General features: G+C 58.0%; 2 protein-coding genes across 5 annotated transcripts; both read left to right on the plus strand.

Annotated features, from left to right (window-relative positions):
* The first annotated feature begins 6607 nt into the window (after window positions 1-6607).
* Window positions 6608-34845, plus strand: HMGXB4 (HMG-box containing 4). 3 transcript variants are annotated; one of them, XM_055141502.1, is made up of 11 exons: window positions 6608-6690; window positions 12654-12741; window positions 13363-13511; window positions 13941-14022; window positions 14711-15735; window positions 24121-24202; window positions 25177-25241; window positions 26138-26243; window positions 26838-27007; window positions 31857-31979; window positions 32794-34845. In XM_055141502.1, exons 2-11 carry the CDS (start codon window positions 12711-12713, stop codon window positions 32836-32838), a joined length of 1878 nt encoding a protein of 625 aa, XP_054997477.1. In that variant the 5' UTR covers window positions 6608-6690; window positions 12654-12710; the 3' UTR covers window positions 32839-34845. The 3 variants fall into 3 exon arrangements, with proteins under 3 accessions (XP_054997477.1, XP_054997478.1, XP_054997479.1); XM_055141503.1 differs by lacking the exon at window positions 6608-6690 and adding an exon at window positions 7691-8643; XM_055141504.1 differs by lacking the exons at window positions 6608-6690; window positions 12654-12741; window positions 13363-13511; window positions 13941-14022 and adding an exon at window positions 14127-14241.
* Window positions 34846-41336: 6491 nt separating this feature from the next.
* On the plus strand, window positions 41337-66000 carry TOM1 (target of myb1 membrane trafficking protein). 2 transcript variants are annotated; one of them, XM_004610483.2, is made up of 15 exons: window positions 41337-41479; window positions 50648-50732; window positions 52600-52678; window positions 53016-53165; window positions 55484-55618; window positions 55711-55857; window positions 58502-58618; window positions 59946-60079; window positions 61049-61082; window positions 61284-61380; window positions 62230-62350; window positions 63742-63817; window positions 64292-64351; window positions 65217-65256; window positions 65431-66000. In XM_004610483.2, the coding sequence occupies exons 1-15, from the start codon at window positions 41428-41430 to the stop codon at window positions 65583-65585; spliced, it is 1482 nt and encodes a 493-aa protein (XP_004610540.2). In that variant the 5' UTR covers window positions 41337-41427; the 3' UTR covers window positions 65586-66000. The 2 variants fall into 2 exon arrangements, with proteins under 2 accessions (XP_004610540.2, XP_054997480.1); XM_055141505.1 differs by lacking the exons at window positions 55484-55618; window positions 55711-55857.
* The last annotated feature ends 2541 nt before the right edge of the window (window positions 66001-68541 follow it).

Raw genomic sequence — 68541 nt, forward strand, 5'->3', positions numbered from 1 at the left:
GACCCAAAAAACAAAAAAAAATAAAATAAAATAAATAAAAATAAAACCTGAAACCATCTGTAGGAGTGGGGTGGAGAGCCGATTTGGTGGATCTGTGCTTACTCAGAGCGCCCATGTAGGGAAATGTACAAAATTATTCACGCTAAATTAGCTACAAACGTAGAAGTGCAGATGAGAGACCCATACATACATCTAAAAAGAAAAACAATTTTGAGCAAGTTTTGGCTTTGGGGCGTTGCTTCTAAACTGAGCCAGCAGCACCCTCTAGTGGACACACGGAGGAAAGCCACAGAGCTCTCCTCCCGGCATTGCTTTTATCTTTTTCTTCTCTTTCTTTCTTTTTTTTTTTTTTTAATTGAATCACCATGAGATAGTTACAAGCTTTCATGTTTGGGTTACAATCTCACAATGATCAAACACCCATCCCTCCACCAGTGCACATTCCCCACCACCAATATCCCGGGTATACCCCCCTTTCTCACCCTCCCCCTGCCTCCATGGCAGACAATATTCCCCATACTCTCTCTCTACTTTGGCGCATTATGGCTTGCAACACAGACACTGAGAGTTCATCATGTTTGGTCCGTTATCTACTTTCGGCATGCATCTCCCATCCCGACTGATTCCTCCAGCCATCATTTTAGTGATCCCTTCTCTATTCCATCTGCCTTCTCCCCTCCACTCATGAAGCAGGCTTCCAGCTATGGGGCAGTCCCCCTGGCCCTTGTATCTACTGTCCTTGGGTGTCAGCCTCATGTGATGTTATTTTATACTCCACAAATGATTGCAGTCCCTCTATGTCTGTCCCTCTCTTTCTGACTCATTTTACTTGGGATGATACTTTCCATGTCTATCCATTTATAAGCAAATTTCATGACTTAATCTCTCCTAACAGCTGCATAGTATTCATTGTGTAGATGTACCAAAGTTTCTTTAACCAGTCATCTGTTCTCGGGCGCTCGGGTTGTTCCTTTCGGTATTTCAAGCCGACCCGAGGACCATGTCCTTGTCAGAGCTCAGAGGCCAGCACCTACATGCACAGCCACTTTGCCTGTCATTTGAGGCTAGTGACTTCCCCCTTGGGAACTCCCTGTCCATCAGCTCTCTTCTCCCTGTCAGAGAGATGACGCCTTCACCTGGGATGGTGGCTCTAAGCGCTGAGTTAAAGGGCTCACGTGCGAGCGCTTTAATCACGGGGTGTTTGGGGGTTGGGTTGGGTTCGTTTTTGTTTGGATATGGTTTGGTTTGGATGGTCACACCCAACAGTGCTCAGGGATTACTCCTGTCTCTGTGCTCAGGGATCACTCCTGGCTCAAGGGACCACGAGGGGTGCCAAGGATCAAACCGTGGGGTGAATCATGTGAATATTAGCACCTCACCACCACCCTCTCTCTGGCCCCAGCCTCCTTTGTTTTTTTTATTTTGGGGTCCCACCTGGCAATTCTAAGGGGTTACTCCTGGCTCTGCTCTCAGGAATTATTCCTGACTGTGTTTGGGGGACCCTATGGGATGCCAGGAATCGAACCCAGGTCAGTCACGTGCAAGGCAAACGCCCTACCCACTGTACTACTGTACTATTGCTCCGGCCCTAAGCCTCCTTTTAAATAACTTTGTGTGTGTGTGTGTGTGTGTGTGTTGTTTGGGGTTTATATACAACAGTGCTCAGAGGTCACTCCTAATGGTGCTTGGGGGCATGTGGTTCCAAGGATCGAACCTGGGCTTCCCACATACAAAGCCTGATTCTTTTTTTTCCCCCTTTTCTTTTCTTTTCTTTTTTTTTTCCTGTTTGTTTGGGTTTTTTGTTTTTGTTTGGTCAAGTGGCTTTGTTTTCTTTTGAGCCACACCTGGCAGTGCTCAGGACTTAACTTCTTTTCTTTTTTCCTCTCTTTTTATTTTATTAGTGAATCACCGTGAGGTTCAGTTACAAACTTATGAACTTTCATGTTTGCATTTGATTTACATCCCTCCACCAGTGCCCATTCTCCCCCCACCAATGTTTCCAGTATCCCTCCCACCACCTCCATCCCAACCCCCACCACCCCACCCTGCCTCTGCAGCAGGGCATTCCCTGTTGTTCTCTCTCCTATTGGGTGTTGTAGTTTGCAACAGAAGTATTGAGTGGCCTTCATGTTTGGTCTATAGTCTACTTTGGGTATGCAGCTTGGTATGCAGCTTTCAACCTGAATGGGTTCAGGACTTCTGGTTCTGTGCTCAGGGTTCACTCCCGGGGAACTCAGGAGACCCTCTGGGGTACCAGTGGCCAATCCTGGTCTACTGCATGCACAGCAAACCTTACTTGCTGGATGAGCTCTCCAACTGGCCCCATGTCCTTATGCTTTCTCTGTTTTGTGTCCTTACATTTTATTTTATTCAAGCACTGTGAGTGGGGACTGGAGCAATAGCACAGTGGTTGGACATTCGCCTTTCACACGGCCGACCCAAGTTCGATTCCTTCACCCCTCTCAGAGAGCCCAGCAAGCTACGGAGAGTATCCCGCCCGCACAGCAGAGCCTGGCAAGCTACCCGTGGTGTATTCGATATGCCAAAAACAATAACAACAAGTCTCACGATGGAGATGTTACTGGTGCCTGCTCGAGCAAATCAATGAAGAATGGGAGGACAGTGCTACAGTGCAGTGCTATTTTTATAAAGTTGTCCACAATATTTCATTATAGATAATATTCAAAACACCGATCCCACCCCCTTGCACCTTCCCACCCCCATAAGAGGAAAGTGTGTGAAGATGGTTGTATTTCATCCTGGAGCCATTTAAGCCCTTGTATAAGACGATTACAAGCATGTATGTTAAACCCAAACAAATGTGTGCTACTTTTGGTACATCAGTGGGCTAGCGTATAAAATGTCACATGGCCGCAAATGTGGCCATGCACACCAAGACGTTCTGTGTTGCTCTCTCCTGGGAGCTTTACCTCATCGTCTCCAGATCTTGGCCATTGATGAGATTATATGGCGCCAGGGGTAGTTTGTGGGTGGGACTGCCAAGCTACTGGAAAACTGGGGAGCTGGGGGGAGGAGGCCCAGTCCCATTCCAAGCGAGCTTGGAGATCTCAGTCACAGGTCCCACATACCTAGGTTTTTCTGCAGGTTCCCTCATGGATGAGGCTCATCCAAACAAGTGGAGAGTGGCCTTGAGCATGGCTGCACGGTTGGGTTCTGTAGGTTTTCAGCTGCCGAGGTTCTGCTTGGGGCAGGGAGGGAAACTCAACCCGCCCCCCTCTGAGTTGCCCTGGCCCTTCACTCTCTTTCTTTCCTTCTCCTCCCTGCACTCTGGGGCCGGATGACCTTGGCAGACCCTGTAAACCACTCCATGCAATGCACTGATTCTCAGTTGCCCTCACCCACTCGTCCATTGCTGACTCACATTCGAACACTTCCCTGCATCAAGCAAATGGATCTGGTCCTGCACCAGGGGTGTCACCCCCGACTCAGGCACATCCTAGAGTCAAGTTCAATTCACCATGGCCTCCGGAAGCCCAGCCCCCACGACGGTGTAGGGGCAGAAAGTGGCCACCACCTGGGCAGCTCAGTGTTCCCTCTGCCCAGAGCCTCACAACATCGGCCCCCTGGACATACCTGACTTTAGGAACGCAAGTATGTGCATTCATTCACCTCTGCCACAGCACCCGAAGCCCCTCAAGTTTCTCTCATCTGCTGAATTAAAAAACAGCCACTGGGGGCTGGAGCGATAGCACAGCGGGGAGGGTGTTTGCCTGGCACACGGCTGACCCAGATTTGATTCCCAGAATCCCATAGGGTCCCCTGAGCACCACCAGGAGTGATTCCGGAGTGCAGGGCCAAGAGTAACCCCTGAGCATCGCTGGGTGTGACCCCCAAAAAAAAAATAATAAAACATGCCACTATTTTCCCAGGGCATCCTGGAAAAAGTACAGGGGCCAAGAAATAAGAAAGAGGGTTTAATTACAGAGAGAGAGAGACAGAGAGACAGAGAGAGAGAGAGAGGAGAGAGAGAGACAGAGAGAGAGAGAGAGAGAGAGAGAGAGAACAGAGAGAGATGGAAAATACCTGCCACAAAGGCAGGCTGGGAGGCAGGGGATAGAGGGAAACTAGGGACATTGGTGGTGGGAAATGGACACTGGTGAAGGGATGGGTGTTGGAACATTGTATGATTGAAACTCAATCATGAACAACTTTGTAACTGTGTGTCTCATGGTGATTCGATAAAAAAAAAAGTTTTATTATATTTTTTAAAAAAAGAGTGGCTTCAGAGCTGGTGCGATAGCACAGCGGGTAGGGCGTTTGCCTTGCATGCGGCCGACCAGGGTTCGAATCCCAGCATTCCATATGGTCCCCTGAGCACCGCCAGGGCTGATTCCTGAGTGCAGAGCCAGGAGTAACCCCTGTGCATCGCCAGGTGTGACCCAAAAAGCAAAAAAAAAAAAAAAAAAAAGAGTGGCTTCGGAGCTGGTGCGATAGCACAGCGGGTAGGGCATTTGCCATGCATGCGGCCGACCCAGGTTTGAATCCCAGCATCCCCTGAGCACTGCCAGGAGTAATTCCTGAGTGAAGAGCCAGGAGTTACCCCTGTGCATCACCGGGTGGGAGCCAAAAAAGCAAAAATAAATAAATAAATAAAAAATTTAAAAGAGGGGCTTCATGAACAATGAGACTGTAAGGGAAGGGCATCGGGCATCCACCAAGGTGGGCTGGAGAACAGTTTCCAAGACAGGGATCTGGGGGTCTTGTTTGAGGCTCAGCAGAGACGGTGATGTCACAGCTTAGATTGAGTCAAGATTTGCGCACTGTAATTTCTACCCGTCCCTCCAAATTCTTCAGAGCAAAGCAGCAAGACCCATGACTTCTCTCTATTTCTCTGACAATGCTATGCATTTCTTGGATTCGGGGCTACGCCCAGTGGTGCTCAGGGCTTATTCCCGGCTCTGCACTCAGGGATTACTCCTGGCAGGCCTAGTGGGTGACGTAACAGGTGCCAAGGACAGAACTGGGCCCAATCTGCCACAGTCAAGGCTAGCACTTGACCCACTCTATTATTTATTAAAATGCAAATAATTTGTGAAAGAGAAATGTAGGTGATTTGCCATACAAATTATTTTTATAGTGCATTGTATTTATTTTTTTATTCTTTGTTTCTTTTTCTTTTTATAGTGCATTGTAGCCTCATTTGCAGTACTAAGCATCATATGGCAGATGCTAATTTTTTAATTTTTAAGAAAATTTTAATTTTTTGAATATTTAATATAAAATTTCAATCACTTTAAAAATTTTATTTAAAGAATTGTGAATCACAAAGATGCTCAATTTCAAATAAGCACTTTTTATCTTCATGGATCAAGGTTTTATAAAGAGAAGAACCATTCTATTAAAAAAAACTAATCTTGAGGTGAAAGAATAATATTAATATACCAAAGTCCAGCCTCTAACTTAAACTTTATATTAGCTAACAGATAAGCATGTTAGCTATGATGTCAACTAGATTGAAGAACAGTTCGTTTGGGACTGGAGCAATAGCACAGCGGGTAGGGCATTTGCCTTGCATGTGGCTGACCTGGGTTCGATTCCCAGCATCCCATATGGTCCCTCAAGCACGGTCAGGAGTAATTCCTGAGTGCATGAGCCAGGAGTAAACCCTGTGCATCGTTGGGTGTGACCCAAAAAGCAAAACAAACAAACAACACAGTTCGTTTACATTGCTTGCCTTGGTTTAGAGTAGAAGATTTTAAGATCTTCCAACACTGGAGCAGAGAAGATAGCACAGCAGGAAGAGTGTTCATTTGCCTTGCATGCTGCCAACCCAGGTTCAATCTCCAGCTTCCCAGATGATCCCCTGAGTACTGCCAGGAGTAATTCCCGAGTACAGAGCCAGAAGTCACCGGGTGTGACCCCCCCAAAAAAACCCAAAATTTCCAACACTGTATTAAGATATTTTAATAAAATCATATTCCGTTTATAAAAATATAAAAATAAATTTAAAATACCTGGAATGAAAATAGCAGTTGTATAATAATATAAAATCATATTCCTTTTTTTCCCTTTTTGGATCACACCCAGCGTTGTTCAGGGGTTACACCTGGTTCTGCACTCAGGAATTACTCCTGGAGGTGCTTGGGGGATCCTATGGTATGCCAGGAATCAAACCCGAGTCAGACGCGTGCAAGGCAAACGCCCTACCTGCTGTACTATCGCTTCGGCTCCAAATCATACTCTTTTTATAATAATATAAAATCATACTCCTTTTATAATAATATAAAATAAATTTTAAAATACCTGGAAGGGAAATAGCAGTTTCATAAATCATGCTCCTTTTATAATAATATAAAAATGAACTAAAAATACCTGGCGGGAAAATAGCATTTATTTGAAAAGAGCACCCAAAAGATTTAGACTACTCGGCTACCTCGCATCCGACCTGCTCCTGGGACCATCTTAGGCATAAAAACGAAGCCTCTAGGCGCCTTTTTCCGTAGGTGACAAAGTTTGGTACCCAGGGAAGGATGCAGGGGAGGAGCGGCGGCCGCGGAGATGCTCGGAGAGAGAGATGCGCGGGCGCGGCCTGCATCGATGCGCTCGGCGCTCGCGGCGGCGGCGCTCGGCGCTCGGCTGAGGCGGCCTGGCCGCGGCCGCTCCGCGCTCCTGCTCCAAGATGGCGGCGGTCGGCGGCGCCGAGGCGGGATCCGGACGGGCCGAGTGAAGGTAGCGGCGAGCGGGGCCCCCGCGAGGCCGGGCGGGACCCCGCGCCCGCCGCCGCGCCCGCCCCGCCGCGCCGCCCCCCGCCGCCGGGGCCGCGCGACACGGCGCCGGGGCCGCCCCCCGGGGCCCCGCGGCCTAGGCCGGCCGCCGAGCCGGGGCCTCGCGTAGCGCGCGCGGCCGGGCCGGGCTGCGGGCGGGCGCGGGCCGCGGGGCGGAGGCGGGCGCGGGCCGTTCAAACGGGGAAGGCGGGAAAGCGGCGGGCCGGGAGGGGGCGTCGGCCGCGCGCTGTCACCGCGCCGGGACCCTCCGCGCGCGCCGCCCCTCCCGGCCGCCGGCGGGGGGGCGCCGCCTCTGCGCCCAGGACCCCCACCTCCCTCCTCTAATTTTTTTTTTTTTTTGGTGAATCCCCCCGCAGCTTTTTTTTTCTTTTTTTAATTTTTTGCTGGGAGAGGGGAGGGGAGCATTTTAGTTTAGACCTTGCAAGAAGAAGGGGGGGAAGCACCCATCTCCCCGCGTCTCTCTCTTCGCCCTTCTTGGAGAGGGGCGGCCAAAGGTGGCTAGGATGTTGGGATGTGTCAATTCTCTGGTTGTAGAATATTAAAAAAAAAAAAAAAAAGTTGGGAGGCGGCGGGGGAAGGGACCACCACGAATCCGGGGGCCAGCCTGTTAATTGGATCAAGGCTTGTCAAAATTTCCATGGCCAGTGAGTTCGTGCCCAATTCAATCAGCTTAATCAATGGAGTTCATGCCCAATCCAATCAGCTAAATCAATGGCTAAATAAATTGCATTGTATTAAATGCTATTATATATAAATAGCATTATATTAAATGCTCCTCCATTAAAAAAAAAAACAAAACAGTACATGCCATATTGCAGGTTTGGAGGGGGAGATGGGGCGATGTGAGTTGTCAGCGTGTGTGTGTGTGTGTGTGTGTGTGTGTGTGTGTGTGTGTGTGTGTGTGTGTGTGTGTGTGTGTGTGTGTGTTCGCGGTGGTTCCTGATTGCACAGCTAGTAGAGGTCTGGGTTCACCACCACCACCAAGTGCCAGGGCTGTGAGTAGCTTCCTAGATAGGTTCTGGGAGCAAGACGAGACGGGGTTTCCACACGCAGCCATCTGAGATCTGATGAAATGGGGATAGAAGTGACAGGATGGAATCCGGAGCTGGCCGCGCTGGACACGCATCGTCTCTTCCCTGCGGTGGCCAGAGCTGGGACGGCCTGGAAGAAGAGGAGGAAGAGAGATCTGAGACAAGCCTGCCTCCTGGACCGGCCCCTAGAGTCCAGAATTTTTCTCACTGCCTAGCCGGGGAGGGGCTGCTTTCAGCCCCCTCTTTTTTTTTTGTCCTCGTTTACTTTCTAGGATAAAGAAATTGGTTACGTGACCGCTGGGACTCAGATTAACCCCAGGGGGAAAGGTCGCCCTCCAAAAACTCCCCGTCTCCTATCTTCGAGGTGGACTTTCAGAGTCACAAAGTACAAATCCTGGTGATTTCCCGTTTCTCCGCTCCTTTCTTTTCCCCAGTCACCCCGAACGCCTGGCCCGAACAACTTGCTCTGACTTCTCCGCAAGTGGAAGATCCGCTTCCCCTTTCTTAGATCCTCAAGAAAAGTCTAAAACCCTTTAGCAATTCGCATGGTACCTGAGTGCTCCCAGGATGATGACGCTTCCTCCAGGGACAGTGTTCAGCGATGCCCTCTGCATGCAGTCACCTTTTCTTGGTACACCAAGCTAAGCACCGGGGTCAAATTCCCACCTCTTGAAACCGACAACATTGAATTCCATCTGGTCCCACATCGCAGGCCTCAGAGTGGATTTTTGCACCTGCTTTTCTTTTGCCAACACTCCATGCAATCCCAGCCTTCTCTTTCCGACTGTGCAAATCAAACCTGTTTTCATCCTTGCTATCCTTGAACCCTGCGAACTCTGCCGCCTGCCTCGGGTTCTGTGTTTATCGTGAGTGATAGTCAAGACCTGGAAGGAAGGACTATCCAGGGGGTTGTGTGGGGGAGGCTCATCTGATCTGCTCTCAGTGTCACACCGCCTCTGCCTGTCTTCCACGCCTGGCTGGAGATTTCTTTGATCTGGTTTAATCTCTTCAAACCATCAATCAAAACTAACCCCGAGCGCCAAGAGTCGGGGTTTGAAAGCCTGATTTGAAAGATCCTAAGAATTCTGGGTTTGCCCAAACAAGAGTGATGTGTTCCATTGTATCTTAAGTTTTATTTGGGAGGAAGAGGGTCACACCCAGTGGTACTTGGGGAACTGTGCAGCATTAAGATTGTACCCAGGGGGACTGGAGTGATAGCACAGCGGGGAGGGCGTTTGCCTTGCACGAGGCCGAACCAGATTCGATTCCCAGCATCCCAGATGGTCGCCCGAGCACCGCCAGGAGTAATTCCTGAGTGCAGAGCCAGGAGTAACCCCTGTGCATTGCCAGGTGTGACCCAAAAAGGAAAAAAAAAAGAGAGACTGCATACCCATTAAGCTATCTCATTGGCTCCTGATTTTAGGGTGTTTTTTTTTTTAGGGGGTGAGGGCATACATGGCTGTGCTCAGGGCTTACTCCTGACTCTGCACTCAGGGATCACTCCTGGTAGATTCAGAGGACCATATGGGGTACCAGAGATAAAAATTGGGTCTGCCATGCACAAAGCAAATGGTCTACCCATTGTACTACCTCTCTGGTCTCTGGTTTTAGTTTTTATAACCTCTTAACTATCTTACTTCCTTAGTAATTTGGGTTCACCCTTTAAATCCTGTGGGGTTTTTTTTCCCTTTAACTAGAGATTATTTAATTATTTTATTTAAAAATGAATGACTGGGGCTGGAGCGATAGCACAGCGGGGAGGGCATTTGCCTTGCACGCAGCAAACCCAGGTTTGATTCCCAGCACCCCATAGAGTCCCCTGAGCACCACCAGGAGTCATTCCTGAGTGCATGAGCCAGGAGGAACCCCTGTGCATCACCGGGTGTGACCCCCCCAAAAAAAGCAAAATTAAATAAAATGAATGATGTTTTTATGAAAATTAAACAGTGGAGGCCTAATTTTAATCCATAATGCTAACACAAGCACATGTTTTCTGTGTTGGCTTGTTTAATTTGCTTTTCCTTTTCATAACTTGTAATTCCCTGATGAATTTTTTTTTTTTGTAAGTCATATCATTGTTATCTCTAAAGGTCTTTTTTGGGGGACTGGAGAGATAGTCCAACAGATAGGGCGCTTGCCTTACACACAGCCAACCTGGGTTCAATCCCTGGCATCCCACATGATTGATTCCCTAGCCCCACCAAGAATGATTCATGAGTGCAGAGCCAGGGGCAAGCCCTGAGCAATTCCGGGTGTGGCCCCCAAAGAAAAACAAAAAAAGTACCTTAAAAAATTTTAATTTGGGGGATGGGGGGATAACACCCAGTTGTGCTCAGGGCTTCCTCCTTCCTAGTGGGGCCCTGGGTCCATCTGGGGTGCTGGGAATTGAACCCAGGTTGGCCTCCGCAAGGCAGGTGCCCTCCCCACGGTACTGTCTCTCCAGCCTCAAGGAGAGACTATACTGTTTTCAGATGACCAAATGTAGTTCCCTCCGCCACTGCTGTTCTCAGCTCTTTTGAAGTCAGTGCCATCTGGGTGGAAAGGGAAGGAGGTGGTTTCCATTTGATTTTGGGTTTTTTGTTGTTTTTGTTTGTTTATTTGTTTGTTTTGCTTTTTGGCTCACACCTGGGCGATGCACAGGGGTTCCTCCTGGCTCTGCACTCAGGAATTACCCCTGGCGGTGCTCAGGGGACCCTATGGGATGCTGGGAATCGAATCCAGGTCGGCCGTGTGCAAGGCAAACGCCCTCCCCGCTGTGCTATTGCTCCAGCCCCAGTGATTTCCATTTGAGGCTGAACTTACCTCTCCACCGTTCTCTGTGAGACCAAAAGGCTCTCTGAGCAAGCTGTTCTGTGTAGCATTAAAGTAATCCAGTCCACGGGCCGCAGGGATGGTTTAGTAGATAAGACATTTATTTACCTTGCGTGCAACTGACCCAGGTTCAGTCTCCAGCATCCCATATGGTCCCATGAGCATCGCGTCAGGGGTACTTTTAAAGGAGTGATCCCTGAGAGTAACCCCCAGGCATCACCAGGTGTGGCCCCAAAACAAACAAAAAAACTAAAATTAATAACTGGGCCAGTTTATTTTCCTTCATTCTGCTGCTCTTTATGTTTTCAACTTGGTGTATTTTGGGCATTGTATTTTATCTATGCAATTAAGTCTTTTTTCTTTTTACTTTAAAACGTAATTTATAATTATTTCTCTTGTTAATCAAATTCACTTTTTCCAAAAGTGACATACCTATGTAAAAGGGTTGGCAGTATCTTATAGAAGAAGTAGCTCTTTAAAAATCCCATTCTATGGGGCTGGAGCGATAGCACAGCCGGTAGGGCGTTTGCCTTGCACGCGGCCGACCCGGGTTCTAATCCCAGCATCCCATATGGTCCCCTGAGTACCGCCAGGGGTAATTCCTGAGTGAAGAGCCAGGAGTAACCCCTGTGCATCGCCAGGTGTGACCCAAAAACCAAAAAAAATAAAAATAAAAAAAAATAAAAATCCCATTCTAGTGGTAAAGGGAAAACAACATTTAAATAAATAGCCAAACATATCTGACTTTATGTATTGATGTATTTCAGTAGCCAGTGGAAGCACTTTTAATATAATTAGTTTGAAATTTCTACATTTCTTGGCAAGACTTTTCTAAAGTGGGATGTATGACAGTTCCCGGTCTCAGTATTTGCTGAGCTTGACCTGACAGTGCATTGTCAAGGTTTTTTGGTTTTTTTTTAATTGGCATATAAACTGATGCTAAGGGATGAATAGTAACAGTCAAAACAAGAATTAGATCATTTAAATTAAAGTTAGTGAAAAAAATCTTAATTGTTCCATAGATTTCATCACCAGCAGGCAAAGGATAATTCTTCCCTCATTTTGCCATATCTTCTCTTTTGGACCACACCCCGGTGTGTGCAGACCATACTCCTGATTTTGTGCTCGGGGATCAGTCCTGGCAGTACTCAGAGGACGGACCCTCTGGAATGACGGACCTGGTGTGGCTGCAAGGCCAGCTCCCTGCCCGTGCTCCTCTGTCCAGCCCTTGCCGGGCCGTGGCAACAGACACCAGTACATGTGGTCACCCAAGAAAAGAACTATAGGCTTGACCCTCGGGTAATTCTGAGCAGACCCACAGCCAAACGCATGCCAGAATTCAGGCACTAATCTTTGTAGCCAATAACTCCATCTTTTCCGCTGAAATCTCACCATTCTGGATTTCGCTTGGTTTTCAGTTCAGATGGTGGGATTGTGTGGTCTCAAGTGTGAGCTCTGACCCGCCTCTCTGTAGCCTGCTCTGTCTGGCTCTCTGTCGGCAGCCCTGGTCAAAGCATCCCTCCGATGTTGTGTCTGTTTTTTGTTTGGTTTTTGGGGGGGGTTATTTTTGTTGTTGTTGTTGTTTGCTTTTTGGGTCACACCCGGTGATGCACAGGGGTTACTCCTGGCTCCTGCACTCAGGAATTACTCCTGGCGGTGCTCGGGGGACCATATGGGATACTGGGAATCAAACTTGGTCAGCCCCATTGTGAGGCAAATGCTCTACCTATTGTGCTATCGCTCCAGCCCCAGTTGTGTCTGTTTTTACCCCATTTCGATATTGCCAGTCCTACTGGCACTTCAGAAATACTCATTAATTTTGAAGTGGCTTATTTTCCCGAAGGGAGTGAGGGGGAGGTATTTCTGTTCTCCTCCGAACACCCACTTGAATTCCCGAGTCCATTCTAGTCAAACCTAAGTGCCGTTCCCGCGGGTTTGAAATCCCAGTGTATTTCCAGACAGAGCCAAGAGCTAGCAAGAAGGCACCTTTTCTTTCTTTCTTGCGGCCCTTCCGGGGACGGTGTGATTTCACGTGACCGGAACGTTCTCCTTCTTTGTTTCTCAGACCCGCGACGGAAGGAGCCGGCCGCAGTGACCCTCCCCAAGGCCCTGCAGGACCGCCATGGCTTATGATGACTCCGTGAAGAAAGAAGGTACGGCCCCCACGGCCCGAGAAGCCTTCCCGAGTGTCCTCCGAGGCCCTCAGCGGCCTGTGGGGATTCCAGCCCAGGCCCGGCCACCCCGGCCTGCACTCCCAGACGATGACGGTCCCTGACACTCAGCCTTCACCCCGTCCCCACACCGGGCCCGTGGATACGAGCACCAAGTCAGGGTCCCAACATGAGAGCCCTCAGTTTCTAAGTCTGTAGCGTCTCGGGGCAACACCCCCCCCCCCCCCCCACCGCAGGCCGCGAGGGCCCCGCAGAGCTGCCCAGCACGCCAACCCTTATTCTTTGCAGCCGTCCCTCTGCGAGTCGGGGTCCTCCACCCGCCAAATCACAGCTAAGAGACCAAGTCCGAGGACGCACATGGGGCCTCTGCGTAGCGTGGAAGCCTTGTGTCTTCAGGTTGGAGCCTTCTCTTTGCAGCCACGTCCTCCAGCAGTGTCCCCGCCCCCTCGGGGCTCCCGGGCCCGTGTGGCGGTGGACTCTGGAGCGCGCCCTGCGCTCTGCCCTTGGAAGTGGAGGGGCTGCTGCCTCGCCGGGGCGGGGTGCGGGACCGCTCGGCTCACGGGGCTCTCTCCTTCCCTCTCCCCCACCCCCCGCACCACCCAGACTGCTTTGATGGGGACCACGGCCTGGAGGACATAGGGCTCGCGGCCGGCCGGAGCCAGCGCGAGAAGAAGCGCTCTTACAAGGACTTCCTGCGGGAAGAGGAAGAGATTGCGGCGCAGGTCAGGAATTCTTCCAAGAAGAAGTTAAAGGTAACTTCTGGACACTCGAATAGGGAAAGTTACGGCGATTCCATGGGTTTTTTGGGGTTTTGTTTTTGTTTGTTTCATTTTGTTTTGTTTTTGGGTCACACCTGGCAATGCACAGGGGTTACTCCTGGCTCATGCACTCAGGAATTACCCCTGGCGGTGCTCGGGGGACCCTATGAGATGCTGGGAATCGAACCCGGGTCGGCCGCATGCAAGGCAAACACCCTACCCGCTGTGCTATTGCTCCAGCCCCCATGGGTTTTTTTTTTTTTTTTTTTTTTAATATTTGAAGAAAGTTTCAATAGTATCTCCTGTGTTTTTGTCCCGTTTTTCCCAAGTCAGAAAAGGAAAAGAGAAGAGTAAGACGGGTCCCCCAGGTGGCCCGTGCCCCAGTGCCCCGCTCACGGCGCTGTCCTCTGTCCTTGCTTGCAGGAGAGCGAGTTCTACTTCCTGGGGACGGACGCCTACCGGAAGAAGCGGAAGCACTGCCCCGACGACGAGTACTACTATGGAGGTACGGGCGGGCGGGCGCCGTCGGGACGCAGCTCGGCCCTGGTTCTTGGAGTCGGGTAGGGGAGAGGGCTGCAGATGTTGCTGACGCAGTGGCCTATTTAACAGGACAGTGGTTCTGGTTCTGAGTGCCGGTAAACCAGTGTGGAGGAGGAGAGAGGTGGAGGGCTGGTAATTTGGAGGATTCAGCATACGAGCACAGCCTTCATTGGTGATACACCAGGTACCAGGTTCCTTCTCCCCCTCCGACCGTCGTTATCTAGCTTCCCCCCTTCTGCCGTGTGTGGTCTCGGGCCCTGTGGCCCCCCACCCTGCGGGTCAGTCCTCGGGAGAGCAGGTTAAGCTGTGACCGGCGAGGCGGACCCCCCCACCCCCGCTGCTCCACCCGCTCTGTGGCCGGGAACCCCCCCAGCCGTCCGATCTTCCGGGTTGGTTGGTCGGTTCTCCCGGGTCGCCTGTGAAGACGCGGCGAAGAGGAAACGGCTGCCGTGGCCGGACGGCTCTCCAGAGGCAGAGGGACAGGGCCTCGCCTCCTCCGGCCTCCCCTCAGAGCCTTCCTCCGAGTCTCTGAGTCTCTTCCTCACGTTAGTTGGGTGCTTTCGGTGAGAGAGAGAGAGAGAGAGAGAGAGAAATTGGGTTGGCCGGAAGTGGCCTTCTGTCACATGGACGTCACCTCTCCCGGTTGTCTCTAGATCTTTCGCCTTTGGAATCATCACAGAAGAAAAAGAAAAGGTCCAGCCCACCCTCCTCCTCCTCCTCCTCCGTCACCGCTGCCGCCACCGACACAGCCATGGACCTCTTGAAAGCCATCACGTCCCCGCTGGCCCCGGGCTCCAAGCCGCTGGCCAGGAAGATGGGGGAGAAGCCCCCCGGCGCCCCCGGCCACTCGGAGAGCCGGCGGGAGCACCACCGCAAGAAAAGCAGCGGCGGGGAGCCGCCCCCTGACGACGGGGCCGCCCACCGGTCCAAGAAGATGAAGCCCCTCTACGTGAATACCGAGACCCTGACCCTGCGGGAGCCCGACGGGCTCAAGATGAAGCTGATCCTCTCGCCGCAGGAGAAGGGCGGCGGCCCCACGGACGAGGACCCTTTCCCCTACCCGTCGGCACCCCAGGCCGCCGCCGCCGCCACCAAGAAGCCCCCCAAGAAGGCGGTCCGGGACGAGCCCGGCGGCCCGCTGCTCCTGGCACCCGAGCTGCCCGGCTTCCTGAAGGCGGCCCGCAGGAAGCACCGCTCGCCCTCGGACCCGCACGCCTCGCCCGGTCCCGACGATGCCCCGCCGTTCCTCCCGGACGCCCCCCGCGCCGACCTGGACCTCCCGGGGCTCGACCCCGTCCAGGCGGAGTCGGCGTCTTCCTCGGGCGCCGAGCTCGAGGCCGGCGAGCTGGTCATCGATGACTCGTACCGGGAGATCAAGAAGAAGAAGAAGTCCAAGAAGAGCAAAAAGAAGAAGGACAAGGACAGGCACCGCGAGCGGCGGCACGCCAAGGCCAGGAGGAGTTCGGGACTCGCGACGGCGGGCGCCGCTTCTGCTGCCGGCGGCGGCGGCGAGGCCGCACTGACCCCCGGGCCCCCTCCCAGCGCCCCTCCGCCTCCAGCCCCGCCCCCGCCCCCGCCCCCGCCCCCGCCCCCGCCCCCCAGCCTCCACACGGATGGGCACAGCGAGAAGAAGAAGAAGAAGGAGGACAGAGACAGAGATCGGGAGAGAGGAGAGAAGGTAAAGGGGCCGGGGAGTTGGGAGGGGTGTTTGTTCCTGGTAAAACACCTTTTTAAAAAATAATAATGAGGGGCTGGAGCGATAGCACAGCGGGGAGGGCGTTTGCCCGACCCAGGTTCGAATCCCAGCATCCCATATGGTCCCCTGATTCCTGAGTGCATGAGCCAGGAGTAACCCCTGAGCATCGCCGGGTGTGACCCAAAAACAAACAAAAATAAATAAGTAATAATAATGATAGGGGGGGGCTGGAGCGATAGCACAGCGGGTAGGGCGTTTGCCTTGCACGCGGCCGACCCGGGTTTGAATCCCAGCATCCCATATGGTCCCCTGAGCACTGCCAGGAGTAATTCCTGAGTGTAGAACCAGGAGTAACCCCTGTGCATCTCCGGGTGTGACCTAAAAAGCAAAATAATAATAATAATGATAATAATGATAGGGGCAGAGCGAGAGTCCAGCGGGGAGGGCGTTTGCCTTGCACACAGCCCACCCGGGTTCGATCCCCAGCATCCCATAGGGTCCCCCAAGCACTGGCAGGACTGATTCCTGAGTGCAGAGCCAGGAGCAACCCCTGAGCATCACTGGGTGTGACCCAAAAAAGGCAAAATAACAACAACACAGGGGAGTCAGGGCTGAAGCAGGTTTTGCCTTGACAGTAGTGACCTGGGTTTTTCTGAGCTGTAGAAACGTGCCCTTGAGAACCGAAGCAGGGTGAGGGGGGATGTGTGGGAGGGGGGGTTTCAGCTATTACTGCCACCAGTGGCCAAGTCTAATGGAAACAGGAGCGGCCTTGGTTATTCAGGCGCTTCCTTCATGGAGCTGGGCTCCCCTGGTGCCACGCAGAGGGGTGTGTGGTCGGGGGGGTAGGGGGCAGGGGTTTGTTTTGACGGGGGCTTTGAATTCACAGAAGGATCCGTGCCCAGTTTCTTTCTCCCAGCGGCCGTCTCTGCCCTGGGCAGTTCCGCAGTACAAGGAAAGGTGCCCTCCTGCCTTCGTTTGGGAGAGGGAAGACCTTCCAAATTAGGAGGCCAGCTAGCGGGACAAGCTCCTGGCCACTCCCTGGGATGTTTGTCATGTCCTCGCTCGGTCCTTCTGGTGCTACAGCCCATGCTTAGGGCTGCCAAGCATCGTTCCAGGCCTTAGGGGTCTCCCCACTCCGGGGGGCAGGTGGGAATGAGAAATCAGCTGCCTTGGTTGGATCTGTTAGAGAAACGTTCCGGGCAGCCGAGCTTCCTGCAGTGTGGCTATGTCCTTTCCGATGGAAACTCCTCCCCTGCAACACGTCCAGATAGTCCAGCGGATAGAGTGCTTATTTTGCATGTAGCCAACCCGGGTTCGAGTCCCACTGCCCCGTGTGGTCCCTGAGCACAGAGCCAGGAGTAAGCCCTAAGCATTTCCGGTCGTGGTCCAGAACCTCCCCTCATGCCCCGCGAGAAGAAAACCTTTCAAAGAAAGAGAACACCAGCTATGTTAGGAATTTGGGAATGACAGTTTTGTCTAATTGAGATACAAATTATATTTCCCCTCATAGGGAGCCTTCCAAGAGATTATTTGTGTATAGATACCCAGGTATCTATAAATACATACTGAGATCGCCTGAGAAAGGAAAGAAGTCTCAGTCTACCTGCTGAGTTTGAGACTCGGTGTGAACATGAAGTACTGGATGGGCGGGGCGGGAGTGATGGCACAGCGGGAGGGCATTTGCATATCATATTTGCATCCCATATGGTCCCCTGAGCACCACGGGCTGAGCCAGGAGTAACCCCTGAGCATCACGGGCTGTGACCCAAGAAGAAAAAATAATAATAAACTTTAAATATATATATATATATATATATATATATATATATATATATATATGAAAAGCATTTCAACCCTAGTCACCGCTGTTTCAAGAGAGCAAAGAATAGGGAACATTTTAGAGAGATTTCCGCGTAAGGGTCTGGAGCAAGATAGTACAGCAGCTATGTGATCCCTGAGCACAGAGCCAGGAGTAAGCCCCAAGGATGGCCAGCAGCAGCAACAAGGTTTCCGCTGAATGGTTAAAATATGAAAGCGTTGGGGCCAGAAGGGCGCTTGCCTTGCCCGGGGCCCACCCAGCTTCAACCTCCGCGGCACCTCGTGTGGTTCCCCGAGCACCTCCAGGAGTGATCCTGGAGCTCAGAGCCAGGAGTGAACCTAGACCACCGCGGGTGTGGCCAAAAAAAGCCAAAGAGAGAAATAAAACAGGGTCTTGGGTCAGAGTCACGGAGAGAGTGGAAGCTCGACTTCTCCGGATTCTGCAGGAGGAGGTGGCGGCCTGGGGAGGAGTTAGAGCCCTCTGGGTGTGGCTGTTAGCGGAACAGCCTCCTCCTGCGCTCTGAGCGGCAGGCAGGGGCCCTAAAATAGCAACATTGTAACTGGGAGCTCCTTCACTTGTTGCAAGTTGTCCAAAGAGTAGCTTTTTTGTGAAGAGGCCGAATTTGCTGGTTGTTACCACTGAGATTCACTTGTAATACTGTTTTCTCTTTTCTTTCTCTTTTTCATTTTGTTTGGGTGGTCTGCTCCCGGTGGCCAGCGGACCATGTGGTGCTGAGGGCCCCATCCTGGGTCAACTGTGCAAGGCAAACACCCCCCTGTGCTATCTCTCACGTGCATAAGTACTTCCCTCTCTCTTTTCCTCACTACTCTGCTCCATTCACTTCTTCCTCCCGGCCACCCCCGCACCAGCCCTGAATGTCAACCGCCTGCGCCCATAAATCCATGAGGAATAAGGGTGTAAAAGGAGTTTTGAAAGAAGGGGGTCTTGGGACTGGAGATGTGGTACAGTGGGTAAGATGCTTGCCTTGCTTGCATGCAGATGACCCATGCTTGATTCCCGGCACCGTATAGGGTCTCTGAGCACTGTGAGGAGTGAACCCTGAGTACTGTCATCTTGTGAAAAAAAAAATTTAAAGAAGAAAAGGAAGAGAGGGGCTGGAGTGATGGTACAGCAAGTAGGGTGCTTGCCTTGAACCCGGTTGACCTGGCTTCGATTTTTGCCACCCCCATGTGGTCCCCTGAGCCTGCCAGGAGTGATCCCCGAGCACAGCGCCAAGAGTAAGCCCTGAGCACCAATGGGTGTAGCCTTAAAAAAAAAGAAAAGAAAGATGAAACTTAGTTAGAAACAGCTAGAGCATTTGGCATAGTAGGTTGCTAAAAAGACTGTCGAGCACTCCGCACTCACTTCCGTAATGTGTCTCAAGGGGACATACTGCAAGCAGGACCGTCCCCTCTTCTGTGGACGCCTGCGAGCAAGGGCCCGGATCGGCGTTAGAGCAGAAGATCTCCTCTTGCCCTTCACCAAAAGTTCCTGTTTTCAGGACGCTCATCTTGGCTTTTTGCGGATGCCACGCCGTCGGTCTCATAAAGTCCAGAGAAACTAGAAAGGAGCTCCTAGTAGTTTTCTCACAGTGGCTTGACAGCCGCCCCTGAAGCAGCGCCCGCTCCTGCCCTGTGGCCCCGTAGTCCGGAAGCCCCCATGGACCCTTCATTCTGTGGCCCACCAGACCCGGCCGTGGGATCTGCCCACCTTCGAGTCTGCGGGCTGAGATCTTCCAGCTGGGTACTGGAAACTCACCCGGGCTCTGAGCCATCCCTGTTCCTTGAAAGCTGTCAACGAGACGAGCTATAATACAGCAGGGAGGGCGTTTGCCTTGCACACGGCCAACCCGGGTTCGATCCCCAGCATCCCATAACCCCAAGCACTGCCAGGAGTAATTCCTGAGTGCAGAGCCAGGAGTCACCCCAGGCATCTCCGGGTGTGACCCAAAAAGTCAAAAAAAAAAAGAAAGTTGTCATACTCATTGTAGCTCGTTTTGATCCAAATTCAACAGCGTGACAGAGTTGGCTGTTGCCTTGTGTCCCTCTTAAGGACTTAGCTGTAAGGTCCGGTCTGCTCAGGATAATCTCCCCTTTGAGGGCGGGCAGGGAGGAGGAGCACACTCAGTGATGCTCAGAGTTTAATCCTGGCTCTGCTCTCGGGAATCACTCCCGGAAGTGCTCAGAACCAATGTCGGTACTAAGAGGGCGTTAGAAGGAGTGTATGTCGAGAGCTTTCACAGTTTGCCAGCCACGCCGTAAATCTGCAGGGAGTTTCGGTGTTTCCTCAGGCCTGCCCTTCAGGACCGCGAAAGGTTACCCATCTTCATTCCACAAGGCGCTCTGCAGCTTTTTTTTTTTTCTTTTTGGGTCACACCTGGCGATGCACAGGGGTTCCTCCTGGCTCTGCACTCAGGAATCACTCCTGGCGGTGCTCAGGGGACCCTATGGGATGCTGGGAATCAAACCCTGGTCAGCCGCATGCAAGGCAAACGGCTACTCGCTGTGCTATCGCTCCAGCCCCTCTCTTCAGCTTTAACTCAAAATTCAAACTGCCTTTACACCATGATCAGACGGCCCTTGCACTTCTTTATTACACAAAATTATTTTTTAAAAATTAAAAGTTTTCTTTAGGACGGATGAGAGACAAGAGAGAAAATGGATGCCCACAGCCAGAGGGGTCACACAGCCCAACCCGGGATGTGAGACATTCACTCCGACTCCAAACGTCTAATTCCGACCTTGTCAAAGGGTCAAATATTCAAGCCCACCTGCTGACCCCTCTCACAACTCTCATCAAGAACTTGAATGATTAGGGAATAATAATTCCCTAATTATATAAATGTACTGCGCGTGGGATCATCTGTTTACTGGGTAACAGTGCATCTCTGGATACATAATGAAGAGAATGAACTTTGAAATCCAGCGCCTTTTTTTTTTTTCATTTTGGGTTTTTTGGTTGTTTTTTTTTTTTTTTTTTTTTTGCCACACCTCGGAGAGAAGGTTTGTGCATGCATGCGTTTATTCCTGCTTCAGTTTCCCACTAAGTAAAATGTGGATAAGCGTTTCACTCAGTGGTGGACACTAGTCATTGGGGGTGGAGAGAATTCCAAAATGGCCCCAAGACTCTCCCCCATCCCTCACCTCACATTCCACATGTCCATTGAGTGTGGACATGGCCACTGCTCATGGTAGGCTGCCACGGCCACGCTCACAGAACATGACGAAGCAAAGTGACTTCACAGGGGTCATCAAGGCTCTGCGTGTGGGGAATCTGAATTGAAAAGGGAGGTTAGGAGCCGGAGCGGTAGCACAGCGGGTAGGACATTTGCCTTGCACACGGCCGGCCCGGGTACAATCCCCAGCATCCCATATGGTCCCCAGAGCACCACCAGGAGTAATTCCTTGAGCACAGAGCCAGGCGTAACCCCTGAGCATGGCCAGGTGTGGCCCCAAAACAAACCAAACGAAGAGTTTAAAATTTCTGAAGCTGTGTTTGTGACAACTCTAAAAGTGCATTCTCATAGTAGTTCCGTTTGAAAGGTATTCCAAAATTATTTTCATTCCTCAACGTGACATTTCCTTTGTAAGTTAAACTCAAATTCTACCCACACGGATTTTTTTAATCGTCATCACTCTTGGCAGATCTTTCGCTTTTGAGGGTCGTTAGTTCATGAAAGCAACAATACAGACCACGTTGGCTGAATAAAGTGTTTGACGGGACTTAAGCAAATGCAAACCATGGTGCCGCTCGGAAGCCCCCAGGCAGGACTCTGTTCGTTCATTTTTGGCCCAAAACGCCCACTTTATATAAATGCACGTAGATATTCCCAGTAGATTGTCAACATTCATTGTTTGTGTCATTATGGTAACTGCAGGAACAGAAGGAACGTGCTTTGGTGCAGATGGAGAACTGATTCTCATACTTGGATACTTTCAGATGAAGTTGCTTTGATTGGTTTTTGACCACACCCAGTACTACTTAGGGATTACTTTCCTCTGTGCTCGGGGATCGCTCCTGGCAGTGCTCGGGAGACCGTATGGGGTGTCGGGGAATTGAACCTGGGTCAGCTGCATGCAAGGCAAACACCCTCACTGCTGTACTCTCACCCCGCTCCTCAAATGAAGTTTTTAGGAAGCGCTACTGAAAACACCTCAGTTTATTAGATAAAGGCTTGCTTGGGTGTTGGTTAGTTGGTTGGTTGGTTCTTAGGCCACCCCTGGCAATGTTGAGGGTTACTCCTGGCTCAGCCTTAACTCCTGGCGGTGTTTGGAGGAGCCTATGGGATGCCAACTCCAGGCATCAAATCCAGGTCAGGCACATACGAGACAAATGCACTACCCACTGTACCATCCTTCCAGCCATAGATGGGTATTTTATGAGGACTGTTTTTCCTTTTCCAGTAGTGTCTCTTTCTAGAAGAAAGCAGCATTTTTTCCTCCTCTCTGGCCCATGAGTCCTGGAAGTCGGCTGTCTCTTCCAGTGTCTGTAATTACTCTGGTGTTCTACGTGGCTTAGTTGTTGGACAAAAGTCATCTGGGGCCGGAGCAATAGCACAGCGCGTGGGGCGTTTGCCTTGCAGGCGGCTGACCCAGGTTCGACTCCCAGCATCCCATAGGGTCCTCCGAGCACTGTCAGGAGTAATTCCTGAGTGCAGAGCCAGGAGTAACCCCTGTGCATCGCCAGGTGTGACCCAAAAACCAAAAAAAAAAAAAAAAAAAAGTCATCTGCAATTTTTCAGAGTTTCTTCCTTCTCAAACAGATATGTTTAACAGATGCTTATTTGTTTGTTTTCCTTCCTTTTTCCTTTATGGGTAATACCCGGCAATGCAGGGTTACTCCTGGCTCTGCACTCAGGAATTACTCCTGACAGTGCTCGGAGGACCCTATGGGATGCTGGGAGTCGAACCTGGGTCAGCCGCCTGCAAGGCAAACGCCCTCCCCGCTGTGCTATTGCTCCGGCCCCAACAGATGCTTTCTCGTGTGAGTTTTCTGTTAGGGAGCCTGTGGCAGAGTTGGCTCTAAGAGATCCGTTTGCTGTATATGTTCTTCACTGAACTGACTTCACAGGCAAGCTTGTCTTGCGGTCACCAAAAATCAGGTCTTGTTTTGTAGTTGATGTTTTACAGTGAAGCATCACCATCCAAGGGGTGCAGAGCCGTGTCGATGCAAAAGATTTCACTCACATCAACTCTCACAGTCACGTGTTTGCTTATCACATAAAACCATAAGGCTGTGAGTAGCAAGATAACGACAAACTCTAATAGTGAATCCTGGATTGGAAAATGAGCGATTAGAAAGCAAATAAAAAGGGGGGGGGGCTGGAGCAATAGCACAGCGGGGAGGGCGTTTGCCTTGCACGCGGCCAACCCGGGTTCGATTCCCAGCATCCCATATGGTCCCCTGAGCACTGCCAGGGGTAATTCCTGAGTGCAGAGCCAGGAGTAATGCCTGTGCATGGCCAGGTGTGACCCAAAAAGCAAAAAAAAAAAAAATGAGCAGAACATAGATTTGGCGCACGGCCTCTCACGCCTAGGGCTCAGGGGAAATTACATGGTTCCTCTTTTATTTGTTATTGTCTGGGGGGCCTACACCATCGGTGCTCAGGGATCACTCCTGGCGGTGCTTGGGGGACCTTATGGGATGCCGGGGATTGAATCCAGATGGGCTACCAGGCAAGCGCCCTCCTCGCTGGACCACTGCTCGAGCCTGCACTGTTGTACTGTACTGCACTGTCGTCCCGTTGCTCAAGCGGGCACCAGTAACGTCTCCATGGGGAGACTTGTTCCTGTTTTTGGCATATCGAATATGCCACGGGGAGCTTGCCAGGCTCTGCCACGCAGGCGAGATACTCTCAGTAGCTTGCCAGGCTCTCCGAGAGGGACAAAGGAATTGAACCCAGGTCGGCCGCGTGCAAGGCAAACGCCCTCCCCGCTGTGCTATCGCTCCAGCCTGTTGCTCCGGCCTAAGGTTCTTAATTTTAAAACTGAGGAAAATGGACATTCCCCACCCCACCCTCACCCCCATCCAGGCCCGTCCAGCCCCAGGAGAGAGAAACGGCCTGTAACTTAGAGCTAGCTAGAAGACTGACCTGAGCTTAGGGACTGTGTGTAGGGGAAGGAAGAGCTTCACAAAACCACTGTCCTGTAGCTGCGCTTTTGCTCTCGGGGCGGGAGAGATAGGTCAGCAAGCTGTCCACGAGCTCGTCTGTGGGAGCAGGGGCTAAATCCCCCACATGACGTGTTCCCCGGAGAGTACTGGGGCTGCCCCCCGCCACACACACACACACACACCCACACACCCGCACACACCCCATCACTGCCAGGTGTGGCCCAGAGCCTGTCCCACCTGCCAAGAAAAAGGAAAAATTTCCTGGGACTAGGGATGTCCCTCGGTGGCGGAGCCATGGCCCTTCCCGTGGGAGCCGGGGTTCCATCCCCGGCACTGCGGAGAGTGACCTGGTGTCGGAGTGCTGGCGGCGGCCGCGGGAGGACGTGTTTCTGCGCCCGTGAAGCCTGACCCTGCTCTCCTTTCTCCTGTGCAACCAGCCCAAGAAGAAGAACATGTCCGCCTACCAGGTGTTCTGCAAGGAGTACCGCGTGAGCATCGTGGCCGACCACCCGGGCATCGGTAAGAGCCAGCGCAATTCTGCCCGGCTCCTCCCTCCCGCTTCCTGTCCCCCCCCGCCCCGCAGCACCGCAAGGCCCAGGTCCCCTCCCGACCCCGGTGCTGCTGCTCAGGCTGGGCTGCCCGGAAAGGAAGTAGGCTTTCCCAGCCCTGTCTCTCAGCCCTGAGGAGTGGGGAAACCGAGTCAGGCGTGGTCAGGCAGCACCCGGTGGCCCGGCTGCCGTCGGGGATGGTGTTACAGTGAAGGCACTGTCACAGGCCAGTTAGTCTCACAGAGAGCCATGGCAGAGCTGCGAGCGGACCCGTCCCTGCTGCGACTCTTAGCAGCCGGCCGGGCTGGGCCCCCCACCCTCACCCCCTCTCCCCGGCCTTCCCACCAGGGTTACTGAAGGCCCGTGTCGGGCACCAGAAAGGCCAGAGCGTACTCTGGGGAGCCCGAGTAAATGCAAGGACCGCAGCATGCCACCTGCAGGGCGGTTTCGGGGTGCTCTGGGCAAAGTCTTTGGTTCTGAGCCCCCCGGAGTTCCGCAGCGGTCACTGGTCTTTTGTCAGTGTCATTCCTGACGTGCTTTCTGGGACCCTAATTGACACACTCTCCTGAAGGGCCCGCCCTTCCCCGTGGAAAACAAGAGCCGTGAGAGGCTCCACTTCGGCTCTCTAGTAGCAGTTTGTGCTTTTGCTTATTTACTGGGGGGTGCGGAGGTGGGGGCACAGCTGTCAGTGCCCAGGGATCGCTCCCGGCCGTGCCTGGGGGGATATGGGGTGTGGGATGCCATGTGGGATGCCGGGGATCGAACCCAGGTCAGCTCAGTGCAAGGCAAGCGGCCTGCCTGCTATGACCTCTCCAGCCCCATCACGCTGCGCTTCTGCAGTCCAGTCTGCGGGACCCTTGGCCCAGTTTGCTCTCCCGGGGCTCCCGTGTGGTTCAGAGTTTACACACTTCCTGAATTGACTTTTTTTTCCCCCTTAACTCTCAGATTTCGGGGAACTGAGTAAAAAATTGGCAGAGGTGTGGAAGCAGCTCCCGGAAAAGGACAAACTGGTGAGTACACCTTTCACAAACACTTTTTTTTTTTTTAACAGCTGAGTGCCTTTCCAATCCCGGTCTCCTTCAGACTGCCAGCCAAACCACACCGCACAGCGGGCCCGGGGGAGCGGCTTAGCAGGGCACAGAGGCAGGGCCGGTGCCAGCCCCGGCCCTCGGGGGTGGGGGGTCTGGCTGCAGGGAGCTTGGCTCTCCTCCCCTGTCTTTCCCCCACTAACACGGCGATAGAGCCAACAACGACCTGGCTTGGGCCGCAGTCAGAGTCCCTGGAAGGAGTCTGCAGTCACCCGTGGTCAGCCTCTTGCTGGTCACTGCAGGGGCCGACAGGGCGGGCAGGTGGCCGTCCTCAGCCATCGCTGCCAAGCTTGTCAGGCGGGGCGGCCGCCCTCGTGTCAGTGGCCATTGACATTGTCCTTCTCACTGGACAGCATGAAGGGAGATGCCCTTGCAGTCCTCAGGGAGCCGCTCACCCAGATGAAACAGCTCCAGTGATTTTCTTTTTTTTTTTTTTGGCCCAGTCTTGAGTCTCTTTGGTCAGTACCAGCCCGTGATCAGAAAGACATGTATTCCGTCAGTCCGGTTGTTCAGAACATTCTAAACCAGTCGTTCCCACTACCTGGATTCCTTCCAGTGCCCTCCACCCCCCAAGTGTTGAGCCCTCTGGTCTCGGTTTTCACCTCTGACCTCCCCTTGGGATATCCTGGGAGCCAGCGGACCAGGAGCCCCGGGGACTGTTGCGTGTCCTAGACTGAGCCACTGCTGTGATCACGGCAGGCCCCGATCCAGTCCGCTCTCCCCCCATCACCCCCGCCCACGCTCTTCCTACCCGTCTTTCCTCTTTGCATTCCCGTCCTTTTCAAGTTTCTTTTCCTCCCCCCGGCCTGCTCCCGCAGATCTGGAAGCAGAAAGCTCAGTATCTCCAACACAAGCAGAACAAAGCTGAAGCCACGACTGTGAAGAGAAAAGCGTCCGGCTCTGAGGGCGCCGTGCGCGGGAAAGGTAGTCACGCCTCATCCCTGCCCCACCTCTCCCTCCGTCCTCGAGCTAGTGACTGACCCCCTTCCCGGGAGCCCTAGAGGGCAGCCCCAGGTAGAAAGAAGCCGATCTTCTGCTCAGGTCTCGTTCTCTGACTATGGGAGGAATTTTGGAAGTGGGAGGCGGAAGTCAGCCGGCGTTCTCTGTGAAGAGCTCATGAGGGGCCAGAGCCTTGGGACAGCGGGGAGGGCGTTTGCCTTGTGCGCAGCCAGCTCAAGTTCTGTCCCCGGCATCTCATAGGGTCCCCCGAGCACCACCAGAATTACTCAGAGTGCAGAGTCAGAAGTAATTCCTGAGCATTGCGGGGTATGAACAACAACAAAAACTTGAGAGGGAAAAAAAAAAAAAAAAGCTAGCCAGTGTTTTGGGCCGGTCCTCTATTCTATATCGCTTCTATTACCGTTTTGCAAATATTAAAACAAAAATAGGTCACGGGCCAGTTGTGGCCCCTCAGGCCATCATCGTGCCTGATACAGTTCACGGGAACGGGGTATGCGGAAGGATGTGGTTTGGATGCTACGGGCTATAGTTCGATTTCTCTCCCTTTCCCCCTCGCAGCCTCTTCCACAGGGGTGCTCTCGCCCCAGAAGAAGTCCCCGCCCACCACCATGCTGTTACCTGCCTCGCCTGCCAAAGCCCCTGAGACTGAGCCCATTGACGTCGCTGCTCACCTCCAGCTGTTGGGAGAATCCCTGAGCCTCATTGGCCACCGCCTGCAGGAAACAGAGGTGAGTACCACTGGCCTGCGGTTTCGGCTTCTGATAGGCTGCGGGTCCTGCCACTCACTCTGCAGGCCATCCTTCCGCAGAGAATTAGTGCTGGAGTACCCCGGCTTCTGATAGGCTGCAAGTCCTGTCACTCACTCTACAGGCCGTCCTCCCACAGAGCGTGCTGGAGTACTCTGGCTTCTGATAGGCTGTGAATCCTGTCACTCACTCTGCAGGCCGGCCTCCCGCAGAGAGTTAGTGCTGGAGTACTCTGGCTTCTGATAGGCTGCGAATCTTGCCACTCACTCTGCAGGCCATCCTCCCGCAGAGTTGGTGCTGGAGTCCTCTGGACACAGTGATAGAGAGGTTTCCTGCTGGTAGACGTGTCTGGAGGCTTCGGATCCACCTGCTGACTTTCAGAGTTTATACTGATTCCATCTGATTGAGAGAGTGGCTCAAAAAGAGTTGAAAATGGCGTCAACTCGTTTTTTGGAGGAGGGGGCCGTGCCCAGCCACGCTCAGGGCTTATTCCTCGATAAGTGAAGACCCCATGACAGTTTTGACAGTTTTTACTTAGAAGAGTTTGGAGTCTCCTGTGCATTTCCAGCCAGGTCTTAAACAGGCAGACTCCGTTGTGGCGGGGATGAAGAGTTCTCGGCCTGAAAAATAAGCCGCAAAGGGAGATCTCGCTTCATTATTCTGCACTCGAATTTTCCATTGCCGTGCACCCAAGGGAGAGCTTGGTTCTTTCAAGCTTCCGTTTCGGAACCGCTGACCCTGCAGAGGGGTCGTGTTCCAATTCAGATTTAGTTTCCCATCCTATTCCCTCCTTGGCTAACTCCATGCTGTAGGGTTTCCATATTTCACTGGATCATAAGAGTATTTTGTTTCAGCAAAGAAATCATACTAAGATTTTTGTTTTGTTTTGCTTTGTTTTTTTTTTTTTTAAGCCAAAAACTGGTAACTCTTCACTTTTCTTTGGAAGCTGAATTTTTTAGGGGGGTTGACGAGGTAGGGTTTGGGCCACATTTGTTGGCTCTAGGGTACTACTCCTAGCTCTGTGCTCAGGGGTTTCAGGGAGACTCGTGGAAACTGCTCAGGGGACCATGTGGCCCGGGATCTCACCAGAACTGGCTGCTTGCGAAAAGGGTGCCTTCACCCCTGTGCTGTCACCCTGGCCCCAGAAACTGCATTATTATTCAACAAATAAAGTGTCAAAAGACCACGAGAGATGACACTCTGTGTAAATTCTCAGCCCAGCATCTAAAAAAGTTAGGCAGCTTCTAAATAATTTACTTTCACATGCACCCAAGTATGTGAACGGACTTAGAAATTTCCCAGAACATTTTTCTGGGATTCTTGCTTGTCATACTCGCAGCCTTATACTTCCTAAAAAGGTAAAAGTAAAAATTTGTTTTTTGCTTTTCTTCACCTTCCTTGTTCTAGATTTTCCCTGATAGGTTATTCCGTCCGGCTGATTTGTTGAGTCCCTAGGCACCAGGCCAAGAACTTGAGTAGAAACGCTGCATAGTTTCCCCATGGCTTCCTGTCGTTGGGATCTTAGCCTTGAACTGGAAAGATAGAGTGTCTCCATGAGTAGGGAATTAAACAAGCCAGTTCCTGTAAATCGGAACTGTGAGTTACATGGCCCCAGTGACCAGAAAAAGGGGACCAATTTTCAAGATTCTTAACATTCTTACTAAGATGAAATGCACATACCATAAAGTACACCTCTTTTAAATAATAGCATTGGGGGGCTGGAGAGATAGCACAGCGGGTAGGGCGTTTGCCTTGCACGCGGCCAACCCGGGTTCAAATCCCAGCATCCCATATGGTCCCCTAAGCACGCCCAGGGGTAATTCCTGAGTGCAGAGCCAGGAGTGACCCCTGTGCATTGCCAGGTGTGACCCAAAAAGCAAATAAATAAATAAATAATAGCATTTAGTGGGTGTTAGTATCTTCACACAGTTGTGAACCAATCACTGCTGTGGAATTTCAGAACATTTGCACCAACCCCGAAGAAACCACGTGCCCATAGTGGTGCTCCATCCACCTTTTTCTCCACTCTCCCCCAGATTGAATCATTTGCAAGTATTCTCGCATTTTGTGCCGTTTCTGTGTAGCACTCACACTATCATTTACCTTCTATTTTTATTGAAACGGGTCCTTCACCCTGGTATATCGCGTCCTTGGTATATCATGAGTACAGTCCTCTTTTTATAATGCACGTCAGAATGGGTCTGTAACTACCGGGTTGCTGTTTACCTGGAGCCTGCATGCCACCTGGTTTGGGTCGCTTCTTGAAGGAACTTTGACTTAAGCCGTTCGCCCGTCTCCAGATTGGATCCCTGAAGCCTAAGGGGGCGAAATGGCTCTTACCACTTGGCCCCTCCGCTTGTGTCCAGCCCAAGTGGCCTCACCTCTGGGTCCGCCTCCTGCCCTGGGCTCTCTGAAACCGTTAGTGCAGGCGGCCGAGGAGACGCCGGGGAAGGTCCCGTGAAAGCTGACGGGGTCTGGAGGCCTTTGTCCCTCGGAGATGTGGGGGCGAGATTTTCCCTTGCCCGGCAGTGGGCCGCGCCCCCACGAGGTGCTTGCCTGAGTGACCGGTGGCGCTCTTAGCAGCATAGGGGGTGCTGGGGAGAGAGGGAGGTTATTTGTGACAGAGAGCCGGTGAGCGTGTGCGGACTGGGAAGTAATCTCCAGTGAGGGATGGGGCGCACAGCCAGAAGGCAGTGAGGACGTTAGGAGTTACAGTGACCGTCACGCTCACGTGTGGCAGGCGGCGTCCCAAGCCCTCTACTTCTCTCCTGGGGCCGCACCCCGCCGTGCTCAGGACACCTACCTCGCAGTGCTTGGAGGACCGTGCACGGTGCCGGCCCTGAGCAGGCGAGACTTCACCTTGGGACCAGCTTGCTGGTGCCCCCGCAGCAAGTATTTCCTCCTCTCGGCCTGGGGACCTCAGCTGGCAGTGCTCAGGGACTCCTCCTGGCTCCGTGCCCCTGGCAGCGCCGGGCATTGAACCGAGTCCTCCCACGTGCAGCACCCTGCACCTGCCCCAGCCCGAGCACCTTCTGCCGCTTGCTGCACCTGATCGCCCCTTGCGACAGCTGCCGTGAGTGCGGGTCTCAGGGGTCCGGCAGCCCAGGCACACCAGCCCAGAGCTCGTTCTCTCAGGGCTCTGCTTCGTGCCAGTGTTCCGGGCGGGGCACGACCGGGGGGGCTGGTGGCATGCTCCGGAGTCACCGAGACACACACACACAATCCGGACAGGATCCGAGGTGGGGATTTTGAGATGAACCAAATCCACTTGTCTCTGTAGCCGCCCCCGTGGGGGTCTGTGCTCCTCGGGAAGGCTGGCGTGTGGATCACTGACCACGGGCCTGCAGGGGTATCACACCCTGGCAGTGACCACGTGGGAGCTGTCCTCGAGGGGATGAGAAGGAAACAACCAGGGGACATGGCTTTGTGTCGAGGGCTTGCCTTGTCTGTGTGAGGCCCGGGGTCAGTCCCTGGCACCCCAGAAGGAACCCAGAAAAGGCAAGAAAATTACTTCTGGGGGCTGGAGCGATAGCACAGCGGGTAGGGCGTGTGCCTTGCACACAGCCAACCTGGGTTCGATTCCCAGCATCCCATAGGGTCCCCCGAGTACCACACCCCCAGGAGTAATTCCTGAGTGCATGAGCCAGGAGGAACCCCTGTGCATCGCCAGCTGTGACCCAAAAAGAAAAAATATGTATTCCTTCTGGGGCCAGAGAGACAGTGGAGTGGGCCAGACACGTGCCAGTCCAGGTTTGGTCCCCAGCACTCCCTCTGGTCCCCTCACCTGAGCACCGCCAGGTGTGATCTCCTGAGTGCAGAGCCGGGCGTAACCCCTGAGCATCGCCGGGTGTGGCCAGTAGAAAGACAGAATGACTTCCGCATGCTGGATTTCCACACGTCTCCCCCGCAGCCCGCTGCGTTCATGAGCTTCTGTTAAGTGCCCGCACCCAGGTCCCTGCGAGGGGCCGACGAGCCGGGAGCCTCGCCTGCCCTGCCGGCTTGCTCTCTGGGACACCCCAAGAGATTGTGGGAGCAGCTGTCCGGGGAAGTGGAGAGGCTCCGCGCTCGAGCTCTCACCTGCTAGGTGTGAGGAACCTCGGGTTCAGTTGTGGCACCACACACACATATGCGCATGCGCATACACACAGATGAACTCACCTGCTAGGTGTGAGGAACCTCGGGTTCAGTTGTGGCACCACACACACACACACACACATATGCGCATGCTCACACACACAGATGAACTCACCTGCTAGGTGTGAGGAACCTCGGGTTCAGTTGTGTCACCACACACACAACACATATGCGCGTGCGCACACACACACACACAGATGAACATGCTCAAGCGCTCGCCCTAGTAGGTGTGAAAAAGCTCACGTTCGCTTGTAGTACTACACACACAACAACACACACACACATGAACCTGCTCAAGCGCTCACCCTAGTAGGTGTAAGAAAGCTCGCGTTCAGTTGTTGCACCACACACACAACACATATGCGCGTGCGCACACACACACACAGATGAACATGCTCAAGCGCTCGCCCTAGTAGGTGTGAAAAAGCTCACGTTCGCTTGTAGTACTACACACACAACAACACACACACACATGAACATGCTCAAGCGCTCACCCTAGTAGGTGTAAGAAAGCTCGCGTTCAGTTGTGGCACCACACACACACACACACACACACACACACACACACACACACACGGCAGATACCTCCTGTTCCCACTCGAGTTCCCACAGGGTCGCCCGGGTTCCCAGAGTGGCGTGAGCGACCCCCGGCCGCAGGGGGCGACTCGGCACATCTGCTCAGGTGCTCCCTCCGCAGGGCATGGTGGCCGTGTCCGGCAGCCTCTCCGTGCTGCTGGACTCCATCATCTGTGCGCTCGGCCCCCTGGCGTGTCTCACCACCCAGCTGCCTGAACTCAACGGCTGCCCCAAGCAGGTCTTGGTGAGTTTTCCTGCATCTCTTTTATAAGAGAGTGTGCGTATGTGAATGTGTATGTGTGCATGCGAGTGTGTGCATGTATATGTGAGTATGTGCACGTGTGTGAGTATGTGTATGAATGCATGAGTGCGTGAGTGTGAGCGTGTGAGCATGTATGTGAGTGTGTGTGAGTGCATGCATGTGTGAGCGTGTGAGTGCGAGAGCATGTTTGTGCATGAGTGTGTGTGTGCATGAGTGTGTGTGTGTGTGAGTGTATGTGCATGTGTGCATGTGTATGTGAGTGCGAGCATGTGTGTGAGCATCAGTGAGTGTGTGAATGCATGAGTGTGAGTGTATGTGCGTGTCTGTGAGTGCATGAGTGTGTGAGCGTGTGAATGTGCATGAGTGTGCGAGTGTGTATGTGTGTGAGCGTGTATGTGAGTGTGCGAGCGTGTGTGTGAGCATGAGTGTGTGTGCATGTGTGTGTGTGTGTCTTTTGTTGGGGGCGGGGGGTTTCTGGGCGCTGGCCAGGCCCTGGCGCGTGCGGCTTCCTGGCGCCCGGCTCCCACTTGGCGCGTTGTTCCCTGGGACCGAGACGGCCGCAGTGTTGAGTGCCCGCCCAGCGCTCAGTGGAGCCGGAACACGTGCAGCGCCCCAGAACGATTCTTTGGAGAGCGGCGCTGACCCCCGGCAGCAGCAGTGGTGCTGCCGCTCGAGTTCCCCCGCCCCTCCTGCAGACGAGGCCAGCCTGACTCCTCGCTGGGGCCTGCACACTCACTCAGTGCAGGGGCCTGGGGTGGAGGTGGTTTCCGACGGGCCCTTTCCCCTTGCTTTGCAGTCCAACACGCTCGACAACATCGCCTACATCATGCCGGGACTGTGACAGAGCCGCCCGCCCAGTGCTGGTTTGTGTACGTGACTGTTCAGACCCTCCCTGGCCTCCGGGTCTAGGTTTTAAATTTTTATATATAGATACACACACACACACACACACACACACACGTGCGCGCGTATATAATGTATAATATATACATAGGACTGTAACTACTACTTTGCTTTTAATAATTGTATGAAATGGCAAAAGGTTTAGCCAAGAGGAAACCTTGGCATGAAGAGGGTTGTCAGATTCTTTTTTTTTTTTTCTCCTGTGGTGGATATTTCTGCCTTAAAAATCAGTGTAACTTGGGGGCTGGCGGGGGGGTGCTTGTTCCGGGTGCCACGCGCAACTCCTGACAGATGGCTAGAATGTGATTTTTTTTTTTTTCCTGAGACTCGGTGGTACCTCCAGACCCATCATCACTGACCATTTGCCTTACCTGTCTCGCAGTCCACAGTGTGATAGGAAAGATTGTGGGAAGGTGCCAGTGAGCTGCAGGTACCCAGTCCAGCACTCTTCCGCTCCGAGGGACGGGAGGGGGTGAGGGGGGGCGGGGAGCTGGGGTCAGGGCTCGTCCTGATTCCTGCCGTGCGGGTGACCGTGTCTTGAACCCGGTCAGGATCCTTGGTACCGCGGCAGCCTCCGCAGAGGCTGGGGCACCACCCCGTGTGCCCGGGCCATGTCAGACACCCCGGGGGTTAAAGCTGCCGGTGCCGGGAAGGGGCCTCCGGAGACTTAGCAGAACTCCTCCGCCCGGGAGGCCTCCAGGCTTCACTGTTCAGCTACTTCGTGCCGGTGGCTGGAGATGAACTTGACGCAGCGTGACTTTGAGCTCGTCTCACGGGCTCCCCCCGTGGGCAGGCCCACCGCGGCGCTGTCTTCCGCAAGCCAGTCAGCTGCAAAAAAAAAAAAAAAAGAGTACCTGATTCTTGTCTAGATTTATTTATGTGTGCGTGTGAATGTATGTTTTAATTACGTGTATTTAACTCTCCCGGATCTTAGGTTTTAATTTATCCTGTAAATTTCTGTACATATAATTTAATAACGAAAGCCCCCACCAGCAGCGGCGCCCAGCAGATAACAGGTCCTTCGTCTCTCGCTCCTTCCTCCCCTCCCCTCCCCCGGCCTCTCTGGTCTCCACTGAGCCGTGTCGGTCATCAGCTTCCAGTCGAAGGTCCCGCACCTCCCCCAGACAGCACCAACAGCAACAACAACGACAGCCGCCATCAGTTACATTCAGATTCTCGTTCCTGCCCAGGAACGTCACGGCCTCCGGTCAGGAGGTGAGATACGGGGCGATGGCTCCAGTCCCGGCTGCCTCCGTTTCCAAGGACCGACTCTTGCGCACGGCTGACACCTCTTGGCCCTGGAGCGGGGGAGCATCCCTGCCCCGCGCCACCGCCTTCCCCCGCCCGAGCGGGACCTGGTGTGCGCCAAGGCCCGTTCCCCAGGGCGAAGGCTCCCGGCAGCTCCTGGCGGCTTCCGGAATGCCCTTCTCGGCCCGGAGGAGTGGGGGGGTTCACTGAGCAAACAGAAGGAGACCCGCACGCTGGAGACCCAGCATCAGCAAGAGCGGAAGTCTGGGCTCGACGTCTGAGCCGGGACCCAGTTCCCAGAGAGTGGCCCAGGCCTCGGAGGGCACTGAAGACCCGGGCCAGGGCGGAGGTGCCAGCTCACCCTCCCCCCCCCCCGTGGCCATTTGTACACACTCATGAACTGCCCCGCCCCAGCCCCGGCCGACTCTCCCTTGGCACCCCCGCCCCGCCCCCGCTGTTGTCTTTGTATGTGAAATTTGTACACATTTGTATAGTGATCTGTACCTTGGCGGCGTTTGGTACTAGCAGGGGAGAAACTTTGGATCCAGACCTTCTTGCAGTTTTTTATATCATTGTTTTATTTCGTTTTTTTTTTTAAAAAAATAAATTCTAGCGGTTTGATCCAAACCCCATGACAATTGTATAAAGAAATAAAATTTTGTACTTATATTATTAAAAAAAATCACATTTTTTAAGATTTGTAGTCCAGTCTCGGGCATCTTTTTCCCTGCTGCTACAGGAAGTCAGGACGGAGTGAGGAGATCACATTCTACTGGGATTTTCTTAGGAAAGAAAACAGGGGGCAGGAGTTGGGGTTAGCCTGGGGTAAAGTTGCTTGGCTAGTCCTGGGTCTATTCTTGGCTCCACACATGGCTCTGAGTCCTGCCAGGAGGCCAGGAATGTTCCCCACCTTCCCCCCCCCGCCAAAAAATAAAGGGGGCTGGAGCCATAGCACAGCAGGGAGGGCGTTTGCCTTGCATGCGGCCCACCCAAGTTCAATTCCCAACATCCCATAGGGTCCCCCGAGCACCACCAGGAGTAATTCCTGAGTGTAGAGTCAGGAGTCACACCTGAGCATCACGGTGTGTGACCCAAAAAGAAAAAAGTCTAGAATAGAGGTGATAAATAATCACCTAATCACCTAATATTATAGATAATCTATAATCCTCTTTGTTTTGGGGGATGGTGTCCAGGTTTAACCTGGCTCTGCACCCGGGAACTCTCCTGGCAGAGCCCAGAGGACCATATGGGGTGCCAGGGGGTAGGGGGAATCAGACCCAGGTCAGCCGCATGCACAGCAAGCATCTTCCCCGCGGTACTATCACCCCAGTATCAGAGTTTCTAAGTCATTTCCCTAATATACGTCGGTACATATCCCTAATATGTTAACCTTTACATTTTCTTTTGCAAATGACAGACCCGCAACTGATAAACAGAGCTGCAAATGGCATTCTGTGTGCAGTAGTGTTTGGGGTCTCTCAAAACTTGTTTTGTTTTGGGGCCACACTGTGAGACCCGGGGGCTAAGGGAGGCAACTCCTGGTTCCGGTTCCATCCATGGGGTCCCTCCCTGTGGTGTGCTGGGGACCAGGCGGTGACAGGATTAAGCCCAGGACCCACCAGGCTGAGTATGGGCTCAGCCCTTTTTTTTTTTTCTTTTTGGGTCACATCCAGCGATGCTCAGGGGTTACTCCTGGCTTTGCACCCAGTTACTCCTGGCGGTGCTTGGAGGACCATATGGGATGCCGGGGATTGAACCCGGGTCGGCCACGTGCAAGGCAAACGCCTTACCCGCTGTGCTATCGCTCCGGCCCCGTGGGCTCAGCCCTTTGAGTCATCCATTTGGGCCAGGGTGTCAATCATGGAAGTGCCATGCCGCCACCTGAGTAATGTGCTTAAATACAGCTCATGCTTTTTCACGACTTTCCTGACCTCTAGTGATGTTGGTGATGTTGGCTGAATCACCTAATCTTTAGAGTCTGCCAAAGTTCCCCTGTAAGGGCTGGAGCGAGAGCACAGCGGGGAGGGCGTTAGCCTTGCACGCAGCTGACCCAGGTTTGATTCCCAGCATCCCATAGGGTCCCCCAAGCACTGCCAGGAGTGATTCCTGAGTGCAGAGCCAGGAGTAACCCCTGAGCATTGCCAGGTGTGACCCAAAAAGCAAAAAAATCGAAGTTTCCCTGTAAGATAGTGTCAGTGTGTGTGTGTGCAGGCCTGTAGCCAGCCAGCATGGTCTACTCAGTAACACTGTAAACAGGATATATGGAAACTGGGACTTAGAAAGTAAAGATTCCAGCGCAGGGGCCAGTACAGTGGGTAGGGCACTTACCTGGCACACGGCCGACCCGGGTTCTACCCCTGGCACTAGTATGGTCATGCTGAGCGCCTCCAGGAATTACCTAGAAAAGCAGAGTCAGGAATAAACCCTGAGCACTGCTGTGTGTGGCCCCAAAACACAAAGTTTCCACTGCAAATACACACTAGTAAGAACTATAAATTGTGGGGCTGGAGAGATAGCACAGCGGGGAGGGCGTTTGCCTTGCACGCGGCGGACCCGGGTTTGATTCCCAGCATCCCATAGTGTCCCCTGAGCACCGCCAGGGGAATTCCTGAGTTCAGAGCCAGGAGTGACCCAAAAAGAAAAAAAAAAAACTATAAATTGTGGGGTTGGAGTGATAGCACAGCGGGTAGGGCGTTTGCCTTGCACGCGGCCAACCCGGGTTCGATCCTCAGCATCCCATATGGTCCCCTGAGCACCACCAGGAGTAACTCCTGAGTGAAAAAAAAAAAAAAAACTAAATTGTGAGCGGGATGAAGAGATGGTTTAGTATAGAGGGCGCTTGCCTTGAACCCAGCAGAGTTCAATCCCCAGCACCCCAAGTGGTCCCCTGAGCCCCACCAGGAATGATCCCTGAGTGTAGAGCCAGGAGCTAGCCCTGAGCATCACCAGCTGTTTCCCCTCCCCCCAGCCCCGCCAAAAGGAAAAAGGACCCAACCTAATGTTCTATTTCATTGGTGTTGTACTGTGTTTCAGGTTTGTCACTTACCTTCCCATCCTGTTGACAGTACCCACATACCTCCACTGCTGATTGAGATCTCTTGAGTAGATGGGAGTTCCGATGATTCCGCTTCCTGCCAAGGCTGTTTGGGGTCAGAGAGCTGGGTCCCAGACCACTGGAGCCAATGGCTTGCTTCAGGGGAAACCTCCAAAGCCCGCACCCCCACACCTCCAGACGTGTGCCACCGAGACGCGTACGACTTACGGGTAGTAAGACTTGAGGGTAATAATCCCTTTAAACCAGAGTGGTGGGGGACGCAGGGTCTTGTAGATCACCACCCAACATGGAAGTGCTTAGGGCAAGTCGTGGAGGAACCCACAGGAAGTCCACGCTAGCAAGATCCAGGAGGCACCTGCCACAGGTTATCCTGCATGTCCTGCCTCCACCCTGCTCTGCCTGGCCCTCCAAACACCACTGGCTTCAGTTTCCCAGTTAGTCATTCACGGTGCCAAGGAGAATCCCGGCCTTCCAAAGGCAGCTAACCCAGCCAGGACACATTTGATAAGAGCTTTATTTCTGCCCAGCCAGGATGGAATCTAGGGCCTCCCACTGGCATGGCTAAACACTGCCCAGAGCCTCTGGTGACCAGACACTTGCAAGCAGAGATGTGTCACTTCCATATAAAGTGTTTGTGTTGTACAATGAAGATGCCAGGCCTCACAGCTGCGCAAACAAGTTCTTCACACATGAGTGATTAAGTCCTAATTGAGGTTTGTCGCTCTTCTAAATGACTGTGAGCTGAGTCAGCTCAGCCTTTCGGGATTTTGAAAAATCGCAGTCACTCTGTTCTCGGGCAGAGGGATCAGTTCCAACTATTATTTTCACACTGGGCTGGAGCGATAGCACAGCGGTTGGGCGTTCATCTTTCACGCGGCCGACCCGAGTTCAATTCCTCCGCCCCTCTCAGAGAGCCCGGCAAGCTACCGAGAGTATCGAGCCCGCACGGCAGAGCCTGGCAAGCTACCCGTGCGTATTAGATATGCCAAAAACAGTAACAACAAGTCTCTCAATGAGAGACGTTACTGGTGCCCGCTCGAACAAATCGATGAGCAACGGGATTGTCACACTGGACCCTACTCTATCTTAACTACCCTCCCCCCCCCACACACACACACACACTTGTCATAATTTCCAACCATTGACCTAGAAAGCCCTCCTACTCCCCATTTCCCAATAACCTATCAGTGTTGCCAACCTATAATGCCCCAAATGAGAGAAAGACAAAAGAGAGAAGAGGCGCCAGCCACAGAGGCAATCTGAGATGGGAGTCAGTTGGGGGGGGTGGGAGGGAAACAGGGGTCATTGGCGCTGGGAAAGTATACTGGCTGAGGGATGGAGACTGGAACATTATGTGACTGAAAGCCAATCATGAACAACTTTGTAATGCTCTGCCTCACAGTGATTCAATTAGAAAAAAATCACAGTCATGACCAAAACATGACTTGGGGAAGACAGAAGCATGCCTGGGTGCAATAGTCGGGATAGGGAAGAAGCACGCTGAAGGCTCAGTGGCATGAATGGATCAGGACTCAGTGGAATAGTAGCTCTGTCGCACTGTCGTCCCGTTGCTCATCGATTCGCTTGAGCGGGCGCCAGTCACGTCTCCATGGTGAGACTTGTTGTGACTGTTTTTGGCATATCAAATACGCCACGGGGAGCTTGCCAGGCTCTGCCGTGCAGCCGGGATACTCTCGGTAGCTTGCCGGGCTCTCCGAGAAGGACGGAGGAATCGAACCTAGGTCGGCTACATGCAGGGCAAATGCCCTCCCCGCTGTGCTATTGCTCCAGTCCAATGGAATAGTCGCAGCTGTTAAAAAAAAAAAAAAAAAAAGATGAAATCTTGCAGTTTGCTGCATCATGAATGGAACGTAAGGGTGTCGTGTTCAATGAAATAAACCAGAGGGAAAGGATAAATACTGGATACTCTCTCACCCAACTATGGCGACTAGAGAAACAAAACACAGGAAAAGACAGTATCGGGCCATGATAAACCCTTTTGAGTACAAAACTCAGATTACCCTGTGGGGGAGAAGGGGTGGTGATCTTGGGCATTTTGGTGGTAAACATGCATCAAAACACTTTGTTTTTGTGGGGCTGGAGCAATCGCACAGCAGGGAGGGCGTTTGCCTTGCACGCAGCCGACCCGGGTTCGATTCCCAGCATCCCATATGGTCCCCTGAGCACTGCCAGGAGTAACTCCTGAGTGCAAAGCCAGGAGGTAACCCCTGTGCATTGCCGGGTGTGACCCAAAAAGCAAAAAAAAAAAACACTTTGTTTTTGTTTGTCTTAGGGTCACACCAGGTGATGCTCAGAGGTTACTCGTGGCGGGGCTCGGGGGACCCTAGGGGATTCCAGGGATGGAACCCTGGTCAGCTGTGCGCAAGGCAAGCACCCTACGTGCTGTTCTATTGCTCTGGTCCCAATATCAAAACAGTATTGTAACTGTATTACCTAAATATGGTTACCCAAAAAAAAATGGGTTTTTTTTACAGCCACAATCATCAATAAATACTAAAATACCTGCAGTAGCCCCAACTATCATACCAATGGTCAATGGTCATGTCTTGTTTTTGTTGCTGCTTGGGGGCCCCACCCGGGCAATGCTCAGGGAGGCCACACCCAGCAATGCTCAGGGCTTACTCCTGGCTCAGGGGTCAGTCCTGGCAGGCTTAGGGGACCACACGGGGCTTTGGGGATTGAACCCTAGTCAGTCCCGTACGAGGAGCAAGCCCCTTACCTGCTGTGCTGTCGCTCCAAACCCTGGTCATACCTTTTAGAAGGAAAAAGAAGAAATTTCGGGCTAGAGTGATAGAACAGCAGGCAGGGCACTTGCCTTATATGCAGCCCACCTAGGTTCAATCCCCTGGGGACCATATGGTCCCCAGGCCTGCCCACCTGCAGTGATCCCTGAGTGCAGGGCCAGGAGGGAATCCTGAGCACTGCTGGGTGTGCCCTCACCACCACCACCAGCCCGAAAACAAAACCTGGGCTGGAGCGATAGCACAGCGGCCTTGCACGCGGCCGACCCGGGTTCGAATCCCAGCATCCCATAGGGTCCCCTGAGCACCGCCAGGAGTAATTCCTGAGTGTAGAACCAGGAGTAACCTCTGTGCATCGCTGGGTGTGACCCAAAAAGCAACAAATAAATAAATAAATAAATAAATAAATAAATAAATAAATAAATAAATAAAATAAAAGTAGAAAAGTGGGAAAGACCTTTGAGATTGACCTGCGGTCCCTGCTGTGTGTTGAGATTCTCAGAAACTCTCTGGAGTTAAATCCTTGTCACTTTTCCTTCTGGAAGGCGTGTGGCTTTCTTCAAACTCTCCAAGAAATGTGACCATTAAAAAAATAACCATAATAATAATGGGGCCTGAGCGATAGTACAGTAGAAAGGGCATTTGCCTGGCACACGGCTGACCAAGGTTCAATCCCAGGCATCCCAGAGAGCCCCCCGAGCTGGCCAAGAGTAGTTCCTGAGTGCAGAGACAGGAGTAACCAACCCCTGTGCACTGCTGGGTGTGCCCCAAGAAGCAAAGAAATAAATAATGGGGTCTGGAGAGATAGTAAGGCGGGGTAAGGGGCTCGCCTTGCGTGCAGCTGACCCGGGTTCAATCCCCGGCATCCCAGAGGGTCCCCTATGCACCGCCAAGAGTAATTTCTGAGTGCAGAGTCAGGTTTGACCCCAGAGCATCGCCGAACGTGGCCAAAACAATAATAATTGCATCATTCTTTCTTGGTTTGGGAGCCACACCTGGGCACTCTCATGAGTCACTCCTGGGCGGTGCGCGAGGCACCCTACGGGACGCCGAGGATCGAACCCACGTCTGCCAGGCGTTCAAGCCAGCGCTGTCCCCGCTGCCCTACCCAAGTCGCTCCCAGGCAATTTCGCGGCAGGCCACGCCCCCCTCGGAGCTTGACGGGCGTCTGGGCCCGAAGGCCACGCCCCCAGACCCTGCGGCGGCGTTCCCGCCCCAGGGGGCGTGTCCCACCTCCCGGAGCCACGCCCCCTCGGCTTTGACCGGTGTGGGGGCCCGGAGGCCACGCCCCCAGGCCTTGTGGCGTCATTCCCGCCCCTAGGGCGGAGCCCGCCTCCCGGGGCCACGCCCCCCCCGGCACCTCCTCGCGGGCCGGCCGGCGCGTCACGTGACGGCGGCTCGGCGGCGCCGGCGGTTTGCTGTCAGCTGATTCCCCGGGTCGGTGGCAGCGGCAGCGGTGGCCATGGACTTTCTCCTGGGGAACCCGTTCAGCTCCCCGGTGGGACAGCGCATCGGTGAGTCCCCGGAGTCGCAGGCCGCCTCTGCGCTGGGCTCCGCGTCGGGCTGCGCCGCCCCCAGGGGCGCCCCGGGTCCCCCGCGGCCGCGGCCGAGGCGGCGGGGAGGTGGACAAGGTTGGCGTGTCTCTCCCTGCACCTGGCCCCGCCCCCCTCTGATTGACAAGGGCCGCCGCCCAGTAGGAGGCCGCGGCTGGTGACGGATGCTCACGGCCGCCAATGGGAGCAGCGGAGGGCGGGCCTGCGGCTCTGCACGGGTACAGCTGCTGGGGTCGCGAATCCTGGGAGAAACTTTTCCCCGGGTTAAAGGGACCTTGTGATTCCCTTGGATCCCACCCCCCGCCCACCTCGACTGTTTCCCTCTTGCCTTTTTCGGCCCTGTTCCCCCTACCCCCAGTCTGGACGCCTGCCTATTCCTTCCGGCCTTCCCGGACCTTCCGGGCACGGACACCAGCCCCAGGAGGGCCCCCTTTCCCCGGGCGGGGGGCAGCCAGCATCTGGGGCTGCAGTCCGCGCGAGCCACGTGCGGGCAGCCCCGGCCAGCCCAGGCCCCTGTCCTGCGGCCTCGCGGAGCTGCCAGTGGTCTTAGCGACCACCTGTCGTGGTCTCCCGCGTTTCCCAGTCGGAGGGAGGGGATGGTTGGCCCCCAGGCGCGCGGGCCTGTTCCGTGCACCCACCCCCCACCGCGGGAGGTTTATCCTAGTTGGGAGACCAGGTCGTCTCACCTGTAATCACGGGAGAATACTGGTCCCTCCCAGCGCCTTAGTATTGCGGTGAGGATTAAGGGCGTTAATAGGTGCACTTGGAACACTGAAGTGCTGTGGGCGTGGTGGGGACGGAGGGGCGGCCCCCCAGGTGGGGTCCTGAGAAGCTTCCGGGACAGTGGGGCTCTCAGGGACCCCCAACGCCCGCCCCACAGCCCTGGGAGGCAGCCTGGGTGTGCCCCGTCCTGCTGGGAGAAGTCCCGGCAGGACCATGGAATGCTGTGCGTTCCGGGTGGTTTTGCGCGCGTCTCCGTGCAGACTTGCAACATTGGATTGTTTTGTTTGGTGTGGGTTGGGGTGGGAATGAGGGGCTTGGGGGCTACCCCCAGCTGGGGGATACCATGCAGTGCCGCAGGTACATTAGCCCCTTTGCTCAGCCAAACGTTGGATCTTGAATGCTTTCCATGCCTTTGGTCTTGGAAGCCAAAAGCTCGCTAAGGTCCATCTCCTTGGCTGGGGTCTCTGTAACGCATCTGCTCTGTGGCTTTTGTGACCAGGGGTCTGTGCGGGAGGGATGGAGCTGGTGGGTTTTGCGCTGAGACCGTCCAACCCGGACCGAATTGTATACACACACAGCCGCACGTACACACCCCTGCGTGAGTCATTGTTTTGGAGCCGAAAAGAAAAAGGCAGCTCTCAGCTTCATTTCTCCCAATGGTGGCGAGCTACCACCACTTTTATCCCCAGCCAAGTTTGAGACTTCCTTCTTTTAGAAAACCGAAAAGGAAACGGGCCCTTCAGAAGTCAGGCGCCGGCCTCAAGGCTTTCTTGGGGGGAAAAAAAAATCACCTGCACCCAGGGCTCCAGCGGACCAGAGAAGATTTAATTTCTCTTCTCACTGCGAAGGTCTGCTCCGGATCGAGGAGCATTTTGTCCAGAGAGAATGCTGCTGGGCCGGAATTCCTTAGAACAGGGGGTCTTCAGCCTCCTGTCCCCAGTCCCTCCCACCCCCTACATGCCTGCAGGCAAACCAGTGTCTGCCCACCCAGAGCTCTAACTAGATTTCCCTGCTGGGAGCTTCTTGTTCAGGGCTCTCCACAGAATCCCCCTGCTAATAGCCTGTAAGGATGGGGCTGGAGCGATAGCACATCAGGGAGGGCATTTGCCTTGCATGAAGCCACCCGGTTAGATTCCCAGCATCCCATAGAGTCCCCTGAGCACCGCCAGGAGTAATTCCTGAGTGCATAAGCCAGGAGGAACCCCTATGCATCACCGGGTGTGACGCAAAAAGAAAGAAAGAAAGAAAGAAAGAAAGAAAGAAAGAAAGAAAGAAAGAAAGAAAGAAAGAAAGAAAGAAAGAAAGAAAGGAAGGAAGGAAGGAAGGAAGGAAGGAAGGAAGGAAGAAAGGAAGAAAGGAAAGAAGCCTGTCAGGCTGAGCCATGCCCCGACTTTCCCAATTCTGGAGGGCTGGGGGAGTCGTGTGGTGGAAATCCCGGAACTTGTGTTTCTTTCTTTTGGGCTTTCCGGGTCACACCCAGTGATGTCCAGAGTTCCTCCTGGCTCTGCACTCAGGAGTCACTCCTGGCAGTGCTCGGGGGATAAGAGATGCCAGGGATCAAATCCCCGGGTCGGCCGTGTGCAAGGCCAACAACGCCCTCCCCGCTGTACTATCGCTCCAGCCCCGAATTTGTGTTTCTGACCACTTCCCTGGGAGAGACCACAGCCACAGATGGAGAACCTCGGTCCTGGCATCCCTTGCTCCACATGGGTGGGGACTGACTCGCCAGGGACCCCAGTGAATTGATGCGGGAGGGGAGGCAACTCCCAGAGCCTCAGCCTCTGGACATGCTAATGGCCAATTAGCAGAGCGGGCTGCATTAGTGACCGCCCGGCTTATTCGAAGCCTAAGATAGAGTCCCCGCTGGGAGCCTGGTGGCCGTGGGAGGGGCTGCTGGCCCCACTTTGCATCAGTAAAAGAATCCCCTCTAGACACACTCCCAGGGCCAGAGCGAAACGGGAAGGACACCCGCCCTGCACCCGCCCTGCACGCAGACTGCCTGAGTTTGATTCCAGCACCCCCTACAGCCCCTGAGCCCCGCCAGGAGTGATCCCTGAAGACAAAGCCAGGAGCCCTGCCGGGTGTGGCCCAAACATCTAAAAGTGGGGGGACGCTGGGGCCGGAGCGATAGTATAGTGGGTAGGGCATTTGCCTTGCACACAGCCGACCTGGGTTCGATCCTCGGCATCCCATATGGTCCCCCAAGCACCACCAGGAGTAATTCCTGAGTGCAAAGCCAGGAATAACCCCTGAGCTTCGCTGGGTGTGACCCAAAAAGCTAAAAAAAAAAAAGGGGGGGAGGATGGGAAGACCACCTCCATCCTTGTGATCTGTAGCGCTGAGCAGGAAGGCCTGAGCGGGGGGCGGGGGGCTGCCCCAAACATGTGAGCACACACCCTTAGCACACACATGGATTTGTGCTGGCTGGCCATTCCCTGCCCCCATCCGGCAGAGTAGCCGTCAGAGCCCTGAGCACTGCCACCTCCTCCCTGAGGCCTTTCCGGAGCTTTCCTTCACCCTCCTTTACCTTTGGACCCTGAGCTGGGGAGAGGCACCGGGCCACCTGGAGCCTAGGGACAGTCCCTCCTGCAGCCAGGTGGGAAGGAAGGAAGGGAGGGAGCAGGTACCCCGAGCAGACGCCACGCCGGGAAGCTGGTGCCACCTGCAAGTCTGAAGGACCCGGGCCGGAGTCCAGGCTGCAGCGGGTCTGGGAGAGTGGCCCCTGGAGACAGGGACCCAGGACCCGGTGCTGTGCTTGCAGCCTCTTCCCGCAGGGATGACCAGGCCGGCTCCGCCCGCTCTGAGCCCAGGAATTCCGCTTTCCAAATGTCAGCCCCGTCACCCCCCTCCCCTGGCACCTGAGCCAGAGACGGGCACTGCCAGCCCACCCGGACCCGGGCAGCCCCTCGAGCCCCACCCCCGGATCCGGGGTGGGACTCGGGAGTGAAGGATGAAGAGCTCTGGGGCTGGAGCAATAGCACAGCGGGGAGGGCGTTTGCCTTGCATGCGGCCAACCCGGGTTCGATTCCCGGCATCCCATATGGCCCCCTGAGCACTGCCAGGGGTGATTCCTGAGTGAAGAGCCAGGAGTGACCCCTGTGCATCGCGGGGTGTGACCCAAAAAGAAAAAAAAAAAAGGATGAAGAGCTCAAGGCCACAGACGGAGTCCAGGTGGGGAGAGCGGCCTGGCGGCCACGGGCAGCCACGAGGGACCCCTCTTGTGGATACTGTCCCGGGAGCAGGGCAGCGCCAGCCTGGGTGCAGCGGGGAGGACGTTTGTCTTGCACGCGGCCGAGTCGGGTTCGATCCCCAGCCTTCCTGAGCCCCACCCAAAGTGCTCCCTAAGCCAGGAGTGAGCCCTGAGCGCCACCGGGGGTGGCCTTGTGGGGTGGCACCCGTCCTGCCTCCGGGAAAGAGCAGGGCCGGGGAGGGGCCCGGGAGGAGTCGGGGGTCCCGCGGTGGCTGGTGACCGGAAAGGACACCAAGTTCCGTGTGCGTCCCGGGGCGGGGGCCGTTCTGGCACGGGGCATCCCGCAGAGCCGCTGGACAGCCGTCATGTCCCTGGAACGGGAGCGGGCTGGGCTCTTCGCGGCTCCGGAGACGGTCTCCGGCGTCCGAGTACGTTTCCGACCCGTGCAGGTCGGGGGCGGGCAGCCATGCGGCTCTCGGCCGAGAGCGGGGGAGGGGGTGTCCGGGGTGCCCGCCGCACCGAGGCTGTGTTACCCGGGCAGGGTCCTCGGCCTCTCTGCGCTTGGGTTCCCGGGGCGCGCCCCTGACTGCGCCCCTGACTGCGCCCCTGCCGTGGCGCGCTGGGCCGGGGCTGGGCTGGCAGGTGGCAGCGCCGGGCACCTCCCCGGCTCTGGCTGGCCAGGTGCGAGCCGGTCACGCGGCCGGATCGGGTTGCGGGGCCCGGGATGGACACGGGGAGTCGGTTTTGTTCCCTCCGAGAGCTCAGAGAAACAGGAAAGCGCTGGACGCCTGCCCTCCCGGCGTGGGGCAAGGGGTGGGGGAAAAACACCCCACGACAAACACCCTCAGGGTCTCGCGTCTTCCGGGGCGCGGGGCAGAGCCCAGGGCCACCTGGAGCCTGGCTTCTCGCTTCCCTTTTCTTTTCCCCTTTTCTTTCTTTTTTTTTTTAAGCTTTTTGGGTCACACCCGGCGATGCTCAGGGGTTCCTCCTGGCTCTGCACTCAGGAATTACTCCTGGCGGTGCTCGGGGGACCCTATGGGATGCTGGGAATTGAACCTGGGTCAGCAAACGTGCAAGGCAAACGCCCTCCCCGCTGTGCTATGGCTCCAGCCCCCTCCTTTTCTTTCTTAGTTCTTTTCTCTTTTCCGTCCTCGCTCCTCCTGTGTCTCTGTCCGCGACCCACCCTGCATGTGAGGAGCCAGTTCCTGGCCTTTTTCTTAAATGTCTTTTTTTTTTTCCCTTCCCCTGTTGGGACGTTAGAGGAAATGCCTGACGCCCACAGCCTGTCTGCCTGGCCCGCGGCCCCCTGCTGCCGCCACGCCGGGTGCTTTTTCGGGGTCTGGGTAACGCCTGCGCGTGGACCCGGCCGCAGAGGCCGAGGGCCCAGCGTCTGCTCCGGCCCCGCCGCCCCGAGCCCCTTCCACCCAGGAGGCGTCGTCTGGAGCCTCGGGGCCTTGGGAGCCCAGCCAGACCCAGGGACAGGAACTGCACTGTGAGGGGAAGGTGCTGGGAGGCCGGACGTGGCGGGCCTGGGGGGCAGAGGAGCCGCCAGGCCGCGTGAGGCCATGTGGGTCAGTGCCCCCCCTCCCGAGCCCCCCATCTCTGAGAGGAGCCCCGTGACCGGGGCCATGTGAACCCCAGCCGGACCACACCCGGAAGTGTCACTCCAGGGGCCAGAGCTACTGCTGACGCGGGTTCGATCCCTGGCACCCCGGAGGGTCTCCTGAGCACCGCCAGGCCTGTCCCGGAGTGCAGAGCCAGGAGTGAGCTCTGGGCACCCCCCGGGTGTGGCCCAAACGCCAAAAATAAATACGTAGATTAAAAAAAAACAGGCAAAAAAGTTGTTCTAGATGTTTCTAGATGTTTCTAGGCAACGGAACACTCCAGGGGTGGCTCGGAGTAAAGCAGAGACCCTCCGCAGTGGGATGGGCCTCATCCAAAGCAGGCAGGTCGGACCCCCCTCCCTCCCTGTCCCCGCAACCGGCCTTCACCTGCAGCCAGGAGCCGGGCCAGTGGCCGTGTCCAGCCTGCTGACCGGCCTCGCAGAGTTCCAGCTTGTCAGTATAAGAGCCCTGCAAGGCGAGAATCAGTCCCGTACAGGGAGACCCTCCTGGCAGGTAGGATGGTGGGGTGGGGGCTGGGGAAGAGGTTAGACGTGGCAGTGAGTCACAAGGAGAAGACCGGGGTGTGGGAGGGGCGGGGAAGGAGTGTGATCGGCTCTTCCAGACCCTTCTGGACCCTTCTGGACCCTTCCAGCCGGCTGCCCCCGCCCACCCCCTGGTTCCTGGGTGGTTTTTCCAAGCCCTCCTTCCACCACGCCCGGCCCCGGCCCGGCGCCCCGCTTGGTCCCTGCAGCTTTAAGCCGCGTCCCTCTGTGGCCTGCGGTTACGACACGGCCTGGCCAGGGACTTTGAGGAAAGACTGCCTAGCAACCTCGGAAACGGCCGGAACTTTCCACGCCAGGGCTGGAAGGAGCAGTGCGTCTGGAAAGCGGCCCCGGGACCATGGGCGGGCCCAGTGCCCCCCCCCCACCCCGCCGTTTTGCGAGTGGCTCGGTCCGTGTTCAGCAGCAGTGCCGTGGGGGGGGGGATCAGAGGCCCAGGGACTCACCTGGGGGGTGTCACACGCTCCTGCCCTCCCCAGCTCGCCCCGCCCCTGCCCCGTGTCCTTTGGAGAGAAGCCGGGGCTGACCTCCGTCCGCGGTCTGTGCCCCTCCTGCCTGTCGCAGGGGGACGGCACCTCATGTCCCCAGCAGCCCCGCCCCTGGCGAGGGGATGCCCAGGCCAGGCCCGGCCAGCAGGTGCCCTCTTCTAGCTGGGGGGTTGGAACTGGGCCCCCCCATGGAGAGGGGCTTTCCCGAGACCAGCCAGCAGGTGAGCGAGGGCCCTGATCAGCCGCCCGCTGGCCTGTCCTGCCGACCAGCCCGTCTCACGCCACGGGACAGGTGTGGGAGGTACAGGACACTTTTCCTTTTAGCTTTGGGCCACACCCGGCGACGCTCAGGGGTCACTCCTGGCCCTGCACTCAGGAAGCACTCCTGGCGGTGCTCGAGGGACCCTATGGGATGCTGGGGATCGAACCCGGGTCGGCCACGTGCAAGGCCAACGCCCTCCCCGCTGTGCTATCGCTCCAGCCCCACAAGAAACTTAAGTTAGTTTGTGAAAGCGTCAATTGTCACAAAGCACCTCCAGGGCCGGAGCGACAGTCCAGCCAGGAGGGCGTTTGTCTTGCACACGGAATCCCACAGGGTACCCGGGCACCGCCAGGAGCCATTCCCGAGCGCAGAGCCAGGAGGAGCCCCTGAGCACCGCCGGGTGTGACCCGGAAAGCAAAAGAAATAACTAAATCGGGGCTGGAGCGATAGCATAGCGGGGAGGGCGTTTGCCTTGCACACGGCCGACCCGGGTTCAAATCCCAGCATCCCTGAGCACCACCAGGAGTGATTCCTGAGTGCAGAGCCAGGAGGAACCCCTGTGCATCGCCAGGTGTGACCCAAAAACCAAAAAAATAATAATAACTAAATCACATAAAGCAGCTCCCCTTCCCCTCCAGGCCAGGCGCCTTATCCCTGTTGCCCGAAGCCGCCGCCCCCAGGCACTGTCTCCGTCCCCACCCAGTGTCCCCGCAGCTGTGCGGGGTGCAGAGCCCGTCCCCAGAGGCCTGACAGGTGGTGGCCGGCAGCTCCAGAGTGAGGCCGGGTGGGGGCGGCCCGGGGCGGGCCCGGGGCATGTGGGTGGACCCTGAGCTGGGCCGGGAGCAGGGCCTGTGCGTGCAGCTGGGGGGCAGGGGTCCGACAGTCCCAGGACTGAGCCCCCTCCCCGCCCAGCCGCGGCCGCGACATCCCCAGCGGGCGGAGGCTGGCAGGGGTGCGAGCGAGTGCCCCCTCTGGCCTCCTGCCCCGACCCCCAGTGTGCAGGCCCGGAAGGGGGCTGGGTTCAGGGAGCACTCGGCCCTTCCAGAACCTTCCTGAGTGCCCACACATGGGCCTCCCCGACCCGGGACTCGAGGTGCCTGCAGGGGCCCGCGGCTGGGGACGCGCTGAGGCCACCAAGCCGCCCGCCTCCGTGGCCGCTCACGTGTCCCATGGCCTGGCTTCCGCTGAGAGGAGCCGCCGCCCGCACCCACGGGTGGGACCTGGGGGCTGCAGGCCCACCCCCCACCCGCCCGGCCCGTCGCAAAGGAAGGTCTCGGGCTGGCCAGCACCCCGCCCTGAGCTGCCCCGCGCCCCTGCCCGAGGGAACGGGGTGGGAGCAGGACCCGGCTCCGAGGGGTCAGGGGCCCACTGACTCCTGGGGCCTCTCTCCGGAGCGTCCTCTTGAGCTGCCAGTGGGGGAGTCACTGGGCGTGCTGCCCCCGGCCCTGGGCCGCCTGTGCCCGAGTGTGGCGCCCACACCCCCTCTCCCTCTCCAAGTGCCCCTTCACGCTCCCCTGCCTGCGGCTGGGCCGTGTGGGCCCCGCTTCCTCAAGGGCTCTCTCCCGAGCGCGTTTCTCTCCCTCCGTCCCCTCCCCACAAACCTCCTCATGCAATGTTTTAAATATATATATATATACATATCGGTTTATATATATATATATTACATATGTATGGGAGCCAAAGCAGTCGTACAGCGGGGAGGGCGTTTGCCTTGCTCGCGGCCGACCCAGGTTCCATCCCCGGCAGCCCATAGGGTCCCCCGAGCACCGCCAGGAGTGATTCCTGAGTGCAGAGCCAGGAGGAACCCCTGAGCATCGCCGGGTGTGACCCAAAAGCAAAACTATATCTATATATATGTATATATGTGTGTGTTTGTGTGTGTGTGTATAATATATAATAAGAGTATAGCACAGTGGGTATGGCGCTTGCCTTGCACTCTGCGGACCCGGGTTCGATTCCTCCGTCCCTCTTGGAGAGTCCGGCAAGCTACCGAGAGAGTATCCCGCCCGCACGGCAGAGCCTGGCAAGCTCTTTGCCTTGTACGCGGCCGACCCAGGTTCGATCCCTGGCATCCCCATGGGATCCCCGGAGCCCACCGGAAATAATTCCTGAGCCAGGAGTAAATCCTGAGTACCGCCAGGTGTGGCCCTCCCTGCACACACACGCACGCGCGCGCGCACACACACACACACACACACATACACACAAAGACAAATCTTCGCTGAGCGGTGGGTGAGGGTGCTGAGCCCCCCGCCCGTGCCCCCCGCCCGTGCCGCCCGCCCACCACTGGCTCCTTCCCCAGAGAGAGCGACCGACGGCTCCCTGCAGAGCGAGGACTGGGCCCTCAACATGGAGATCTGCGACATCATCAACGAGACCGAGGAAGGGTAAGAGCCAGGCCGCCGGCCCCCGCTCACCCCCACCCTGGGACTCCCGGGCCCCCGGGAACCTTCCAGAAGGCAGAGGGAGCAGGGCGTGATGGCAACGGGAGGTGACCCCTCCCCTCTCCCTGGGCGGGCCCAGCCTGCCCAGGACGTGGCACTGTGGTCAGGGCCTTGTCCATGCCTGGCCGTGCACCCCCAGGCGGGCCTCTGCTGCGTCCTTCTGCTGGCCCGGACCTGGCCCCCGCTGCAGTGTCGGGTTTGGGGCTAGAACCCGGGCCCTGCCCCAAGCTCCCACCGAGCCCCGCCCTGATCCCCAGATGCAGCTTATTCTGCACGTTTCCGTTTGTTTTTTCTTTTTTTTGGTGTGGGGGGGCACACCCGGTGGAGCTGGGGGCTTCCTCCTGCCTCTGCACACTGGGTCACTCCTGGCGGGGCTCAGGGGCCCACACGGGGGGCCAGAGACGGGCCCAGGTCGCTGTGTGCAGTTGAGCGCCTGCCGCTGGTCTGTCGCCCCAGCCCTGGGCCCTGTGTCTCTGGGTGCTCCTCTCCCTGTTTGGGGCACACCCAGCCCTGGGCCCTGCGTCTCTGGGTGCTCCTCTCCCTGTTTGGGGCACACCCAGCCCTGGGCCCTGTGTCTCTGGGTGCTCCTCTCCCTGTTTGGGGCACACCCAGCCCTGGGCCCTGTGTCTCTGGGTGCTCCTCTCCCTGCTTGGGGCTCACCCAGCCCTGGGCCCTGCGTCTCTGGGTGCTCCTCTCCCTGCTTGGGGCTCACCCAGCCCTGGGCCCTGTGTCTCTGGGTGCTCCTCTCCCTGCTTGGGGCTCACCCAGCCCTGGGCCCTGCGTCTCTGGGTGCTCCTCTCCCTGCTTGGGGCTCACCCAGCCCTGGGCCCTGCGTCTCTGGGTGCTCCTCTCCCTGCTTGGGGCCAGGATGGAGCTCAGGCCTCCCCACACACTCGGCTCATGGGGCCGTCTCCCTCCGGCCCACTTCTGCCCTCGTGCCAGGCCTGAGGGGCGGGCCCTGGGCGGGGCAGCAGGTGCCTAAGGGGACTCAGGGCCCAGGAACCACCAGCCCTGTTGGACACGTGGGCTCAGCCCTCCCTCCCTCTCCCCTCCCTCCCTCCCTCCCTCCTCCCTCCCTCCTCCCTCCCTTACTCTCTCCTTCTTTCCTCCCTCCCTCCTCCCTCCCTCCTCCCTCCCTCACTCTCTCCTTCCTTCCTCCCTCCCTCCTCCCTCCCTCCCTCCTCCTTCCTTCCCTCCCTCCCTCCCTCTCTCTTTCCTCCCTCCCTTCCTCCCTCTCCCCTCCCTCCTCCTTCCCTCCCTCCCCCCTCCCTCCCTCCTCCCTCCTTCTCTCTCCCCTCCCTCCCTCCTCCCTCCCTCCCCCCTCCCTCCCTTCCTCCTCCCTCCCTCCCTCTCTTTCCTCCCTCCCTCCCTTCCTCTCGCCTCCCTCCCTCCCTCTCTCCTTCCTCCCTCCCTCCCTCCCTCTATCCTTCCTCCCTCCCTCCCTCCCTCTCCCCTCCCTCCTCCTTCCCTCCCTCCCTCCTTCCCTCCCTCTCCCCTCCCTCCCTCCTCCCTCCCTCCTCCCTCCTTCTCTCTCCCCTCCCTCCTCCTTCCTTCCCTCCCTCTCTCCCTTTCTCCTTCCTCCCTCCCCCCTCCCTCCTCCCTTTCTCCCTCCCTCCCTCCTTCCTCCCTCCCTCCCTCTCTCTTTCCTCCCTCCCTCTCCCCTCCCTCCTCCTTCCCTCCCTCCCTCCCTCTCTTCTACTTCCCTCCCTCCCTTCCTCCTCCCTCCCCTCTCCTTCCTTCCTTCCTCCCTCACTTCCTTCCTTCTTTCTGTCTGTCTGTCCTCCCTCTGTCCATCCGTCTGTCCCCGCAGCCCCAAAGACGCCTTCCGAGCGGTCAAGAAGAGGATCTCGGGCAACAAGAACTTCCACGAAGTGATGCTGGCGCTCACGGTGAGTGCTCAGGGCCCAGCCCTGTGGCCCTGCCCCCGGGAGTGGCCCCTCAGGCCCAGCCGCCCCTTCCCCCCCACCCCGGCACAGGGACACCGACATCCTCCCAGAGGCCGCCCTGCGCGGCCCCCGGGGGAGGACAGGGGTGGGCAGGCCCAGCTGGGGCTGGGGGCACGTGGCCCTCCCCAGCTCGTGGACGCCCACGGTCACGGGTCCCGGCGTGGCTGTGGGGAGGGGCACGGACACTCCTGTCCAGCCCCTGGGGACAGCGTGAGCAGCCAGCCACCCCCCGAGCCCCCAGACCAGCCCTGTCCTGCCGTCTCACTCGGGGCGTCCCCAGGTCTTGGAAACCTGCGTCAAGAACTGTGGGCACCGCTTCCACGTGCTGGTGGCCAGCCAGGACTTCGTGGAGGGCGTGCTGGTGCGCACCATCCTGCCCAAGAACAACCCGCCCGCCGTCGTGCACGACAAGGTCCTCAACCTCATCCAGGTGAGCCGGGCAGCCCTGTGTCCTGTGTGTGTGCGCGCACGTGTGTATGTGTGACCGTGAGCGTGTGAGAATGTGTGAGCGTGTGTGTGTGTGACTGTGAGTGTATGTGTGTATAGTATGAGGGCATGAGTGTGTGAGAATGTGTGTGCATGTGAGTGTGAGTATGTGTATGAGAGTGTGTGTGACTGTTAGTGTAGGTATGAGAGTACCTGTGAGTGAGAGTGTGAGTGTACCTGTAAGTGTAGGTGTGTGGGTGTGAGTGTGTGAGTGAGAGTATGTGGGTGTGGCTGTTAGTTTATGTGAGGGTGAGAGTGTGAGTGAGAGTGTGTGTGTACCTGTAAGTGTATGTGTGAGTGAGAGTGTGTATGTGACTGTAAGTGTAGGTGTGAGAGTGAAAGCGCGTGTGAGAGTGTGTATGACTAAGTGTATGTGTGAGAGTGTGTGTGACTGTAAGTGTAGGTGTGAGAGTGTGTCAGTGAGAGTATGTGTGTAACTGTAAGTGTAGGTGTGAGAGTGAGAGTGCATGTGAGAGACAGTGTGTATGACGAAGTATATGTGTGAGTGTGTGTGACTGTAAGTGTAGGTGTGAGGGTGTGAGAGTGTGTGAGTGAGAGTGTGTGTGTGACTGTAAGTGTCGGTGTGAGGGTGTGAGACTGTGAGAGTGTGTGTGGCTGTAAGTGTAGGTGTGTGTGACTGTAAGTGTCGGTGTGAGGGTGTGAGTGTGTGTGTGACTGTAAGTCAGTGTGAGGGTGTGAGTGTGTGTGTGACTGTCGATGTGAGGGTGTGAGTGTGTGTGACTGTAAGTGTAGGTGTGAGGGTGAGTGTGAGTGAGAGTGCATGTGACTGTAAGTGTAGGTGTGTGTGACTGTAAGTGTCGGTGTGAGGGTGTGAGGGTGAGAGGGTGTGTGTGACTAAGTGTCAGTGTGAGGGTGTGAGAGTGTGTGAGTGAGAGTGCGTGTGACTGTAAGTGTCGGTGTGTGTGACTGTAGGTGTCGGTGTGAGGGTGTGAGAGTGTGTGACTGTAAGTGTATGTGTGTGTGACTGTAAGTGTCTGTGTGAGGGTGTGAGTGAAAGTGTGTGTGACTGTAAGTGTTGGTGTGAGGGTGAGTGTGAGTGAGAGTGTGTGTGACTGTAAGTGTAGGTGTGTGTGACTGTAAGTGTCGGTGTGAGGGTGTGAGGGTGAGTGTGTGTGACTGTAAGTGTCGGTGTGAGGGTGTGAGTGTGTGTGACTGTAAGTGTCGGTGTGAGGGTGTGAGTGTGTGTGACTGTAAGTGTCGGTGTGAGGGTGTGAGAGTGTGTGTGGCTGTAAGTGTCGGTGTGAAGGTGAGTGTGTGTGTGTGACTGTACGTGTTGGTGTGACGGTGTGAGAGTGTGTGTGACTGTAAGTGTCGGTGTGAGGGTGTGAGTGTGTGTGACTGTAAGTGTAGGTGTGTGTGACTGTAAGTGTCGGTGTGAGGGTGTGAGAGTGTGTGTGACTGTAGGTGTCAGTGTGAGGGTGTGAGAGTGTGTGACTGTAAGTGTATGTGTGTGTGACTGTAAGTGTCTGTGTGAGGGTGTGAGTGAAAGTGTGTGTGACTGTAAGTGTTGGTGTGAGGGTGAATGTGAGTGAGAGTGTGTGTGACTGTAAGTGTAGGTGTGTGTGACTGTAAGTGTCGGTGTGAGGGTGTGAGGGTGAGTGTGTGTGACTGTAAGTGTCGGTGTGAGGGTGTGAGTGTGTGTGACTGTAAGTGTCGGTGTGAGGGTGTGAGTGTGTGTGACTGTAAGTGTCGGTGTGAGGGTGTGAGAGTGTGTGTGGCTGTAAGTGTCGGTGTGAAGGTGAGTGTGTGTGTGTGACTGTACGTGTTGGTGTGACGGTGTGAGAGTGTGTGTGACTGTAAGTGTCGGTGTGAGGGTGTGAGTGTGTGTGACTGTAAGTGTAGGTGTGTGTGACTGTAAGTGTCGGTGTGAGGGTGTGAGAGTGTGTGTGACTGTACGTGTCGGTGTGAGGGTGTGAGTGTGTGCGTGACTGTACATGTCGGTGTAAGGGTGTGAGTGTGTGCGTGACTGTACATGTCGGTGTAAGGGTGTTAGAGTGTGTGTGACTGTACATGTCGGTGTGAGGGTGTGAGAGTGTGTGTGACTGTACGTGTCGGTGTGAGGGTGTGAGAGTGTGTGTGACTGTACGCGTCGGTGTGAGGGTGTGAGAGTGTGTGAGTGAGAGTGTGTGTGTGACTGTAAGCGTCGGTATGAGGGTGAGAGTGGTGTGAGAGAGAGCACGTGTGGCCGGCAGGGCAGGGCTCGTGTGCGCGTGGTTACCGCCCTGTCCCCCTGTCCCTCAGTCCTGGGCGGACGCCTTCCGCAGCTCGCCTGACCTGACGGGCGTCGTGGCCGTGTACGAGGACCTGCGGCGGAAGGGCCTGGAGTTCCCCATGACCGACCTGGACATGCTGTCGCCCATCCACACGCCGCAGAGGGTGAGCGGGCGGCCGCCAGGGGTGTGAGGGCCCGGCTGGGCGGCGGGGGCCGGGGCTCCTCCCGGTCAGCTTCGCGTCCGCTTGTCCCTCAGACCGTGTTCAGCTCCGAGTCACCGTCGGGACAGAGCTCCTCGGGCTCAGACGCCCCTCAGCGGGCGGACTCGGGCCAGCACCCTGCCCCACCCCCCGCCCCCACCGTGCCGCTGGGAGATGCCACCTTAACGCCCACCCCTGAGCAGGTGAGCCTCGGGACCGGGCTGTGGGTGTGCGTGTGAGTGTGAGAGCGTGTGGGAGTCTGACAACTGTGCGTATGTGTATGTGTAGGGTGGGTGGGGGTGTGTGTGAATTTGTGTCTGTGTGTATGTGAGAATGTGTGGGAGTGAGTGTGACAGTGTATGGGTCTGACCGTGTGTAAGTGTGTATCTGTGATGGTGTGTGAGACCGTAGGTGAGTGTGTGTGAGTGTGTGAGAGCGTGTGTATGACTGTTAGTGTACGTGTATGTGTGAGGGGGTGTGAGAATGTGTGTGTATGAGGGTGTGTGAGCTCACACATGAGTGTGAGCATGTGGATATGACTATGTGTATGTGTGAGTGTGTGTATGTGTGTGTGTGAGACTCAGTGTGAGCGTGTATGTGGGTATGACTGTGGATGTGTTAGCGTGTTTGTGTGTGTGAGACTCAGTGTGAGCATGTGTATGGGTATGACTATGTGTGAGTGTGTGTGTGTGTGTGAGACTGAGTGTGAGTGTATGGGTGGGTATGACTGTGTGAGTGTGTGTGTGTGTGTGTGTGAGAGCGTGTGTATGACTGTTAGTGTACGTGTATGTGTGAGGGGGTGTGAGAATGTGTGTGTATGAGGGTGTGTGAGCTCACACATGAGTGTGAGCATGTGGATATGACTATGTGTATGTGTGAGTGTGTGTATGTGTGTGTGTGAGACTCAGTGTGAGCGTGTATGTGGGTATGACTGTGGATGTGTTAGCGTGTTTGTGTGAGACTCAGTGTGAGCATGTGTATGGGTATGACTATGTGTGAGTGTGTGTGTGTGTGAGACTGAGTGTGAGTGTATGGGTGGGTATGACTGAGTGTGTGTGAGTGTGTGTGTGTGTGTGAGAGAGTGAGTGTGAGTGTATGGGTGGGTGTGACTGTGTGTGTGGGGGCATGTGTGTGTGTGTGTGTGTGTGTGTGCACATATGTGTGGGTGTGAGTCGGCCGCCAACTGGGCCTCGGGTGCCAGGCTGTGCCCTCGGGGTGTGGCTTCCCTGTGGAGGCGATGTCCAGCCGGACGCTGGCCCCAAGGACAGACGCGTTGGAGAGAAAGTGCTCCTGGGGCTGCAGCGATAGGCCAGCGGCTGGCGGACACGCCTGGCACGTGGCCAACGCGGGTGCGACCCCCGGCACCCCCTCTGGTCCCCGAGCACCTGCAGGAGGGAGCCCCGAGCAACGCCCAGTGTGGCCCAGAAATCGGCTGCGGGAGACGCTTCCCTCCCGTCCCCCAGGCGCGGTGAAGTCAGCCCCCCCCAGGGGCGGGCATCTCCAGGGGGTCCTCCTAACGAGCTGGGCAATTAGAGGTCGCTCAGGCGCCTCCGCTGGGCTCGGCCCGGCCGGCTGCAGCCCGGCCCCCGCGCTGGAAGGAGGTTAGTGCTCCGCAGTGCTCCGCAGTGGGCCGGTCCCCCGCCCACCCCCCCCCTCTCTCCCGGGACCAGGCAGGGGGGAGCTTGCAGGCTCCTAATTAGCCCCGCCAGGCCCGGGGCTGGTCCCTGGTCCTGCTTGTAGGTTTTGTCTTTTCTTGTTTAGTGTCTGTTGCTTGGGGCCACACCCAGCAGCGCTGAGGGCCCTGCGGTGCCGGGAGCTGGAGCCCCGCAGGGCCGCCCGCGTGCGGGGCCGTGCTCTGCCCGGGACCCCTCCGGCCGGCCCTGCACACAGGCCTGCGCCTGTCCACGGCCCGGGGTGGTGGCTGGTGCCTGGGTTAGGGTGGCCCCGTGGATCACGCCTTGACACGGGACCTGCCAGTCTCATGCACAGAGATGTGGGGAGACACGGGCCCCGGGGCCCTCCCCGAAACCCAGCGTCGTCCTGCATCGGGCTTAGGTCTGGGACCCAGCACCACGTGGCCACCGAGAAATGGCCACTGTGGCCGCAGGGTATAGCCCTGGTGGCCCCGCGACACTGAGGGGGACCCACCCCCAGATAAACACGCACGCGGGCGGCCCTGCGGGGCTCCAGCTATGGGTGGGGGTTTGATTTGGTTGGGGACCACACCACGCCCAGCAGGGTTCAGGGGCTGCTCCCAGCACAGTGCTCCAGGCATCATTGAACCCGAGGCTCAGGATGAAGAGTCACGTAGAGTCGGCTCCATCCTTACCTGCCCAGGGGATAATCTCTTTTTGGCTTGGGGGCCCACCCAGTGATGCTCAGGGGTCACCCTTGAGGGTGCCGGGGGTGGAACCTGGGCCGGCCGTGTGCCAGGGGTCACCCTCCCCGCGGAACTGTCCGTCACCTCCAGCCCCAGGCTCTGCACTTGAGGGGAGGCGGGGCTGTCTCTGGGACTCGCCCCGCAAAGCAGGCGCCATCCCCATCTGAAGGAGGGAGGGCGGGAGGGCGGGTCCCGCCCCCGTGGAGGGCCGTCTCCGCCCGCCCCTGGACCCACTCCCGGGGGCCTCGTTAGCTGCCCCTGCGCCCCGGGAGAGGCGGGTGCTGTGCTCAGTCACCCCGGGCTGTGTTGCTGGCGGCGTCCCTGCACTGGCTCCCCCGCTCGGAGATGGTGACGGTCGGTATCGCCACAGTGAGGGGTCTCTGAGGGGAGGGGGCCGGGCCCGGCCGGGGGGCTCGGGCGGCTTCCCGGGCCAGCCCCGCCTCTCAGCGGCGCCCTCGCGGTTTCAGATCGGGAAGCTCCGGAGCGAGCTGGAGATGGTGAGCGGCAACGTCCGCGTCATGTCCGAGATGCTGACCGAGCTGGTGCCCACCCAGGCCGAGCCCGCAGACCTGGAGCTGCTGCAGGTAGGGAGGCCCCCGCGCACACACACATGCAGACACACGCACAGACACGCACACACATGCAGACACACGCACAGACACACACGCACAGACACACGCACAGACACACACGCAGACACACGCACAGACACACACGCGCAGACACACATGCGCACACACACGCACAGACACACACGCGCAGACACACATGCGCACACACACGCACAGACACATACGCTCAGACACACACAGACATATATGCTCAGACACGCACAGACAGACACACTCAGACACACATACACAGACACACTCAGACACACAGATACAAACACAGACACAAATACAGACACACACAGGCACACAGATACGCACCATAGACACACAGACACACACAGTAAGACACACATACAGACACGCACACAGACATGCACAGACACACACGCTCAGACACAGATACAGACACAAATACAGACACACACACAGGCACACAGATACACACCACAGACACAGGGGAACACACACAGACAGACACATAGACACGCACAGACACACACACGGAGACATACAGACAGGTGAAAGCCAGCGGGAGGGGTACGGCAGGGAGGCGCTTACCTTGTACGTGGCCGACCCGGGTCTGGTCTCCAACACCCCGTGGGGTCCGAGAGCCCCACTGAGAGTGAGCACTGAGCACAGAGCCAGGACTCAGCCTGAGCATGCCCGGGTTTGCCCCGCGCCCCCATCCCTCCAAAAGAGGTCAGGGACCCAGGGGCGGGGGGAGTGGGGCCCTGCTTCCCGCTCGGGTGCACAGGGCCGCGTCTCAGGCAGTGGGGGGGGGGGTCCCGGTACCTAGTGTGGGAGCCACGGGTGACCTGGCAGCGCCCAGCAGGTTCTGAGCGCAGCGCGTGGCCGGTAGCTCTCAGTGTCGCCAGCGTCCCCGCCTGCCCTCCGGCTGGGGCCTCCCCGTGGGGCTCGGCCGTCCCGCGACCCCGCTGCCCCGGCCACTCTGCCGTCTTGGCCATTCTCCGACTAAAGTCACTCCAACCTGGGGCCAGAGCGGTTAGGGCGCTGGCCTTGCACGCGGCCACCCAGGTCCGATCCCCGGCACCCCGATCCGTGGCACCTACACGTCCCCGCGTGTGGCAGGTCCCGACACCACAGACGGGCCCCCGCCCTGCAGCAGGGAGGCGGGGAGGGGGTCCCCTACGCGGCGGCCGGACCTGGACACCCAGGGCAGCGCAGAGCGCGGGGCCCGTCGGTGCCTCCCGCGTGAGAATCCCGCCGAGGGCCGGGCGGCAGGACAGTGCGGGTGCTCGGGCGGGGGGGCGTCACCGTCCTGCCCCCACCCCCCCAGGAGCTCAACCGGACGTGCCGGGCCATGCAGCAGCGCGTGCTGGAGCTCATCCCGAAGATCGGCAACGAGCAGCTCACGGAGGAGCTGCTCATCGTCAACGACAACCTCAACAACGTCTTCCTGCGCCACGAACGGTATCCGCGCCCTCCCGCACGCCCGGCGCAGTGCGCTCCCCCCACGGCGGCCTCAGCCCCCCGTACGCGTCAGCTCTGCCGGGTCCCACCCGGCAATGCTCAGGGCTGACTCCTGGCTCCTGCACTCAGGAATGACTCCTGGTGGTGCTCGGGGTCCCTATGGATGCTGGGAATCGAACCCGGGTCAGGCACATGCAAGGCAAACGCCCTCCCCGCTGTGCTATCGCTCCAGCCCCAGGAGAGGCCTTTTTTGTTGGGCTGATTTTGGTTTTGGGGTTGCTCGGGGCTGACTCTTTGTGCTCAGGGATCACTTCTGGCAGGCCTCAGGGGCCCCCAGGAGGTGCCGGGGATTGAACCCGGCTTGGCCCAGGTGAGGCGAGCGCCCTCCCCGCTGTTCTCTCATTCCGACCCTGGCAACTTGCAGAACTGGGGATGAGAGGGGTGTGGGGGGCGGATCTGGCCTGGCTCGGGGCTCCCGGCCCAGACGCTCGCGTCTCCCCCCACCCCACCCCTGCTAGTCCACACGGGTGAGTGAGCTCAGCAGGAAGGGGCGGCCACCCTGCCCGCCCTGGACCATCCCCCCACCCCCCCACCCAGATACCCCCGCTGAGCCCAGGGGGCGGGAAGGCCCCCGGCATCACCAGAAGGGGGGTCCGAGCAGCTCCGCGTCCTGGGAGGGAGGAGGGAGGGGTGCCGGCCTGCCCTCCCGCTTGTCCCCCACGCCACATGCCGTGCGGGTCAGGGGCAGCCCCTGGGGTACTGAGGCAGGAGCCGCGGCCGCTATGTGTTCACTCCCTCTGGGGGGCAAGCATCTTCCCGCCCCCGCACGTGGTGTGGGCAGTGCTGCAGAGCCCTGTGCCCGCCCTGCCGCCCTCCTCCTGGGACCCTGGGAGGAGCAGTGACCGTCCCTGCCCAGCCTCGTGCCTGCTGAGCCGCGGGCGCCTTCACCCGCGCTTCTCTGTCCCGCAGGTTTGAGCGTTTCCGGACGGGCCAGAGCGCCAAGGTAGGCGTTTCCCCTGGGCCGAGACCAGGTGGGACCCTCCTCGTGACTGTCCCTGTCCCCGCGACCCACGGGTCTCCCAGCCTCCCCGGGGGAAGCGTCCCCGACTCCCGGCCAGCTGCAGGTCTCGGCCCAGCCCCGGACACTGGGAGGGGACCCGGGCTGAGGGCAGCGGGAAGGCTGATGCCGGCCCCTCCCCGCCAGGCGCCCAGCGAGGCCGAGGCTGCCGCTGACCTCATCGACATGGGCCCCGAACCCACGGCCACCGGTAGCACCCTCTCGTCCCAGCTGGCTGGAATGAGTAAGTGTGCCGGGCCCTGGTCAGGGGGCGCGCCCTGTGGGCCCCCCTGCTCCGGCAGGCGTGGGGGTGAGGGGCTGTCCAGCAGAAGGGCCAGTTCCTGGGTCCCCAGCTGAGCCCCCGGGGGCTTCTGGTCACCCATACCCCACTCCGGGGCCTCTTGGGACCTCAGAGACCAGCGCCCTGGCGGCGTCCTCCCCAGAGCCCCCTGAGGTGGTCAGAACTCAGACAGGTTTCCTGGCCCCTGTGCAGGACCAACCCGGGTCCTCGGTGATGTCCAGAGGGTGGGAGCGGCCAAGAGCCGGGTCAGATTGTCCGAGTTGGCACCTTCCCTGCCTGCTCCCTCCTGGGCCCCCTTCAGCTGCAGGAGTCCCATAGCTGCTTCCCGCAGGTGGGACTGGGGTAGGGGTCCCATGGGCAGGGCAGCCCCAGTGGGGGGCGGGGCTGAGATGCTGCCTGAGATGCCACCGGAGAGCGGAGGAGACCGGAGGTGTGGCTTGCCCCAGCCCAGCCCCTGTCCCGGCTCCGCCCCCTCCTGGCCCTCTGCCTGGCCCCGCCCCCTGTTTGGGCTCCTCCCTCTCCCTAGCCCCGCCCTGGCTCACCCCCGCCCCTTCATATCCTGGCCCCGCCCACTGTTCTGGCCCCACCCCTGCCCAGGCTCCACCCACTCCAGCCCCGCCTATTTCACCCCGCCCCTTTCACGCCTTGGTCCTGCCCCTGCACCGCCCACTGTCCCGGCTCCGCCCCCGCCAGACTCTCGCCCCGCCCCGCTGGATTTCTGGCGTTGGTCCTGGCGCAGTGTCCAGGGCGGCGGGCCCAGCGGTCCGCTCACGTGTCCTCTCCGCCCCGCAGACCTGGGCTCCAGCAGCGTGAGGGCCGGCCTGCAGTCCCTGGAGGCCTCGGGCCGCCTGGAAGACGAGTTTGACATGTTTGCGCTGACCCGGGGCAGCTCGCTGGCTGAGCAGCGGAAAGAGTGAGTGGTGGGGGCCGCACCCAGGGCCCTGCCCGTCCGGGGAGCCTCCTCAGGACCCCAGCCCCACCCAGCACCCCACCCCTGCCCCGCCCGCCCGTCCTAGAGGCGCTGTGGCCCCTGGCATCCCGGGCCCAGCGGGTCTCATCTCCGCCCGAGCTGGGCTGCCCCCGTCCCCGGCACTGTCCGCGGCAAGGCGAGTGACCCAGACCCTGGCCCGCACCCGACCCTGAGGCAGCCGCTCGCTTGGGCTTGTGGCCCTGGAACATTCTGGGTGACCCCCTCTCGGGTGAGCTGTCGGGGGCTTCCTGAGGACCCTGTGCCCTCGGCCGCTGTAGAGTGGGGGCCCTCCCAGAGCTGCGGAGGGTGTGGTAATGGGGCCACGGGAATCCTGGCCCAGGGACCCCAGCAGGACGGCAGCACAGGGGCCAGCACAGGGGCCACAGCACGTGCTGTGTCTGGACGCCGGGACATGCGGCTCCACAGAGGCGGGGGGCGGGGGGGTCAGTGCTGGACAGCCTGGGGGTCAGTACAGGTCAGTGGGGGACGGTCAGTGCTAGACACGAGGTGTGATCAGTGCTGGACAGTGGGGTGGTCAGTGCTGGACAGTGGGTGGTCAGTGCTGGACAGTAGAGTGGTCAGTGCTGGACAGTGGATGGTCAATGCTGGACAGTAGAGTGGTCAGTGCTCAGCCCCGTCCTCAGCTGCCCAGACCCAGTGTGGGCAGTTGAAGCTCTGTCCTACGCGGAGCTCAGACCAGGCCAGGCAACGCCCTACTGGCCGGCTGGTCAGTGGAGTCCGTGTCCCCCTGGCCACTGTCCCCGCCGCAGGCACCGCCTCCCGCCCTCCCTGGGGCTTCTGCTCTTTCCCGGCACACGCTCCCCTCAGGGCCTCCCTGGGCGCCTCCTCTGCTGGGGTGCCCTCGGGGGCTGCCCCCTGCTGGGTCAGCCCCTCTCACCGTGTCCTCGCACCCAGACAGCTGTGCCAGGACCACGACGGGCACCAGGAGGCACACGCAGCCTCCCCCCTGCAGGCGCTTCTGCGACCCCCCCGTACCACCCAGAGGCCACCACCCAGAGGTCACCGCCCAGGGCCGCAGAGTCCTCCCAGCCCCAGGACCTCCCTCCCCCAGCAGCCATCCGGCCACCCAGCCTGCAGCCGAGACACAGCCAGGGCGCGGGGGGGGGGGGGGGTATCTTGCCTTCTCACAGCCTCCCCTGCCTGGACCCCAGGGGAGCACGGAGGCGCCTGTGGCGGGAATGGTGTCGGCGCAGTGGGCACTGCGGGTGAAGGTCGCACCCCCCACAGCCTCCCGGACGCCCGCCCCCCCCCCCCGTTCCCTGAGGACCTTCCTGCCCCTCCGTCTGAGGCCGTGGCCACCTCTTGTGTTTCAGGGTCAAGTACGAAGCCCCCCAAGCCACGGACGGCCTGGCCGGAGCCCTGGGCGCGCGTCAGCAGACCGGAGGGGCGGTAAGCTGACCCCACTCGGGCCCCGGTGTCGGCCAGGGCGGCTCGCAGGGTGCTGGGGCACCCGGACCAGGACCCTCGGGGCCGCAGGGAGGGACGCGGAGGCTGGGGACAGCTGGGCAGTGCAGCAGGAGGCCCGGGGACTTGACACAGGGCCGACTCCTGTCTGGTGCCAGCGTTATCAGGCCCCATGGACATAACCCCGTGACCCCCGGGAGCCCAGCCCCCCCAGGGGACAGGAAAAGCCCCGAGGGGAGCCCTCAGCGGCCTGCCCCCCACCTGCCCCATGAGCACCCCCAGCCTCAGGCAGGGCGACTGCTGTCCGCCCTGAGGGTCAGCCCTGGGCGGGGGCCGCTTCCCAAGGGGGTCAGGCCACAGAAGACCCCGTGGGCCCCTGGCCTCGTCAGACCCCCACTGCAGCCCCTGACCTCGAGTGGCTGCCCGGGCCCCTCACGCCCACCCCCGCCTTCCTTCCAGATCCCCGTCCCCCAGCCCGGCGTCATGGAGGACATCGAGCAGTGGCTGGCGACTGACGTGGTGAGCCAGCCTGTCCCTGCCTGCAGGGCCGCACCCAGGGTGACCGCTCAGGGGGACACTCTCAGGGGTGACCACTCACGGGGACACTCTCAGGGTGACCGCTCAGGGGACACTCTCAGGGGTGACCGCTCACAGGGACACTCTCAGGGGTGACCGGTCACGGGGACACTCTCAGGGGTGACCACTCACGGGGACACTCTCAGGGTGACCGCTCAGGGGACACTCTCAGGGGTGACCGGTCACGGGGACACTCTCAGGGTGACCACTCAGGGGACACTCTCAGGGGTGACCATTTACGGGGACACTCAGGGGTGACCGCTCAGGGGGACACTCTCAGGGGTGACCATTTACGGGGACACTCAGGGGTGACCGCTCAGGGGGACACTCTCAGGGTGACCGTTCATGGGGACACTCTCAGGGTGACCATTCACGGGGACACTCTCAGGGGTGACTGCTCACGGGGACACTCAGGGGTGACCACTCACGGGGACACTCTCAGGGATGACCGTTCACGGGGACACTCTCAGGGTGACGGTTCGTGGGGCCTGTCTCGGGGGCAGCCCGTAGCCTGGGAGGAGCTGGGTCCTGAGAGCCCCGAGCCCATCCCTCAGCCCTGCAGCCCTCGGGGCAGCGTGGAGCAGGACGTCGGCCGGGCTCCCCGCCAGAGCCCAGCCCCGCGCCTGGCTCCCCTCCTGCGCCCCACACGGGGCCTGGCCTGGCTTGGAACACACAGCATCAGGGTGTCCCTCCCTGCTCCCCGTGACCCCTCCCAGACCCCCGGGGGCTGAGGAGTCAGAATGGGGGGGCAGCGGGGCTGGGCCTCAGCCAGGCCCCTCAGTGAGCTCACGTCCTCCCGCCTACCCAGGGCGCCGACGCGGACGAAGCCAAGGGCGTCACCAGCGAAGGTGGGAGCACCCGCCCCCACCCCCGACCCTGTCCCCATCCCCGTCCCTGCCCCAGGCGATGTCCCCGCCCCACCCCAACCCTGTCCTGGTCCCTGTCCCCATCCCCGTCCCCATCCCTGCCCCCATCCCCATCCCCGTGCTCAGAGCCTGCCCCACCCGCACTCCTTCCCACAGAGTTCGACAAGTTCCTGGAGGAACGGGCCAAGGCCGCCGACCGCCTGCCCAGCCTCTCCAGCCCCTCGGCCGAGGACCCCCGGGGGCCCCCCGTGGGCACCGCGCCACGCAAGAAGCCGCAGGACAAAGATGACGACATGCTGTTTGCCTTATGAACGGGGCCCGGGCCCCCTCCCCCCACCCCCTCCCGTGTCAAGGCTGCTTTGGGGGCACCTCGGTGCCCGCCTTCTCTCTTCCCGAGGACGGGGCTGGCCGCACGCGGGGGAGCAGGACAGCTGTGCTTCGGGGTCCCCTCCAGGAGCCCCCCGCACCCACACTGCCAGGCGAGGCGGGTGCCGGCCGGGGCCCACACGGCTCGGCCGCCTCCTCCCGTCGCTCCCCGCCCCACTCCGGCCCGCTGGCCTGGCCAGGTACGACGCCGTGGGGCCCCGGCGGGACGCCCCACTGCCTTCTCCTGCCGCCCGCGCGCCCAGCCCCCCAGACAGTGCCCTGGGCCGGGGCCCTGCGGTCCATCTCGCCCGGGAGCGGTCGTGCCTTTCCGTCTCAATTAAAGGTAGAAAGTCTGCAAGGCCCAGGAGTCTTGGCCTCACTGGGGGGTGGCGGGGCCGCCACGTGTCCCACTGCGCTGCTCACCTGGCTTACTGGCCTGCCGGGGCGAGACTTCCTCCCCACCGCCCTCGCCCCCCCCTTACGCCCCCAGACCCGGCCCCTGCCGGGTCACTGCACCCTTCCCGCGTCCAGGTGCAGAGAGGCGGGAGCTGGGGAGTTGGGGGCCGAGGGGTGAGGGTCTTGGCTGTGAAGTGGAGACCCAGAGCGGCAGGACAGCAGGGAGGGCGCCCACTGCCCACCCAGGCGCGGCCCCCAGCCCGAGCACCCCCAGGAGGGACCCCGGAGTGCAGGGCCAGGAGGAAGCCCTGAGCAAAAGCGAGAGAAAGAAAGAAAGAAAGAAAGAAAGAAAGAAAGAAAGAAAGAAAGAAAGAAAGAAAGAAAGAAAGAAAGAAAGAAAGAAAGAAGAGAAAGAAAGAAAAGAGAAAACAAAAAAAAGAAAAGAGAAAGAAAGAAAGAAAGAAAGAAAGAAAGAAAGAAAGAAAGAAAGAAAGAAAGAAAGAAAGAAAGAAAGAAAGAAAGAAAGAAAAAGGAAGGAAGGAAGAGAAGGAAGGAAGGAAGGAAGGGAGGGAGGGAGGAAGGGAGGGAGAAAGGGAGGGAGGGAGCAGTAGCTGGCACCTGGGGCCCGGGGGGCCTGGGGTCAGCTCAGCCCAGCCCTGCCCCAGAGAGCAAGGACCCAGGCCCTGGGCAGGGCAGGAAGTGGCCGGCCCCACCCCAAGGAGCCGCCCAGGGCCTGGCCCCAGGGCAGGTGAACGGCCCGGGTGGGCAGGACTGGGCGGGCAGAGCCAGCCGCGGGCCAGTCTCCTCCCACTCCGCGGCGAGGGTCCGGGACCCGCTCTGCGCGCTGCTCCCGAGACCCCCATCCCCCAACGCAAGCCCAGATGTTGGGTCCCAGAGGACAGGGGCGCGGGCCGGGCTGCGTCCCCGCTGGCTCTGCGGCCGTGCGCGCGGCGGCGCGTCCCAGCGCGGCCACCAGGTGGCAGCAGCGCCGCTCGTGCTGGGCCTCGCGGGATGGACAGGGCGGGACCCCCACCCGGGGCGCTGGCCCTGGCCCCCTCGGTGCCCCACCCGAGCCCCCCGTGCTCATCCCCTCGCCAGGCTGTGGGGCGGTGAGATGTGCAGTGACTCAAACGTGGGATTTCCTCGAGGTCAAATCCGCATCCTTGGGGTTCAGTGGCCGGCGGGGGTGGGACCCCCTGAGCCCGCGGCACCTGGACACAGTCCAGACGGCTCCCCCCCCCATTCCCGGGGGACGCGGCACGCAGTGACCACACCCGCGCCCAGAGAGGAAGCGCAGCCCCAGGGCGCTCGCCTTGCACGTGGCCAGCCCGGCTCCATCCCCGAGCACAGAGCCAGGAGTCAGACCCAACCCAAAATCCCCAGCTCTAGACTCTTCCAAGGGGCCCCTTCCCGGATCTGCGTGTCTGGTCCGGCTTGGGGCGTGGAGCCTGACCCCTGCACGAGCTCCGCCCCCCTCCCAGAGCTGAAGCCCCCTCCCTCCCTGCCCGCCAGTATACCCCCACAGTGGCCCGCCCCCCTGCGGCTTGGACACACTCGCCCTGATGGACCCCCACGCCCACCCCAGTGAGCCTCTAGCGCCCACCCAAGGGAGCAGCCCGGAACAGCCCTCTGTGCTCTGGGCCTCTAGCGCAGGGAGCATGCGGTGGGGGCGGGGAGAGAGGTGGGATGGGGGCGCGGGGAGAGACGGTCCCCTCCCCCTCCCTGTCGCCAGCAGCCAGGGGCTCCTGCCCTCCCCCTCCCACCAGGGGCCTCTCAGAAGTTCCAGGGCTGCAGGGACAGTGTCCGAAGCCGGGAAGGGTCTTCCGTGCCATGGCCTCGCCCAGACGGGACCCACGCGGGCCGGGAGGGTCCTGACCTGACCCTGGGCCAGGAGCGGCCGGGAGAGAGACCGGCCGTGCAGGTGCCTGGTCCCTCCGGGCCCCCCGCTGCCCAGCTGCTCCTGGCCAGGCTCACGTCCTGTCACCCTGGGGCAGGACCAGCCTCCTCGGGGGCCCAGCCCCTCCCCCCCCTCCCCCCCCCCCCCCCCCCCGTCCAGGCAGGCCCCAACTGAGGCGGCCCTCCGGCCCAGCCCCTGAGGGGAGACACCACCCAGACCTGGAGCCCAGCCCCCACAGAGGGTCAGGTCATCACGTGCAGGCAGGGAAACTGAGGCAGGGGGCTTGGCTTTCAACTGCTCTGTCCCCTCCCTTCCCGGGCAGATCCCTGGAGTCTGGCTCTAGCTCGGCACCCCCACCCCCATCTGTCGGGCACCCACTCAGCGCCACGGAGCCCTGGGGAGGCGGCAGCTGCAGCCCCTCTGATACGGGCACGCCCTTTCTGCACCCCGGGCCTCAGTTTCCTCCTCTGGTGACGAGAGCGAGCGAGATGATTCTGGGTTCCCTGCTGCCCGCCCGCCGCCCCCACCAGCCCACAGACCCCTCCCGGGGAAGGAACGGGAGGCAAGCCCCCACCCCGGGTCCGGGGAGCCCAGGGCACTCCTGCTGG

This window comes from Sorex araneus, chromosome 6 (genome assembly GCF_027595985.1).
Source record: "Sorex araneus isolate mSorAra2 chromosome 6, mSorAra2.pri, whole genome shotgun sequence".
Taxonomy (NCBI): domain Eukaryota; kingdom Metazoa; phylum Chordata; class Mammalia; order Eulipotyphla; family Soricidae; genus Sorex; species Sorex araneus.

Excerpts from the sequence above, each read along its gene's own strand:
- TOM1 (XM_004610483.2), top strand. The coding sequence starts at position 41,428 with ATGGACTTTCTCCTGGGGAACCCGTTCAGCTCCCCGGTGGGACAGCGC. Across the intron at positions 52,679-53,015 it reads AAGTGATGCTGGCGCTCACG|GTCTTGGAAACCTGCGTCAA; the intron begins GTGAGTGCTCAG and ends GGGCGTCCCCAG. Across the intron at positions 62,351-63,741 it reads CTGGCTGAGCAGCGGAAAGA|GGTCAAGTACGAAGCCCCCC; the intron begins GTGAGTGGTGGG and ends CTTGTGTTTCAG.
- HMGXB4 (XM_055141502.1), top strand. The coding sequence starts at position 12,711 with ATGGCTTATGATGACTCCGTGAAGAAAGAAG. Across the intron at positions 13,512-13,940 it reads CTTCCAAGAAGAAGTTAAAG|GAGAGCGAGTTCTACTTCCT; the intron begins GTAACTTCTGGA and ends CCTTGCTTGCAG. Across the intron at positions 15,736-24,120 it reads ATCGGGAGAGAGGAGAGAAG|CCCAAGAAGAAGAACATGTC; the intron begins GTAAAGGGGCCG and ends CTGTGCAACCAG.